Here is a 72,089-nt window from a genome sequence, read left to right on the forward strand (position 1 = left end):
AAACTCTCTATTAATTATCAACTTATATGCTTGGAGATGCTGACTCATTAAAAATTTTGCTAGGAAAACCCAGTGGAACAAAAGTCAGAATACCATAGTGTTTTGGTCAAAAATCGGTTTAAGGATAATGTAACCAAATTTGTTTAGTGATGTACAGTGCTTGTATAACAATGATGAATATGCAGCATATATGGACAATAACACAGAGATTCGTTACGAGGAAAAGTCATTGATCGTAATAGGATCGCCGGCACAAAAACCCCGGGTGATGACAATTGTCGATCACCACTATATTAATAAAAAAAAGTGTTACAATGATGGAGCTAATTATCGGTGATTACAAAAAAATAGCTAAGTGTAAGCAAGAGTAGCTGAAGTAATCTTTGCGAATTGTTGTGTGTAAAGTGTGTGTTCCTATGCCGATCATAAACTCAATAAATACAAATATAAGCTAACTATAATTCCTATAAACTCACCACTTTCTCTATGATCCGTTGTCATATTTTGACCACGTGCTAAACATCATAGACCAGCGAATAAATAGGTGGACTTAGTCTCTTTAGCCGTTATACCTGTTAATCACAACATCATTCAAGTAATACAATTGTTAGTAAACAATTAGTAATGAGGATCCTTGATCCTGCGTAACCTGGAATACATCTTAAGGATAACTGATCCAAGATTCGCATAAGGATAATATATCCTCAGCACAAAAATCTATGCCCTAACAATTGCCCCCAAAATGACGGTTGTTTGTGTATAACAACTGCCATTTTGAAATTCAAATCTCCTACAAAATAATAAGATTAGACGTGATGAGTTAGAAATAATTATCACCCATCCTGATTAATGCCTCCCGCCTATATATTTGATCACTATTATTCATTTATAACCACACTTTCGGCGACCAAACAGGTATCCTTCTTTCTTCTCTTTTCATCATGTCTACAGTTTCCGTTTCATCTTCCTCCGAACAATCGGACTCCAACGACCTCCGACCACAAGGTCTTCTTTCTAATCCTTTATCAGAGATCTGTAAGTTCACCGACCCGGAAATTGATGATCTCCGATCATTATTTCCGGCTGGTACCGTTTTTCGACCCTTCGACTCCAGTGTCCGAAGCGACTGTGTTTCCAAAACTTGGGTTTGTTTTCCAGCACAACCTTCATGGAAATCTTGAAGTACCTCTTGTATTTCAGGATCCTCGATGCATCTCAAGTAGGGACCTACAAGAGATTTTCTATATACAATATATTGTAAAATAATGAACTGTGATACATTTATTCTGAAAGCTTTAGGATTTTCCCTTGTATGGATTTCTCCATATTGGAGGAATTTCTTGATTGGAAGGATCCAATATCCTATTTTTGGAGATGATGAAGGATCCTTAAGTTCTTTTGCATTATCCATCGTCACCTCCATAGCTTCCTGTTCTCTGATTGCCGGAGACAATATGTGAATGATGGGTATTTTACATCATCCGGAATCTTCAAGGATGATGCTAAGTTTGCTAAGACATCTGCCCCATCATTTTCTTCTCTTGGCACCTGCATGATACTAAACAACTCGAAGGATTTTGCTAGTTCCTTCACAATTTCTAAATACTTGATCATGTTCTCACCTTTCACGGCATAAGATCCATTAAAGTGGTTAGTTATAAGTAAAAAATCTATATAAATTTGAAGATACCTGATCCTCATTTGTTTGGCTAAAAGTAAACCTGCAATAAGTGCTTCGTATTCTGCCTCATTGTTGGTGGCTTGAAATTCACATGCAATGGGCTGGGGTATTATGCCCCCTGTGGCGATTTCAGTAGAATACTCAATCTTGTTCCTCTTACATTGGATGTTCCATCTGTGAAGAGGATCCAAGGATCCTTGGTTTCTTCTAGTAGTTAAAATTCCAAATCAACTTCTTTTTGCATGTCACTACTGAAATCAGCCACAAAGTCTGCAAGCGCTTGTGACTTAATGGATGTTCAATGCTCATATTAAATATCATATGCGCTCAGCTTTACAGCCCACTTGGTCATCCTTCCTGACAATTCTGGCTTTTTAAGCACATTCTTAACAGGTTGGAAAATGCTAAGTTATGGAACCAGGATCTTAAACTATTCACTTAATGGGAAACCGAACAGGACCCTTGACCCTTCTCAAGAAGACACCTATGGAATCCTAATAAACTATTAAAATTACCAGTTTTAATTAGACTCACTTACGATCGCTAATTTATTTTATGACAAGTACCTCTATAAGAAATCCTACCTTACAGCGCGGAAATCAAAGGTAATTTAAAGAACTCACTTGACTCGCTAGACAACGCTAATTAATCAAACTTAGACGGACTCCTTACGAAGAACTAAATCTAGCAATCTTAATCAACAAAGATTTAACAATAACCTATTACATTACAACTTTTTAGGTTAGCGGCACACTTTTATTAGATTGACTAATAATATTATTCCTATGATCTTATTGCAAACCAATCATAAACTAGTCAAGAACATACAGTAAATGACCTAACAAAATTCTATTATATGACATATAATCACCAAAGATAATGTGGAATAATAAAATTCATCAAACAAAAATTAAGCACACATATGTATCAATTAAGTAACTATAAACCTCTTACTTAATCATAAACCATAGACGAAAAGAAAATCCAAACCAAAATCCAACGTCAACAAAAGTTCATCATAACCTAGGCAGTCTAAGGGTTTAACCGACAACCATACTCAAGAACAAAAGAAAATAACTTGGTGCAAATAATGAATTCATAAACATAATAATAAATTCAAACCAATAATAATGATATTGGGTTGAGTAGGTGTCGAACCCAAACGTTCTCTGCTCGAACCCAGATGTTCTTCTCTCCTTGCGACTGACGAAACCCTCTGTTTCCTATTCTTCTTCGTGCGTAGGGTATTTGTGTTTCAAAATCAGCTGACAATTCTAGAATAATAATAATTGAGGCCCATCTAATGTATCCTTTGTTGTTTACGTGAGCATCCTTAACTTAAACAAAAGGCCCATGTTCAAATATGTTAACCGAGCCCATCTTCTATTGGTTGATTTCTTTATTCTAGTGCAAAATTTACTTAAATGATATCTGGTGCAAATTGAGCTCAATGTCACATGCATTTATTTGTATTGTGGAATTTTGCATTATTAAGTCACCTGCATCACAAATTCAAAACATGAAATCAACATTTATATTAAAGCATTATATTTAGTGATGCTTTTATTTTATATATTACGAAGCATATATTTAAAATTCTAATTCATTAAACTGTATTAACTCAAAATAAAACCGATAGATATATAAAATGTTTAAAGTTTTACACGTTGGTCACAAGTTTAGTATAAGTACTTTATTTCAGCTCATTATCTCTTATAGAACCTTAAAACCCCACATATGAACCAATTAAAATAATATTTAATAAAACCTGGCTCAAAAGTACTTAAAAGCGTAAAAAGTATTTCTATAATAATATGTATTATTTAGCTCATATCAGTTACCAATATGGTGTGGTAATTTTGTTTATTGAAATAGTGTGTTCGAAAAATTTTGTTTTTTTTCTTACTCTTAAACTCATAGGATAAAACCATACTGACTAAATAAACGAGGGTAAAAATATGCATATTTTAATATTAGTTTAGAAAGTCCTATATTACACATATTATTATACGAGGGAGGGTAAAAAAATATGCTTACTATAAATACCAACGTTCCATATTCTGATAAGTCAACTTCGAGTATTGATGTCTCGTTATCTTAGCTCAGTTTTAAATGTGATTTGGTTCATTGTGATACTTTCATCAAGTAAAACACAAAGTCAAAAATAATTATTATATAATTTATATATAAATATAATTATTAATGTCCAAAAATAATGAAAACTCATTTCCACTATAATATAAATGATGTCAACGCTAGTGTTATATAATGCTTAAGTTGGAGCTGTTTGCTTCTAAAAAAAAGATACATAGTTGTGGAAAAGGGTTGAACTTGCCCACTTGGGGAGTTTTTGGTAAAGGATTTGCGAAAAGTATTTGACTATGGACTCTCGGTGGTATATATGCCTCATACTTTGTTGACTTGGGTTCCAATAAAACTAAATTTTGTTGTGATGGGCTACGCTGAACCACATTTTCCAACAGATTGGCTCTTAGAGTAAGACAATAATATCGTGAAAATGACCTATGCGTTGTTTACAAGAAATATCTAGAGTCGGTGGAATCATGGAAGTCATGGCTCTTAGAGTAAGACAATATATTGTTTGCCTACCCACTAAACAATATTGTATATTGTTTTCCTATACCCATGGGCTTGGTGATTCAAGGCTGGGATCATGGAAGTCATGGGAGAAACGTTGGTTTATTCTCACACCTACTTGTCTCGTTTTCTTCAAAAATGACCCCGTTACTCATCTCTCACAATCACTTTCAATTTTTTAATTTTTTTAGCAAATGTTGAGATTTATTACTCCAAACAAATATCACTTTCATTTTGAAAAGCTCCAATTTGAAGCTTTTACCAAACAACTTTTGCTTTTCAAATATCAAATAAGCCATTTTTAAAAGCTCACCCAGACGCCACCTAAATAATTTATAACTACTAGACGGCTGTTTGAACATGGACCTTGTTAATCACGTAACAATTATGAGTGTTCATGATTCGGTTTAAACCAGTCATTGGTTTCGTTTCACGATTGGGTTTTCTACTTTCGGTTGGTTGGTCGGTTTTTTCAAACCGTAGCTAACGGTTTGATTCACATTTTATACTGAAAACCGACCATATGAAACCAAAGCAGACCGTAAATGTTGAATGCATTTTATTTTATATTAATTATATAGTATTAGATATGTTTTATTTATATATATTAGATATAGTAAAAATATAATCGAACAAACTCTTTTTAAATACAAATAAACCTGGCTATTACAACATTAAATTAACAAAATTTCAATATGTAATCTTTTTTCTTGTTATTATTTCGCCTCCTAGGTCTTCAATCAATGGTGACCATTTATGTTGCTAAAATTATCATTTTTTTATGTTTTGATCCTCTCAAGTATCATATTTTGTTGATACTTAGTTAGTATTGATGATACAACTAAATTAATCATTTTAAACAAAATTTATTATCAAAGCTTATACTATGAAACCAAAACGGAACCAGACTGTTAATAATAGTTCGGTTTCAATTTTTCAATGGTTTAGTTTTTCGTTTTGAACAACAAAAAATCGGCATTAACGATTGGCCTCACAAGTTTAACTTAAAAACCATCAAAACCGCGTTGAACACCTCTACTTAACATATTAATTGTTTTAAATTGAAAATTTTTTGACAATATCATACTCAAATTAAAGAGAATAAATTGTTCGTTTTAAGGCGCGATATTTTTACAAAAATATTAACGTATGAAAAAGTTATTGCCGTTTAAAAATCATGGGTGGAAGTTGGTTTAAAATTGAAACTAAAAACTTAATATGATTAAAACTGAGGGGACAAACTTGTAAGTTGGGTAAACTGGGTTTAAAAGACAAGTTTACCCCTTTTTACGCATTTACTTTATGCATTAGCATTTGTAAACTCTTAAAATCAAGTGTCTTAATTTACCATTGTCTTATATATTATATATATAGTATCAATATAGATATTTTGTATATGTTTTAACTATAATTTTTTTATATATAATAATTTATACTATTTAGTTATTCTTATCATAATTATGTAATATACTTATATACATTTAACTAGTTTGATCCTCCCGTGTTACGGGAGTTTATTTAAAGTTTTGTTTTTAATCGTTTTGCTATTTTATGATTATTATTTTATTTTTTAACGTAGTTTTTTTTAATTTAATACATATGTATTAGTTTTGTCTAATGAAAAAAGAGGCGTTGATGTAGTTGACGATGGTGGGTAGTATTAGAAGTTAACCGACGATGGAGATGATAGACCAACAACTAATAACATGTAAAATAGATAAATTAAATTAGGGTTTGATAATAAAAGTGTTTCAATAAATGAGATCTTATAACCCATTTGAGAGCTATTAAAGTTTGGTAATACACATAACCCGTAAAAATTATTCTTTGATATTAAGTGGTTATTTCACAAATAAATGAGTTGTTATAACCCGTTTAAGGGTTATCCGGGTTTGGTGAGGCCCATGACCCGTGAAAATTATTGTTTGCTTATGAAATGGTTTTACAAATAAATGAGATGTTATAACCCATTTAAAGACTATCCGGGTTTGGTAAGACCCATACCCGCGAATTCGGGTCAAATACATGAGAAGTCTCCATTTATAAATCAAGCAATCTGGTGGCTCTAGAGAATGGGGGGAACAACCTGAGAATGACACCTAGGATTTTATGGTAGGCAATTATATAGATAGTTAGATATATAAGATTACTTCATGTCGAAGCACAACAAAACACTATTTCAACTGTTCAAGAATAAAAAAAAATATATGTTGAATTGTCAAACATCTTTAGTTAACCTATTATAGAGGTAGGGTACCAAAAAGACCCAAATACCCTTAAGTAATACCCGCGGGTCAATCAGAAGTCCCCCATAAGGCACCCGCGGGACATATAAATCATCCGCATGATCATTTGAGAAAGAAACACCCTCATATCACATGCGGAAGCATCACAACACCCTCAAAGGTCATCCGCAAGAAGGAATACCCTTCCGCGTAAATAACCACGAGGTAATGCTCCGGGACAGCTGTCAATAACTGATTACTTTCTAGAAGATTTCAAGATGCTTTCTTGGGCAATACGTGATCCTTCGGCCAATCAGCTAGTGACACGTAGCAAGGTCGTTATAACCGTGCACATGGCCAATATTACCCCGTTAACCAATAATAGAGAGACACGTGTCCAGGTTGTTATACATACACATGCAACGTATAAGTTAAACCTATCATATAAGGACACGCGTCCAGACGATTATGAGGCATCTTCTAAAAGGACAGCTGGCCCAATCACTTCCCCACACCCTTCGGCTATAAATACCCTCTCAATCATCATGAGGTATTCATTTCACTCTCACTGTACTCTCTCAATTTACTTAAGTACTTTCACTCTCATCAGAACAGTACTAATTCTCACGCCGGAGGGTGGTTACGGGAAGACCCCCCCTCTTGTCCTTCTCGTAACGAGCTCACGGTGTCTGTTTTGCAGGTTCATGTCACTGGACTTTGGGCAATTGGGTTCATATCATATTAGCAGTTAACCGTATCCTACCCTGTTGACTCATCGGATCTAGGACTCATTAGGGGGAGCAGATCCGTGTTTCTTCATTGGCGCCATCCGTGTCTTTGTTAGAACAGAAAAAAAGTTTTTTCCATCCTCTTTACGATATGAATCAATTACCTAAAGGGCCGACGGAGAACCAATCGCAACTTCCACGAGATCCCAACATTGAATCACGTGAAGGAGCAACATCCATTTTTGCTAAAATCACAAACTCTGCTCCACGAACTGATGCCGTGAACCCTGGAGGTTTTACCTTAGGTGGTTCAGCGGCTCGGGGAGACTTCACTCCATTAGCAGATACTACTCCGGTGATGTGGGGAATGTTGTTACACCAACTACTGACCTAGGGCATGTCCAGGAGGTTCTAACTTGAGAAATCTAGAATGAGTTACAAGAGAAATCCACCAAACTCAGTCGGAGTTAGGTTTGGAAGAAGATTCTGGTGATTCTAACCAAAGAAGAGCTCATCGTCATAGCTTCAGAACCGAAGGACTTTGGTCTCCGGACGAATGGTTTCGTGTTCAACAAGACAGTTTAAAAGCAGAATATGAGCGTCGGGTCCGGAATGAGCGTTTCCATGGCCGTACCCTGACGTACGATGAGCCTCCCAGGAGATCTATCTCTCATCCCATAAGGGGAAGCCACATTCAGTACAGTCAGCCACCAGAATAGCATGTAGGTGAGATCCGGAGGTTACGTCCTCGCCCTCGCATAGATATGTGGGTACCATCTTACGAGGACGAAATGGTTGGATATGACTCAACATATCATCCGGAAGGTAGTTACTACAGTGGGGATAGTCGCCTCCCTTCGTACGGAGGGACTAGGTATCCGCGGCCAGTTGTCCGCCATGCAGAGTATCACAGTTATGCTGAGTATGATTTTTCCAAACCATATCGCCCGGAATTTTTCGCAAAAAAATCAAAATTTATTTCAAGCATCGCGACAGCTCCATTCCCGATTAATGCAAAGATTCCAACATCCGTTGGAACATATAATGGAATGACTGATCCTAGCGATCATCTGTTAAGGTTTGAAGCAGTTGGAGGAGTCAGTGGTTGGACTCTTCCATATTGGTGTCACATGTTCGCACTAACATTCACCGGGGCGGCGCGAGAGTGGTTTGAGAAATTGCAATGTGGAAAGATTACAAGTTGGAAAGACTTTGTAGCAAAATTCTCTCAGCATTTTAGTCAACAAAAGAAACATACTCGTGATCCTTCAGAAATACTAGATGTTACAAGGCGAAATAATGAGTCTATTGAAGACTTCATTACTCGTTTTACTAACGAGAGCCTTAACATTGGAGGGGTAAGCAAAGATATGCTGCGAGGAGCATTTTGTAAGAACGTCCATAGTGATGCCTTGATCCGCACTCTTACAGGGAGAGACGGAATGCCCCAGTCATGGGACGAAATCATGAAGGCATCAAAGTTGTTTGCGTGAACTGAGAAAACTCTAAGTTCTAGTAGTCAAAAGCAATCACCAAGGGTCGATTTCCAAACTCCAAGACCGAATAGACAAGCTAAAGGACCAATATGGTCAAGACTTCAGCCAAGTGCAGAAACGTCCAAACCATTCGACGCAAGATCCTTGATTGGCAACAAAAACAAACGCAACCTTCCAACTCGATCTTCTAACAACAGCTGGACTCAGTTATCAAAATCCCCTTCAGAAATCCTCACAACGGAGAATCTGACTTTATTGAAGCCTCAACCAATACCACGGAAGTCGTTCCTTGATAACAAGAAACACTGCTCATATCATAATGATATTGGGCACAACACGAATGAGTGTGTGGCCCTAAGAAATGAATTTGAAGCAGCTGTTAAAAATGGTAAACTCGAACATTTAGTTAAGGGCGTACGAGCAGGGACTGGTAAACCTCCCGCAAAGGATAACCAGGGCCCGGAAAAAAGGCAAATAAAGGATCTCAACGTCCACATGATTCAGGGTGGCCAGCAGATCAAGGGTAAGAGGAAAGAATTTGCGGACGAAGAATGGAAAAACGAGCCCGTCATTTTTCTACGTATCAAAGGAGGACCGTGCAACAAGAACCCTCTAATAATTACGGCCCTGTTCGGACACTATAGGTCGCAGTATGTGTTCTTCGATACTGGCAGTACGTCCGATATTATGTACGAACAGTGTTTTGAACAGCTTGAGGAAGATGATAAAGAACGATTACGACCTATCCATGCACCCGTTTCTGGGTTTGGTGGGGGAAATAATGCACCCGCGTGGTGTCATTACATTCCCGGTCACACTTAGTGACGGGGTTCACTCAAGAACTGAGGAGGTCGAATTTTTGGTTTTACCGGCAACTTCTAAACATGATATTATTCTCGGACGAGAGGCAATTGGTGACTTCAATGCCCATCCATCCACAGCTCACGGAGCAGTAGGGGTCCTGACCCGCACTGGAGTAGCAATAATTCATGTTAACCGACACTGCTTCACAACTGAAAGCTCAAGGCCAAGCAAAGTTTCAAAGCAGAATCAACGGACTGAACCAGAGAAATGGGTTCTTAACAAGAATTTTCCTGATCAAACTGTAGTAATTGATCCAGCTATCTCTGAAATTATCCGAACCTTTTTGAAGCAATTATTGACCAAGAATATTGACATTTTCACATGGCAGCCCGCGGACATGGCTGGTGTCCCGCGGAGCATTTCGGAACACAAGTTAAAGGTGAATCCGTTGATCACCCCAATTGTGCAAAACAAACGAAAGATGGGCCCGGAACAAACGAAGGCCATGAATGAGCAAGTGCAAGATCTACTTCACGCTGGGATTATACGAGAAATTAAGTACCAAACATGGGTGGCAAACCCAGTGATTGTCCCGAAAAGCAATGGAACGTGGAGAATGTGCATAGATTATAAAGATCTAAACAAAGCATGTCCGAAAGATTGTTACCCACTTCCGGAGATCGACTTAAAGGTAGATGCTGTGGCCCCCTTCAAATTCAGGTGCTTCCTCGACGCCTACAAAGGGTATCACCAGATTCATATGGCAGCTGGTGATGAGGACAAGACAGCGTTCCGCACTGACCAAGGAACATTCTGTTATAGAATGATGCCTTTCGGGTTAAAGAATGCGGGTGCCACATGTCAACGACTGATGGATCAGGCCTTCAAAGGTCAAATAAGTCGGAATCTTGAAATTTATATGGATGATTTGGTAATCAAGAGCACTGAAGAGGATCAAATGTTGAGGGATATAGAGGAAACTTATGAAACGTTGAGAAGCATCAACATGAAACTCAACCCAGCAAAGTGTTCCTTCGGAATGGAGGAAGGAAAGTTCCTCGGGGTAATTGTTACAGGCACAGGTTTTAAGGCAAATCCGGACAAGATACAAGCAGTAGCCCGCATGCCATCTCCCGCATCCCTAAAAGAGGTTCAAACACTTAATGGGAGATTGGTAGCGTTAAACAGGTTTCTAGCAAACCACGCTGCTAAATCTTACCCATTTATTTCAACATTGAGGAACTGCCTCAAAAAGGCACAATTCAGATGGACCCCGGAAGCCGAACAAGCATTCCAAGAAGTCAAAAAGTGTTTAATGGAACTACCCACGTTAACTGACCTTCACGCGGGTGAACCATTAACACTGTATTTGTCGGCGTCCGACATTGTCGTGGGAGTTGTCCTACTAACAGATAGGAAAAATTTTCAAACTCCAATCTATTACGTCAGTAGAACACTATCGGACCTGGAAACAAGATATTCGATGTTGGAAAAGTTGGTTTTGGCATTGGTTTATGCCGCCAGACGGCTTCGTAGATATTTTCAGGGTCATCCCATCAATATGCTAACCGGATACAAGCTCAAGAACGTGTTGAGTAAACCCGAATTATCCGGACAACTAGAAAAATGTGCTATCGAATTGGGTGAACACTCGATAGAATATAAACCAAGACCGGCAATCAAAGGGCAAGTACTGGCGGACTTCGTTACAGAAGTCCCGCAGAGCAAAGAACAAGAATGTTTAATTGAACAACAACCCCAAGCACCTCCGGAACAAGGGCAGGTTTGGTCATTGTTTACGGATGGAGCTTCGAGCATCGAAGGGTCAGGTGCAGGTTTAAGGCTAGTCAACCCTGAGGGGCATGAATTTACATACGCCATCAAATTGGACTTCAAAAGTACCAACAATGAGGCAGAATATGAAGCCTTCCTGGCAGGTCTGCGGATAGCGAAAAAGCTTGGGGTAAAACATTTGGAAGCACGGGTGGATTCTATGCTAATCGCGGGACAAATAAACGGAACGTATGAAGCCAAAAATGATGTCATGGCTTCTTATTTGTCACAAGCAAGGGTCTTGATTCGCCAATTTTCCTCTTTCAATATTGTTCACAATAAGAGAAGTGAGAACAAATCGGCCGACGCTCTTAGCAAGCTAGCTTCAATGAACTTTGAACATTTTGCAAAAGATATTCGTGTGGAAATTCAAGACCATCCATCCGTCACACCAAATCAAGTCCTGGTAATTCAAACCGGCGTTGAATCATGGATGACACCCATCAAAGCGTACTTATCTTCCGGAGCACTTCCAGCAGGAAAGGCTGAGGCTCGGAAGATTAAGCACAAAGGTCTGAATTACCAGTTGACTGACAGTATCTTATACCGGAGATCATTTCTTGGTCCGTTATTACGTTGTGTAGACACAGAAGATGCAAATTACTTAATTCGGGAAATTCACGAAGGCATTTGCAGGTTACACGCGGGACCAAGAATGACAGTTGCAAAGATCATGAACGCAGGGTATTATTGGCTCGGTATGCACTTAGACGCTGTACAAGAAATCAGAAAGTGTGATTCGTGCCAGCGTCATGCCCCCAACACCCTGCGCCCAAAGAACGAACTGATTCCAGTAACATCTGCCTGGCCGTTCCAAAAATGGGCTATCGATATTATGGGACCTTTCCCAGAAGCCCCAGGACGAGTCAAGTTCCTGATAGTGGCCATTGATTACTTCACCAAGTGGGTGGAAGCCAAACCGGTTGCATCAATCACGGCTTCAAGCGTGAAAAAATTCCATTGGGAATTCATCATTTGCCGGTTTGGCCTTCCGCTGGAATTAGTGAGTTACAATGGGACCCAATTTGCTGATAGCGGATTGCAAGGATGGTTGAAAGAACTTCAAGTCATTCAAACCTTTACATCCGTAGCTCATCCGCAAGCAAGTGGTTAGGTCGAAAGGACCAACCGAACTATCAAGGAAGGGATCAAGGCAAGGCTAGGAACGAAACGAAGGGGTTGGGTGGACGAACTGCCTCATGTACTCTAGGCCTTCCGCACCCAGAAGAACTCCAGTAATTTGGAGACACCCTATAGCCTAACCTATGGCACTGAAACCATGATCCCTGCAGAGATCGGGATTCCATCCGCGAGGGTTCTGTTGATTGATGACAACGATCACGAACTCAGGATGAATCTGGATCTGTTGGAAGAAAGAAGAGAACTAGCACTGATTCGCGAGCACAATTATAAGCGACAGCTTGAGAAATATTACAACTCGCGGGTCCAAAAACGCGAGTTCGATGCGGAAGACTTTGTCTTCTGCAACAATGAGGCTTCCGGCCAGGAGCCTCCGGGCAAGTTAGCCTCAACTTGGGAGGGACCTTATAAAATCAAACAAGTACTATCCAAAGGTGCCTACAAGTTAGAGAAGTTGGACGAGACTGAAATCCCTCGAACTTGGAGCGCAGCACAGTTAAAGAAATGCTATATGTAGTAGTTTTGGTTACTCTTTTATTTCGGCCTGCGTGCCCAAATAGACTAGCAATATATGCAATTTTCTTTATTGTAAGAAGGCTTATGCCAAAAGTATTAAGAATGATGAGTTAGTTCCATGTTATCTGGATAAGTTGTAATCTTTTATTGACAAAAATGAAGTTCCGGACAGACACTTATATTATAACACATAAGACAAAGTGCACCGGAAGGAAACCGGACTTCTTATTAAACACTCAAAAGAGATTACAAGCAAAAGAAATATTTGCAACAAAGACATATATACTTATGGAGTGACGTCCTCATCCTCCGCGGTATTATTGGCCTCTTTTCCTTTTTCCTCATCAAGATCCAATAGCTCTTTTAATTGATCTATGGCATCCTCCTTGTCCGCAAGTTCCGATATATGATCGGAAAGGGAGAACTTCAGAGTGTCAAAATCTTTGGTTTTCTCGATAAGGATAGAAGCAGTGTCTTTTCCAGCCAAGACGTATTCCTCCGGAACCCGGCCTTCGGAACAAAACTTATATCCCTCTTCAAAGCCTATTTGTCGGCCTGCCTGCTCGGAGGCACGGAGAAGCACCGCAATGCAATTCCCAAGATCATCAATGTTCCGAACGTCAGTAATAACCTATTAAGTCGTGCAAACATAGGTAATCATATATAAGCCTGAATCACTTGTATTAATCAAAAGACTCGATACCTTGGGGATCGTTGTTGATAGAAGCCATTTCTTATCTGCTTGAGCCCGAATAAGATCCATCTTGTGACCAGCACATTCCAGGGCTTGGTCTCGATTCTTGGCGTTAAGGTCGGACAAGCGCTTGTCCTTTGCCGCTGAGTCAGCTTGAAGGGTCTTTATCAGCTCAGCTTGGTCATCCAGCTGTTTCTGTAGGGTAACCTTAGCTTCCTCAGCAACAAGGTGTTTGGCTTCCGCCGCCTCCATGGCCCGATGACTATCCTGGGAATCTGTTAACGCTTTAAGAGCTTCTTTCTTAGCGTCTAACAAGTTATGCTCAGATTCTTCTAGCTCATCGTTCATGTCCAACCAATCACGACGTATCTCTTGACTGGTGGAAACAGTGTTCGCCATGGAATAAGAGTTAGAATCTAAAAGCTCTCGGCGGATGCGACGACGTTGTCGCTCCCTCTCTGCGGGAGGGAGACTTTCGTGGAGATATTCTTGACAGACGTCCGCATCGTTCAACACTGAGTTCCGACGCAATGACTAGTGAAGGTTATGCGGAGCAGTATCCTCTTCCACTCGGGATGAGGAAGCATGCCCTCCATATTTGAACACACTAACTCCACCCTGATCCCGGGTGATACTCGTGATGGAGTGGAGATGTGGGGATCTTCTCAAAATCACCAACCTCTTTCTCCTTGATGGGAGAGGAATCCGATAAATCGATCGGATCTTGAGTAGTGTTTAACGGTGAGGTCGGGGGAGTCGGAAGACGTGAGTCCTTTAAACCTGAGACATTCCCAAATTAAAAACTCCTTAAGTCACCAAGAAGCGATAAATCCAAACATAAGCATAAGGATTCAAATCTTACCCTTGGAGACGTCTTGGGTGGAAAGGCTCTCGAAGACGAGCCCCTAAGTCCGGATTTCAACCTTCACCTTCTTCTTCTTTTTCTTCTTGGGCACGGCATCGGAAGGCTGCGCTTCCGCTTTCCAGCAGCCTTCGAAGCACCCGCTTCTGCAACTTCAGGTTCGCCCTCTACGGATTGAGGACCACCTTCCTCACCTATAGTTGGGTCGGTGGTGGCCTTCAAATCTAGCTTGCGGGTCAAACCTACAGTCGAAAGCGAAGGATTAGTGGCACCAACTGACAATCATTCTTCACAGAGTGACGACTCTTCGGTAGATGAAAGAAGTACTATCACTTCGCTCGAAGTAACGGCAGTTATAGGGCGGGGTTGGGGAATACCTTCGCATTTTTTGACAAACTCCTCACCTTGTGCATACATAGCCTCAGAGACAACAGGCTCCAGCGTGAGAGACGTGGAAAAACTAAAATTGCTCCGCGTACGTTCCAAAAACGGTACGTCATGCCGAGTAATGGAGCGGCGTACCATCATGCCACCCACCTTGTCCACAAGAGTAGAGAGGATCGTACCTTCACCTGCAAGCAAAAAATGTTAAAGAAAGGAAACTAAGAACCCGGAATGTTACAAGTAAAAACTTACTTCCATCATAATTCTCATAATAGGGTTCCAAGGTGGGGAACGGCCACACACGACTCATCCTGGCGTGCACCATCGCTCCCTCATGAATGGGACGCATGGGCGTCGGAGTCTTGGTTAAAGTAAGAAACCAGGTACGACCTTCGTATTCGGAAGCCGGGACTTCCGGTAGTTTGTCTTTTGGTTTCCGGTAAGCCATTGTAAACGGGATAACGTCTTCCCGGATCCAGAAAAATTTGGTCTTCCACCCATGGATGCTGCGAAGCCATTCAAAACCAATAGGTCCTTTGCCGGTGGTAGCAAAACCATACCAGCCTTCACGATAGGTCATCTTGTAAAGAACGGCGAACATCCCAACAGAGGGATCATAGTTGTGTGCTTGGCAGCAGAACTCGTAGTGTCGAACTCTGAGCATCCCAAAAGGGTGAATCTGGGATAGGTGAATCCCATACGCCGTCAGGATCGATTGCACGAACTTGGTCATCATCAGACTCGTCATCATCAGACTCATCATCAATAAAGACTCGCAATTACGTCACGCCATCTTCGGACAAGGCAAACACCGGAAGCATATTCTGCAGCGGAAAGACAAGGTCATCATACTCTTGGACCCGCATGTCTAACTCCTGCTTCGCGTCTAGGACATGAAGCGGGTGGCTTTCAATAGGTTGTCCGGACTGGGCAAACGCCAATCCTTCATTAAAGCCCTTCACCCGGCCGACGCCTTCTGAAGCAGTGGTCAAGTTCACGAAGCAATCGGTAAGCTCCGTGCTCCTCTTGATATGATGGATGACCTGTGAACGATATTCGTCAAACATCATGAGATTAAAAACACAACAAATAAAGAGTATACGAGAAAAACTTACAAAGTCAAGGCCACGGTTGAGGAAGTATTGCCTTTCCTGCTCAGCACGCACCGCCCTACCACGAAGTTCTTGCAACTCGGCGGAGGCGCGGTTGCCTGCTTCAGTCTGATATTGCAAAAGGGAGTCATATGCAGACTGCTTTTCAACAATAGTCTTATCTTTCATTTCAGATTGCTCCCCTTGCAACCTTAAAGCCTCCTCAAGCTCTTTGATCCGGGCGTTCTGACTGGACACCTCGTCATGTGCCTTCGCCCACTCGTCCTTTTTTCTTTGAGTCACAGCTCGGGAAGCTTCAAGGGTGGCATTAGACCTTTCACAGGCCTCTTTCCACCGTTTAGCAGCATCAGCGTTTCGCTCATTTTCTTTTTGGAGTGCAGCTTCAGCGTCAGTTTGTTTCCACCTAGCTGCACTCGCTGCTTTACAGTGCTCCTCAGCTTCTTTCTCCGCAACCTTCACGGCCTCGAAAGCCGCACCAAGCTTTCCGCCCATCGTTCGCCACTCCCGTAGGATTTCTTGACTACATGCTATGCTGTTAGTCAAAGAAATAGACAAGTCAGTATGAAGATCCTGACGGGAGCGAGTTCGTTGATATGCCACTTCGGCAGGTGGCATGCAATGCTCAACGAAGTTCATGCAGGTCTTGGGATCCGAAACCCGAGACCCATTGACAATGTCCCAAGATGGGACAAATAAGTCATAGTCTCCTCCCAACTGTACATTCCCAAAGTATTGAGAACTTGAAGTTCCGAGACGAACAGGAGTGGAGGAAGACTGTTGCGAGCCACCTTGTGAGGAACCCCCTCCAGCCTCATGGATAGACGGTCCAAAAAAGAAATCATCTTCTCCGCCCGATGCAAAGGGCGAGGAAGTAGGGAAGAATTGAGGACCGGAATGCGGAGGAGGTTCATCAATCCCGAAGCCTTCAGCAGTAACATTAGGGTTCTCATGTTGAGGATCAGTGGCATCTCCACCCTGGAAAAGATAATCCAGAGACCCGATAGTAACTGGCTGAACTTTAGACCCCTCCACAGTCGTTTCAGTAGGAGAGGTAACAAGTCTATCCGCTTCCTTCTCCGGAGGAGGCGACGAAGATTTCTCAACAGTTGGTGTCGGCGTTGACAGCTTTCCGACAGAAGGACGCTCAACAATGGACAGATCTGCATAAGAAAATTATAGTCAGAGTAAATTTTCAAAGAATAGTAAAAATTAACAAATAAGAACTCACCAGATACTGTCCCTAGACGCTCCGCAAGGTTGGGCGGTAGTGGTTTCCTCGGACGATGTGTCCGGCGTTTCTTCGTGTTTGGCTCCTTCCCGGCATCCGCAGCACTGGTACCTGCGTCACTTGCCTGGGATACACGGAGGGATCTCTTCCGGTAAAGTTCTACCAGCAAATGAGAGACAGATGAAATCTCAGGAACATCATCAGAGCTTTCCTCCTCAAGGAGGACGGAATCGTCACTTAGAATGACGATTGTCCCGTCGGAGGTCAGCGCGTTAAGAGGCAAAGGGTTCAGGATATACGCACCTGACTCGAAGATAGCCTCCGAGACAACTGGTTCGGCACGCACTTTGATAGGAAAAAGGAAGTATTGAGCAGTCTTCTCAAGGATAGGCGTATCCTTTACGTCACGAACAACCTTACCCACACAGCCCTTACCATCATCTAGGGCATTCAACATTGATTCAAAACCTGGAAAATAAGTGCAAACATTGACAATAAAAACCCAAACATGGAAGGGTAGAGGAACAAGGTATTAAAACTTACGACCATCTAGCCCAATAAAAACGGGCTCCATGAAAGGAGAAGGCCACAAGCGGCTCATGCCCGCCCACACGAGGGCTTCCTCGGGAAGTGCCCGCATAGAGGTTGGCGGAGTAGTAAGCTTGCGAAACCAGTCACGCTTCTCATGAGAAGCCGGAGTAATATCAATAAGAGCGCCGTTAGGAGAACGACGAGTCATGGCTTTGGGCACCACATCCTCAGAGATCCAGAAGAATTTTCTCTTCCAATCCTTGGAAGTGTCCTCGGTCACGTTGCCGATAACTCTATCCGGCAAGCTGTGGCAAGTATACCATCCATTCCGATTCGCCATATTTTAAAATACAACGAATCGATCCAACCGAGGTACTAAGTCATGTGCCATACACACAAACTCGAAATGTCGAATTCGCATGACGGCATGGGGATGGAGTTGAGATAAGTGAATACCAAATGCCTTGACCACTCGTTGGAAGAACTTTGTGACGGGAAGGCGGAAATTCCCATGGTCAAAGTAATCGGCGTGTAAAGCCATCTTTCCTGGAGGAGGAAAGCTGGCTATGGAACCAGCAGAAGGGAACTCCGGTCCCCATTCCGGTGGAATACCATAAGTCGTAATAAGTTTTTGGTATTCCTCTGGGTCCCAGCAGACTTCTATCTCATCAACCTCAGATTGAGCAGGCGCCATTACAAAACACTTGGTAGAATATAAGGTTATCTCAAGAAAGATTAAATGGTAGATTGAAGAAAGAAAGCAAGTTCGTATTGGGAATTCAAAGGCGATAAAACTTCAAAAAAGAAGATAACTCCCTCTATTTATACCCACCACAATTAATGCGATGCGATGCGAACAGTAGAAAGAGAAAAAACCGTTCAGTAACAGATCGCCATGTCACGCGGGAAATTCGAAAAAGGGGGAAAAGTTGTACAGTCGGGTACAGTAACAACTGTCAAAAACGTCCTGTCACCTTCACAAACGCCTGCGAGTGGTCAACTTGTCCTTTTTCATAATTATCCACAACAACAAAAGATATTTCTCACCAACTCGCAAAGTCAAAAATCCCCAAATCTACATTAAGTCCAGAATTTCACCCGCATAAAATACTTCACACGGAAGAAACACTGGACTGGGGGGACTTATAGAGGTAGGGTACCAAAAAGACCCAAATACCCTTAAGTAATACCCGCGGGTCAATCAGAAGTCCCCCATAAGGCACCCACGGGACATATAAATCATCCGCATAATCATTTGAGGAAGAAACACCCTCATAGCAATGCAGAAGCATCACAACACCCTCAAAGGTCATCCGCAAGAAGGAATACCCTTCCGCGTAAATAACCACGAGGTAATGCTCCGGGACAGCTGTCAATAACCGATTACCTTCTAGAAGATTTGCCAAGATGCTTTCTTGGGCAATACGTGATCCTTCGGCCAATCAGCTAGTAACACGTAGCAAGGTCGTTATAACCGTGCACATGGCCAATATTATCCCGTTAACCAATAATAGAGAGACACGTGTCCAGGTTGTTATACATACACATGCAACGTATAAGTTAAACCTATCATATAAGGACACGCGTCCAGACGGTTATGAGGCATCTTCTAAAAGGACAGCTGGCCCAATCACTTCCCCACACCCTTCGGCTATAAATACCCTCTCAATCATCATGAGGTATTCATTTCACTCTCACTGTACTCTCTCAATTTACTTAAGTACTTTTACTCTCATCAGAACAGTACTTATTCTCACGCCGGAGGGTGGTTACGGGAAGACCCCCCCTCTTGTCCTTTCCGTAACGAGCTCACGATGTCTGTTTTGCAGGTTCACGTCACTGGACTTTGGGCAATTGGGTTCATATCGTATTAGCAGTTAACCGTATCCTACCCTGTTGACTCATCGGATCTAGGACTCATTAGTGGGGAGCAGATCCGTGTTTCTTCACCTATCCATAATTGCTATTATCGAAACAACACCACTATTCGTCCATAGAAGGACCACTTTCAACTTGTAAGGGTTCGCCCATTGTAGAGCCACTATCAATCCCACAAGTGGGATGACTGACTGACTGACTAATCTCATTAAACATAAACATTCGTTAACTTACCTTTACGTATGCACACCAGCCCCAAAGTGTACTTAATATATAAAGAGGGGTATTAGAAACTCACCTGGATCTTGTTACGTTCATAGTTAATAGTGATCCCCTTATTGAGCTGAGCGCAGCTAACTGTTTATCATACACGTATTAATTAGCCGAGCCAACGAATCTGACTTCGATCAGTTGAATGGAACTAAATTATTCTAACTATTTGTGGTTTGGTTGGATTAGTTTGAATACTTAACCAATTATTAAGTCCACTTAATAACTATAGAGTCTAACGGGTTGACCAAGTTTGGCCCAAACCACATCCTCATACGGCTTGGGCTGAAGCCCATTAGTAATTGATCATACGCATTAGACACTATACGTATATGCATACAAGGAGTCCACACTCACACTTGCATAGTTGCATGTGCATCCGCATTTGCAATTCGCAAGCCAGTCTTGCATTTGCACAGTTTACTCACATGGGCCTGAAGCCCACTGAGTTTTCCAATAAGCAAAGTCCATTTTAAAACTACAAGCTCTTGCATTAAGATGTGCATAAAAAACCTGAACCCGAAACTTTTATATCCGGGTTTTTACTATCCGAACCCGTATCCGACCCAATCCATAGGGTAAAAATAGGGTATGCATTTTAGTAGCGAAACCCGTACCCGGAACTAGACCCGATTTATACCCGGTAATACCCGAAAACCGGATCCAGTTCATACCCGTAACCAGGTTTTTCCAAAACTGGATGTTGTTTGCGTTTTTATATTAATTTGTTTGCTACTTGGTTTGAATTATGTCTTTATACTCATCGTTGTACATTATGTTCAAGTCATTATGTATTATGTATTTACCATTGTGTTTTACCTTTTAAATTATTGTGTAATATGCATTCACAATTGTGTTTTATGTTTTATATTATTGTGTAATCTGCATTCATCATTGTGTTTCATGTAATATATATAGTTGTTATTTTATCATTATATTTACATAATAGAATGACACATTAATGTTATTTCACTATTACAATTTTCAGATTTCATCACTTTCGAAAAAAAAAACAATGATGAACATAAAGACATAATGATAAATAGAGAGACACAATGATGAACATAAGATACAATGATAAATAGAAAGACAAATTTTTTTAATAAGACAAAGTCATCCTCATATTAAAGATAAAAAAAACTCTTGTTACTATGATGAACTTTTAAAAGAAAATGTCGTACGAAAAAGTTATAGACGTTTTAAAGTGATGTGGATTGACAAGGGTCTTGCATGTGACTAGAGAAAATATGTGTTTTCCTCTTTATGCCCTTCACTCTTTAGTCCTCATTTAACACATTACTAGGGAGAGATCGGACCGTACCCTAGTTTTATTAAGTTTGTTTTGTGTCCACGTGGCATCAATAAACATGCCGTGTTAGCACAGTCTATGTACAATCATTGAACTCATGTCACATGTAATGTACCTTTGACCATGCTCATTTTCTTAATTATAGCATATCTTATTAATAGTGTAACTCATATTCATATATGATGCACCACTGATGCGTAGTGTAACTTATACATACATCTCCTCAATAACCAACATACATATACTTACATTTAACAAGCAATATAATATACGTACTATTTCATCTCTCTCTTAACTTAATTATCTTTAACAAACGCCTAGTAACTTCTATAGATTTTAAATATTTACCAACTTTACAAAACACATTAAAGAAATTTTTAATGCGAGTAAGGCTCAATATATGAGTGTACTTGGCAACTATCTATCTTCTATCTATTCTAATAAAAGAATACCATGTTGTGTCACTTGTCACTCTTACAACCATTCTCACCTTTTAAAACTCATTTTCAATATATGGTCTCCTTTTTGGATCTCTCATGGGTCACAACTTGACCCCAGACGTTGTATTTCGGATCTACATATAACTAAATTTTAATTCAACACAATTGTAATTCCCCTCCAATTATAAACCCTAGCTTCCGCCCCTATAGTCGAAACCTGTGTAAATTTCAAAGGTAAAACTCTTCAATAACACACTTTCTATTGTTTTTGTTTGGCGATTCAGTTGATTTACATACATTTTTGTACGGACATACCCTAACTTCGCAATATTAAGGGCTTTGAAGGGTTCATTTTGATTAAATAATCATTGATTTTAGCACCTTAAGTTTTTACTTCAATCGCAGGTACTAAATCGATTTTATTTCGACTTTCATTTAAACAACGTAAACCTTAAATATCCCTGTTATGGTTGCATTGGATCCTTGTGATGTTTTTTTTTAATATTTTATTTAAAAAAGTTCTTAATCATCCCTGTTATGTGAACCGTAATCCTGAATTGTAGTAGATTTTGTCAATTAAAAATACAATTTTGAGTGTACCGTAAACTATTAGCCACAATTTTGATTCCATGTTTAGTGATCACATCAAAAGATATATAATTGTTGGGTTTATTCTCATTTCTTAATTTTTAGAAGTTTGGTCAACTTACAGATTAAATAGATTAAAAAATGGACTCAAGGTCAAAAACTCAAAAGCATAAATAGGCATACAGTTTCTTGGTTTTAAGAGGTTATATAATCTTTTTCTATGTTTTTCAATTTGTGTTGTAAGGTATATGTGTTGTCATACTTTTTTCAAAATTTGTTTAGCATATCTTAATTTAGTTTCAAACTTAGATTGTATAAAAAATGATTATATAAAAACTTTGATGATGAAACTTTATTTGCATTATACTGACACAAAGGAGTAATATTGATCACTTTTAAACAATCAATGAAACTTGTACCTAGAGGTTTTAGTATCAATTTATTATATTTGTTAATTTCTTGCTTTTCATCTGAAGCTAATTTACCTTTTTCTACTGTACAACTTAAGTATTAGTTTAAACTAGAAGACTCTCAATACAAGGATTATGATTCTATAATCATGTACTTTAAAATCAAAGTTGTTGAAGTTATATTTTTCTTTTTTATTTTCATACTCATTATTTTATTGCTTTTGTTATGTGTGTAGCTAGCCCAATGACAGGGATCAATGCAAACATTGTCAATAGTTATAATAAAAAGCACTGACATATAATTTTGTTGGTTCAACGATGCTTAATCTTTTTTAGTATGGTGTAATTTTAAACTTTTAACTTCTTTTTAAATTTCAGCCATGTAATATATTTCTTTATTTTAAATCTATAAACATTGATCAAAATTTAGTTACAAGCAGACATAGACATTGACTAAAGATGTTGATTGTTGATAAACATATGTGTACAAGAAAATTTTTACTTAGGAGGTGTTTGGATGAGCTTTTAAATGTTGATTATTTGCGTATTTGATTTTTGAGAAGTAAAAGATATTTGACAAAGCTCATCCAAAAGGCTTCAAAATGGGGATTTTTCAAAACTCTGTTTTTTTTTCAAAAATCAAATAAGCAAGTTTAATCGCTCACACAATTGTAAAATATGTAATGTTTGTTTTGTAATCCCTACAATTTTATTGTAAATTTTATTTTTATATTAACAATACATGATAATTGGGTTGTTGACTACATGCTGCTTAATGTTTAAAGTTTAAAATTTCATCAATTCTCCGTTTAATATACGGGTCTCAAATTTATTATATTCCGCCCGTGTATTACACGGGTCATTATCCTAGTAGTAAATATGTTACTAGCTAGAGAGACGTAATATAGATTTCATTCTAATGAAAGAAAACACAATAAAGTTTTAAAGAAGAGTTCGAGTTTTGTCCTCAGCTGGATTTTACTAGTTTAGTAAGGTTTTCATCATTTGAACCATCTAGTCTACATTGAATGAATGAAATGACTGGTTCGATCGCGTTTTCAAATCATGTTCATAAGGTTTCACCTCACCTGCAATGTGGTCTGCTACCAATAAGTTTAAAGGTGACCACTTATCTTATATATAGTTAGCTAAGTTTATTTTAATCCTTTTTCATAAATCCTTGTAGAAAAATCATAAAAATGTTTTTTTTTCTTTTTGTTCGGATCAGACTATTGTTGACAAAATTGAGTACCGGTCGAAACATGTTGTTTAAAATAAGTTTGTGTTGACAAAATTGAGTACCGGTCGAAACATGTTGTTTAAAATAAGTTTGTTTGGCTGTGCAAACCAGAAATGAACGAGTATAAATATTTTTATTTTTATTTGGGCAAAATCGTGTGTAAATTGTTAGGAAAAGTGTTTTGAGTAAGAACATAATATAATTATCTTTAATATGTCAACTTGAGCTATCATTTATATTTGGTGAAACCTTAGTGTTTTTTAACATTTGATCAAACAATCACCAAAGCTAAGGTAAGATTCTGACTATATTTCGATACAATTACCATCATATTTAGCTGATTCATCAACTTTTTTTTAATTAAGCTATGAGACAAATGTAAACCAAAGTAACTCATAAAATTAAATTAAGTTTTGTGTCATTATTGTTGGGGTATTTTTACCCATGAGAAAGCCCAACAAATATTTATCCTACATAATGTTGCAAAAGTCGCTAGGCGATCCCTAGGCGACCGACCCCCTTGGAGGGAGTATTCGGAGTACTCGGACATGGTAAATATAAAGAAAATTAATATTTGGTTATTATATATGTGTCAAATATAATAAGTTTACTGATATTTATAACAAAATAGGTGAATGTTAATATAAATAAAAAAATACATTTTTAAATATAAAATATTCTAAAAATTACTAATCATTAATTAAAAAATGATATTTGTTCTTTAATATTATTGAAATAACAATTATGTTTTATTTTTTTGAGTCAAAATCGGCCCAATTTCACCGATAAGATGTGATTCTGGCTGAGGTTGACCACATTTGACCGATTCTTAGTAACTAGGCGGATTTACAAAAACTCGCCTCGGTGACATACCTTGTAGCAAGTACACGAAGAGTACTCGGCCTTATAATCCTACTTTTACAACATTGATCCTACATGAGTTATTACTATTATTAATAATTATTATCTAATAATAAAAAGAAAATAAAAAAAATATGTTCGATTACTTTCATCCATATTACACACCAAACACAATTTGGTGTTTTTGTTCTTTGGGGCCACGTCCACGTATATGGTAATTAGTTTTTATCCCTAGTATTACGGGGTTGTTTTATATTATTTGTTTTTAATATTGATTTATTTTTCTATTTTTTTATTGTATGAAAGTAAATAATATACTTATGGTTTATTGATAAATTGTTTCACAAAAAAATGAGATTTAATAACTCGGTTTAAAAGCTATATGAGTTTGAGAGTCTCAAGACCCGTTTTTACTATAAATTGGTTTTTAATTATAAATAATATATATCTTTTAAATAAATCATATATTAATTTTTAGTATATCCCTACTTTATAGGATTTTTATATCAAATATTTGGTGAGATTGGTTTTTAATTTAATGAGATGTTATAACTCGTTTAGGAAATATATGAGTTTGATGCGACCCATACCCCAGGTCAAATGTATGAGAAGTCTCCGTTTAATAATCAAGTAAATCTGACGACTCCAAAAACGTGACACGTTAGATTTTTATGTTTTCGTTTATATATATTATAGAATTATATAAATAATAGGCTTGAGCTCGTTTAGTTTATAAAAGAAGCTTATTTTTAGGCTTTGAGCTTCTTTTATTCGAGCTAGCTCATGATGGGTTTACATCCACCCCTAAAACAAACAACGCAGAAAAACTTGGCAACGTAAAGTAGAGAAGATTAATCTGTGATTCTTTTGTGTAACTACTTGAAGATAAGATTCTCATATATAATTGATATTTGATTCTTGAGAAGACAATCCGGAAACAATTCTGGAAGGTAATGCTGGTTATTGGGTGTGTGAATATTCATTCATTAATGAAGTTTTTTCACCTAACATATAATTTATTGAGAGTTTTGCATTTTCAGTGTTGTTGTTAGAGAGGACAAAAAGTTGTTAACCATTCTGTTTCCATTTACTCTCAAGGTTATAAGTTATACATAAATTAGCTTATGATTGAAGTAATAATTTTAAACTCACATATTGCTTATTTTCAGACAGAAACATGTGAAGATTTCTATGAGTGGAAGACTGCACTTGAACAAGCTCTTGCACAAGCCCCAAATGCAGCTCTCGTTTCCGGAATGCTACCGTTAACGGGTCGTTTCTTCAATGTTTGTGAGCTTCATTCTTAACTTTTATTTTATTTTTTCTGTGTCGCCCATCTTAGGACTAGGCTTGTAAATGTACCGAACGAACTCAAATGGAGCATGTTCGTGTTCGCTCATTTTACCTTAACCAGACAAATGATTGGACACGAACTATTAAACGAATGGGGTTTTCTTGTCCGTGCTCGTTCAATAACAAAATGCACATGCTCGTGTTTGTTTATGTTCGTTCTTTAACAATGTTTAGAAACACGAGCACGGATTTTCTTATTGAACGAGCACGGACAAGAGCATAAACAAACGAAAATAACTGAACATAAATGAAAGAACATAACTGAACGCTAAAATGAACAAAACTGAGCTAAAACCAATGGGAAAAACATTGTGTTGGGCCTACAAAAGCAAAAAGTTATTAAGATTAAACACATTTGCAGTGGACCAATAAAATTAAAATGAATATATTTCAAAAAAACTTCCCTTCAAATGGTTCACGAACTGTTCACTAAACGTTGAGTTCGCTTACATGATGCCTACTTAGGACCCCGTTTCAAGATAATCAAAAAATCTAGTGTCTTTAATTTTTGGCGGTAACTTATATAATATTATATTTTTCAGGGAGAGATAAACTGCAGCCTGTTAAGTCTTTAGTTGTTGTTAGCAATGGAGGACATAGATGGAGCCCCATCATTTCTTGAGAAAGCCCGCCCTTAGATTTCGTGAGACGCATGGTTAGTTTCTTTCTGAAAATGTAAAAATGAAAAAGAATTATTGGTTCTTTTATGAGGTAAACCTTAATTATATTCTTAAAGGAAGCAAAGTTGAAGGAATCTTGAGACAATCTGCAGATGTAGAGGAGGTGGACCGTAGAGTTCAAGAATATGAAAAAAGTTTCAATTTTATTAATCATATTATTTTTAATTATTGCTGAATTTAGAGTTTGTTCAAATGCGTAAGTTTAATATACATTATTGTAGGAAAGGTAGAATATGCTAGCTGTTTTCTGTAGGGCCTGTAAGCGAACCGGATGGTAACTTAAACAAGCGTAAATGAACGAAAGTTTTTGTTCATGTTTGTTTGCTTATAAAGTCAACAAACTTCCCGCAAAACGGCAATTCATTTACAGGCCTAGTCTTTTGTAATAACACATTAAGGGAAATCATGTTTTTTGAATTCACCCTTCTTATTGTTAATAAAGATTGTATTTTTATATATTGCAATGATCCAGAAATTGGTCAGAAGGAAGCTCGAGTAAACTGCAATCTTTGAAACATTTCCTGAACCAAATAGGCGTTTATTACAAAGGTTTTTTCTGGCTTATTATAATTATACAGTTTGTACTTTGTCGGATTTTTAAAAAATCCAATAATATTTTACTTGCAGAATCTTGAAGATGATGCACACTGTTTCTTTAAACACTTCTGAAAACCGAATGACAGCATCAGCAGTTTCTGCTTGCATGGCACCGTTGCTTTTATGCCCACTGTTGGCTGGCGAGTGTGAGTTGGATGATGATATTGATGATAATTCTGCACAGCTGCTGCAAGTAATGCTCGAACTATTATTGCAACTCTTCTAGAGGAGTTTGAGAATGTATTTGATGTAAGATTTTTTTGTTTGTACCAAGGTAGCAATTTTGACCTGTTTAGTGTTTACTTTTGAGTCGGTTATGGCGATTTGGGTCGGTTTTTTTATTGGCACTCGTATCCTTAGGTCTTTGTAGTTTAGTAAAATGGTAGCTTTTGGAAAGGGTTAAATCTTTTTTCATTTTGAGTATTAAAGGATTTACAAAAAGAAAGAAAAAAACAAAAAAAAATAGTGAGAAACAGAATTAATTGCATGAAATCGGTTAAATTAATAATATATGCGTATTACAATTATGCGATTCTTATACGTGCAAAAGTATTATCTTTCTATAAAATGAGATAGATTAAAAAAAGTATTTCCTGTAAAATATTTTAGCTCGTTTGGTTTTGGTTCCAAACCGTTAACTGTAAATCAAACTGTGAAACCACGTTTTCCAACCGTAAACCGAACCGCTTCACTCTTAACCTGGCCGGTTTAGCTCAGTTAATGGTTTTTGAACACCCCTAAAAAAGTTTAGCTAAAATGACAAGTCAAATGTTTCTAACAGGTTGAATATTGAAAGTCACCACTCACCAGGATTCATTTATACAAAGATTTATTTATTTTTTCTGGGAACAAACACCCTAAGTATTTAGAAGTAGCAGATAAGTGTTTAGTGCTCAACTCAACTAGTAAACCCGACCCGGCCCATTCCTAACTACTGAAAATGTATCTTTCTTTCAGGATAATGCTATGGTAACTAAGATGTTCTATATCATCAGAATCTCGGGATATTAGTACAAGTGAAGATACAAGTGATGATGAAAATTTGGAAATAGAAAACAATGTTTACCATGATGCAGAAAACGAAACTGGTCAAGAATCTGATGATGATGATGATCCCGAACGTATATTTAGTGGAAAGTTGAGTGCCAGTGAAAGCAGTGGTTATGCTGGCAGTGATCTTTATGACTTTAAGGTACTTACTTTCTCGCTATTGGTTGAGGTGGCAAAATTGACGGGTTGGGTAACGAGTCAAAATGAGTAATTTTTTTGTATGGTGCGGGCCGGGTTGGGTTAAGCTTAAAACTCTTTTTTGACCAAATTTATATATAATTTATATTACAAAGTCTACGTTAATTTAACATTTTGATCGAAATGATTTACGAGGTTTGATGCATTAAAATTACATTTTGGCTGAATTCGATTCGTTTGACTGCATTCAAGGATGATTTCAACCTCTTTGACACCATTCTAGGGTGATTTCAACACATTCACCCATATATTATCAACCGGCTATGTAAAAGTTTTTTTTAATTATTTTAATGTCTTTTTTATTTTAAATTTTTTTCTTTTAATATGTATTTTTTTATTTTTATTTTTTTTATAGTTTTGGTACCGTAAGGAACATAACTGAAACTGACTAATTCACGTCAACTTGTTAGAGTTAAAAAGTAACCTGAATCGTAACCTTTACTCTAGGATGATCTTAACCATATCTTCATGTTTTCTATTTTTTTTTTTTTTTGAATGTTGATTTCTTGAGTCAAGTTGTAATCTGCTTGAAATATTTTCTTGTCCCCAAATTAGTGATTTTTAATGTTTGCCTGTTTGGCACTTATTTAGGCATGTGGAGCTGATGAAACCGATGTGGTATCTCCTAGAGACAACGTATATGCAGCAACTGTATCAGATTCATTGGAAGATTCTCAACCTCTTAAAGAAGATTCTAATATTGTAATTAATGAGCAACAAATACAGCAAAATAGGCCTAGTGATAATCAGATGGATGTACCTCAATCTTTATCTGGACCCGAATCAAGTACCGGGACTCCTAACAGGATCCATTATTAGTTCTAGGCGCTCAATGATTTGGAAACATAATAATGTAAGTTTCATTTACATTTATAGGTTTTTTTTTCTTTTTATTTTTATTTTTAAATTTGATATATAATATCTATACTACTGTATCAAAACTGAAAATCTAAAGATATTAGTTTTTGTTGTGATTTATGTTATAACTAGTGGCATGAACTTCTAACACACACAAACGTAACATGAGCTTCATGGTTTAGGTTTAGTTCAAATGGTTTTAGGTCAGACCCCGAACCCATTTAGCTAAAACTCGGCGGGTTCAGGGGCTGACCTGATTATACATTTATTTAATTTACATTTTTTGAAATAACTTAATCTATTCGAGTATATTTTTTACCAAAATTCAAAACTTTTATAAATAAATTGGCATATGTTGGTACATGATGTCAGTAGTTCAGTGTCTAGTGTCTGTAATCGAGTTAGTTGGATTTGTATTTTGTATTAAGCGAAGTTAGCTCACAAGTTCGCTTATATAGGCGAACTTGTGGAACAAGCGAAGTTAGTGACAACTTCGCCTAAACATGTTAGGCGAAGTTGTCGACTGTTAAATAGCCTAGGTTACGGCAGAGTTTTTAGGTTTTAGTTTATGAGTTGTTCAGAGTTTTTGTAATCGGTGATCAGTGAATCACGTGTTTCCAGTTGCAATACAACGTGTCTTTGTTTATTGTAACGTGTGTTTGATTGTGTTAACGTGTATCGTCTTCTACGCTCGTATCGTCTTACATAGGGATTCCGCACCTACGTAGAACGAGATATTCCGTGTAGATCCGGCTGGGAACCTTCAGCATACTTTATCCTTAAATGCTTAAAAGAAGTAATATGCAATTTGTAGAATTTTAGAGAATTAATTTTTTAAATTTAATAAATTTTTTCCATCTTAATCGATTTGTGTTCGGAATTCGGATTCATGTGTGACATGATTTTCGGGTCCGACCCATTTAGCAACACTAAATACAACATGGTCTCTTTTTGCTGATCGTTGTTCTTTCTTTTCCACAGGGAAGAAAGACCCCCTCAGTGGAATCATTTGATTCTTCTGACGAAAGAGGAGTAAGATTATGGCACCTGTCACACTTCAGTTAATTTTATTTTTTCCGCATATAATATCATGAACTGAATTCTATGTGTTTGTAGACTTGCAAATGAGATCATACTTTTATTTTTTTTGCTTATTCTGCAGTGATCACATACTTAATAATATATTAATATTAATACTTGTTTAGGCGAGAGGAAACACGATACTTGAAGCTAGCTTGGAAAGAAGGAAGCACACATTACATGAACGTAGGGTGGCACTTGAACAAGATGTAAGCCTGGCTTGACATGCTTTTGACCAATGCTGACCGGACTTCATTTAATATGCTGGAGTTTGAGTTTGTTATCATTTCATGCTTCTGATTTTACTCACCTGTCATGACAGGTTTCAAGATTTCCAGAACAGTTGCAGGCCGAGAGAAAATTAAGATCCGTATTAGAACTTGGGTTAAACATGTCTTCCGGACTGGTTTCTGGATCCCATAATATGGATCCAAAGGTTTCTTTCCTTCACGTATATGTTTTGTCTTTTTGTATGTTATTTCTTTAGTGGAAACACTCTTTGCCCAAAACTTTTAAATTGTAATTAAACGAGCCGAGCCCGAGCTCGACTAGGATCGATCTTGGCTCGTTTAACTTGTGAGGGCTCGAGCACAAGCTTGGCTCATTAGTTGTTTTTCAAGCTCGAGCTCAGCTAGGGCTCTGCTCTTTTCTTATTTTTTTCTTAATCTATATACATTCTAAATTATAATTTTTATATATGATAGTCCATATTATTTAATTAAATTTATCATAATTTTACATATAGTAATAATTGTAATATATTAAATAAAAGGCTTGCATAGGTTCGCGAGCCAGCTCTAGCTAAATAAGTGAAGCTTGGGCTTGGGCTCGGGCTCGTTTAAGCTTGGTTCAATTCAAGATTTTAGCGAGCCGATTTCAAGTAGCACACGAGCGTCTTGGCTTGTATGATTCGTCTAGTACAGATATAATATTATTCCAGTAATAATAATACTAATTTTTTTTAACAAAATTATTCGAAGGTTATATATGCTTTAGAAATACAATCTGGGCCACTTTCAACCCTTTTAACCGTTTTTAGCTAATATTTTGTTAAAATTATTTGATTGATCATATACTTTTAAATGAAGATGAGAGCTGAGCTGGAAGAGATTGTTATTGCTGAGGCAGACGTTGCTCGCTTAAAGCAAAAGGTTGCAGAATTGCATCAACAACGCCATTGTCACTATGATTATCAACATGACTATAATTATCAGCGGTGAGTTATTTTATTAATAAAACTTTTGGTTTTATGATGGAACATATTAATCTTTTTGTACTTGTTTGGATATGTAATAAGTGATTGTGTCATTTAATTAATCATAACCGGATTTATAATATTTAGCAGGAGAGTTTTACAGCAAGATTTTGATTCTACAATTCCTTATATCAACCATGAACGAAAACAAAGATCCGAGGTAAATATACTCTTAATATGATGATTATTCATATTTTTTGGCAATTTCAGTTTCCAATTTGGCCAAAAATGGGTTGATAGATGTGTTTGATCCTTAACGGGCCAAGCGGATTTGGGTCAAAAGTCATTCAAAGTGTACTCAAATGCATAACCCCCCCCCCCCCCCCCCAAAAAAAAAAAAACTGCTTTATCAAAGAAAGCCATACTTATTGTAATGCTATAGTTTTTGTGTAATCGTGCTTAATCATTAGGTACCATAAATTTAAAAAAAAAAGAAAGCATAAAAAAGTGCATTGTGCAGGACCGGGCCGACTACAGTTGCTAAACATGTCGTGTTCATGGGTTAGCATGTTGAACCCAAAATGAAGTCTGAAATTTTACATGAATGCCTTGTGTGGGACCGACCTGACTAGGGCTGCTAAACAGGTCGTGTTCGTGGGTTGGTATGTCGAATCCGATACGAACTTGAGAATTTTACATGAAACCGAAAATCGTCTTGCACACATGAACCCAACATGACATGATTTGCGGGCTGACATGAATACGACCTGTTTAACCCTTAAAAACTAAATGTAGTGTTTTTTACATATTAATACTTTAAAATTCTGAATTCACATATTATTTGTTATTATTATTATTGTTGTTGAGTTTTGAAGCAATTATGTTAAACCATGCCAATTCATTTTAAGAAAATTATGAAATGTGGCATAAATTTACCCAAATAGTTTACGTTTGTTAAATAAATTAAATTTCAAAAAACTAAAAAAATTAAATAAACACGTTAAATTTCAAAAACTTGATCACAACCAGTTTAAATAAACGTATCCAGAGGTTGACCCAAACCCTTTAGACTAAACCCAAACCCACAAATTTCGTGTTAGGTTTGTTTCATTTCAGAAATTCACACCCCTCGACCCGACCCGTTTTGCCACCTCTTGAGATTTGTTTCGCTCGTTTGAATAAGTCATGTATCTGTTTTTTACATAATTAGCAGGAACTGAGAAACATTAAATAACCTTATTGAATGGAAACAAGAGTAGACAGCCTACTCGCATTCAGTTTCTAGACCCGACAAGAATAAGTGATTCTAAAACTACCAACACATCTACAAGTTTTTCCGTGGATGAATTCGGGGCCGTTGATTATGCAAATTTAGCATCTACATCCGGACCAACCAAGGTTAGACTTGATGCAAATGACTTATTTAAATTTTACTTTGTTTAATACGGATAAAATCATGAAACTGTAACAGGTTTTGAATTGTTTTAATTAAGTCACTCATACTTTTTTCTAACCATAAAAACCACTCGATTTTAATATTTAATAATTTAAAATTGTTAAAACTAAATGCCCTTGATGGAACAATTATAAAGTGAGGTTATTTTTTGGTGACTTTTCTTCTTTACAGTTACCTCCTATTTCAAGTTAAACATGAAATGAATAATCATTAAATATTAACTTGTTTCGTATTTATTCCATTTAACATTTATAAAAAATTTCACAACAGTGAAGCAATATTCAAACTTGAGTGTTTTTAGGTTAGAAACAAGTTTGGGTGGCTTTAATGGAACAGTGAGGAAACTTGGTTACTATTAGGTGAAATATGCATCGTTAAATTAGCGTGTGATTACTAAAGTAAAGGTGTTAAATGTGTAGGTGATTGATCATCCAAGAAACCCGTTGGCAGCATCGACATTAGTAGAATTAACAACCCGTCTTGATTTCTTCAAGGAAAGGCGTTCTCAGCTCATGGAAGACTTAAGCTACGCAACCTCGTCACAAGAGTTTGCATATAAAGTTATAAACAACAACCCGACCGGAAGATCCCCAAAAGAAGTTAACCCCTTTTGTATATACTACGTTTCTTATCTTTTCATGATTCCTTTGTCATTTGGTGTCAAAAACAAAAACACCAATCTGTTATTTTGTGTACTCCCTAAGAATCCTTGATTAATTGTATCGTGTGTATGTTTTGATATGTGTTAAAGCAAATCCTAGCCGGATCAATTATCGGGCTGAGATCGACTCTAATGGGTAGGTGGTTTATGGGTGATATTAGAGAGAGAGAGAGAGATTAAAACACACAGTTAAGAGTGTTTGTTTATTGATATGAATAATGATCTTGGCATTGTTACAAGCATACATGCTATTTATAAGCATGATATAACATCTACAAATTCCTAATGTCCGACCACGTCCAAGGAGTCGTAATCCTTATCTTCTTTCTTGTCTTTATCAAGTAGATGCTTCTAAGTTTTGTGTTGTATAGCTTACATCATAAAAAGGTTTATATATAATATAAATTTGTAATAAAGTAAAATATAGTAGCTTTAAACATGGGAATTTTTGCATAAAATTAAACTTACTAGCTAGTATAAGAAAAGGATGATGATTTGAGCTTGAATCCTTCAAGAACTTGCGAGAGCTCCTTAAAATGGTGTTTTGATTTTTAAAATCAATTGTTAAAATGGCTGGAGGGTTTTTGATATAAAAGAGTTGAGAGGAGAAAAATTGCATGTGTAATGCTCTAAAATTGTATATGAGAATCTTAAAGGTGAAGGAAATGTGATGGGGGGCGGGGTAACATTATGAAAAGAAAAAAATAGTTACGAGCATTTAAAAACAATAAATGAGAATTAGTGATACGTCTTAATCTCAACGCTTTGTAAAATACAAAGTTTAAAAAATTATATTTTGAGTGTTTTTATATAAATAAATGCTAATATAAGGGTGTGGTTTGGTTACTCTTATAGAGTTTTTTTTTTAATAAAATGATCGATGCATATAGACAAAATATTTTGGGTAGGTCATAATTTATATTTTTTTTTATAAAAACAAAAACCTGCATGTATGGTATCTTTAAATAAACACCCAAGTGTTACCGGGTTTGTGTTATAGCTTTATAAATATACAATGAGTAGGTAAAGATTTTATAAACTGAACTTATTTAGAAATTTAATCATACTTACTTATTTAAAAATTTATATATAATAGTAATATTATAACTTCTTTAGATGGACGGGTCTGGTCTTTGACCAAAATATTAACAGGAGAAGCCGGGAATTATCGGATAACCGAACTTATTGTTTATTTTGAATAAGGCTAATAATCGAACCATCGCAGTCAAATATGAAATACACCCATAAAATCGTTTTAATTTAGAAAAGGTGAAAGAGAAATAATATAAGTGAATAATAATAATAATAATAATCATCGAAATGTATAAAAAGGGGTTGAGGCCTTGAGGGTTATCAATTTTTTTTAACAATTCACAAATCTCTCGTTCGCTCTCGCAATTTTCTTTCGTTTCATTCTTTCTGCAATCGTAATAATAATAATAATAATAGTTCGTTTCTTCAATCAATCAATTTAATGGCTTCTTCTTCGTCGACGATGATGAAGATGATGATGATGATGATGCACATGACGGCTACTGCTGTGATTTTCTTTTTTAAGTGTTTTTGTTGTTGTTTTTTGTTGTTTTTGCAGTAGGGTTTCGTCAACATTTACCTTCACTTTCTTCTTCTTCTTCTCTTCTTCTGCCGCCACTGTGGTAAGATTATTGTTATTATTTTATGATGATTCATTGATTCTTGTTCTGTTTTAATTTCTTTCTTTCTTTCTTTTTTAGAAACCACTTCTTCAAACTGGTGATGATGAATTAATGCTGCTTCCTGCTCCAAAGGTATCACTTTATTCATCATCTTTATTATTATTATTATTATTATTTAAAACAACAACTGTCAAGATTATTAATGTTTAAAGCAACAACTATCAAGATTAATGTTCATACCCTGGCCTGCTTTCTGTTTTTGAATTTAGATCATCTTTTAGATATATATAATACTACTGTAATAATAAGAATAACAACAACAACATATGCTCTGTATAAAAAGATTATCTTTTATAAATAAAAGTTGTTTAAATCAACAACTGTCAAGATTAATTAATGTTTCTTGACATGTTTCATTATGCCATGCAGCCTTTCACTCCGGAAGACGACGACGACGACGACTACGACTACGACGACGACGACGATTCTGGAATGGCCTATGATGATTTAAAATCATCTGCTGCTGCTGTTGATGCTGCTTATGTTAGCATTCCTTCACTCCAACATTCTAGCTCACCCACAACTAAAAATGCTTCCTTGTTATCATCCCAAACTCCTCAAAAGGTAAATCACCGACTAACTTTATTATAAATCTTGATTAATTATCATCATATACTGAAATAATAATAATAATAATATTGCAGAGTCTTTATTTCATTTCCTGTTTCTTATCTTCTTTTAGGTTGCTCGTAATGAAGAACTTCAAAACTTTTGCGAGGACGCAATGCGCCGCCTAGACGCGCTAAAAAAGGAGCTTGATGCGATGACATTTACCACATTAAGATCGTATGTCACAGATGTAAGAATTATCATTAATGTTCTATCTTTGTGCTTTTCAATTTTGAGAGGTAGGTAGGTTAGTTAGTTATTATCATCATATGCTGACATGTTTCATTATGCCATACAGGTGGTCACCGAAGAAAAATCAGAATCTGGAATGAGCTATGTTGATTTGAACCCCGCACCATCATCATTTACTGCTTATATTGATAAACTTAAAAGTGATCAAAGACACGATTTAAAGCTGTTGGATGCTGCTCGAAAGGTGATGACTTTAAACATATTTTTCATAAATGTTTTTTTTCTCAAGTTATATATCTGCATGATATTTGTTTACATATTGATACGGTTTCGTTATGCCATACAGCCTTCATCGGTGGTCACTGTATCATCCCAAACTCAAAAGCAAATCAATGAAACCAAGAATCCCACAGAAGGTGTGAAAAGATCTGGTCTTGCTGCATTTGTGACAAAGCAACCAAAACAAAGACTTGCGAAAACCGATACTAAACAGAAAAATGATTTTGTAAGAATTCTCATTAATTTTATTAATAATGCTCTGTTCCGTGGTATAACAAGTAGCATCATCCTCTTGTTGTTTATTTAATATTTTGTTTGTTATATTCTCTTTTAGGATGCTAAATTTAAATGTGATAAAAGAGAAGATGTAAAGTTGCTGCATGCTGCTCGAAAGGTGGTGACTTAATTCATATTTTTCATAATTTTTTTATTCTCAAATTATATATCTGCATGATATTTGTTTATATACTGATGCGGTTTTGTTATGCCATACAGCCTTCATCGGTGGTCACTGGATCATCCCAAACTCAAAAGATCAATGATACTAAGAATCCCACAAAATGTGTGAAAAGATCTGATCCTACTGCATCTATGACAAAGCAACCGAAAAAAAGCCTTGTGAAAAATGAAACTAAACCAAAAAATGATTTTGTAAGAATTCTTATTAATATTATTAATAACGTTATGTTTTGTGGTATAATAATTAGCATCATCATGTTCTTTGTTTAATATTTTGTTATATTCTCTTTTAGGTTACTAAACATAAATGCGATAAAAGAGAAGATGTAAAGCTGCTGCCTACTGCTCGAAAGGTGGTGACTTTGTTCACATTTTTCATAAATGTTATTTTTTCTCAAATTATATATCTGCATGATATTTGTCAATGTCCTGATGAAGTTTTGTTATGCCATACAGCCTTCATCGGTGGTCACTGGATCATCCCAAACGCAAAAGAAGATCAATGATACTAAGAATCCCACAAAAGGTGTGAAAAGATCTGGTCCTGCTGCATCTGTGACAAAGCAACCGAAACAAAGCCTTGTGAAAACCGAAACTAAACCAAAAAATGATTTTGTAAGAATTCTTATTAATATTATTAATAATGTTATGTTCTGTGGTATAATAATTAGCATCTTCATGTTGTTGTTTGTTTAATCTTTTGTTTGTTATATTCTCTTTTAGGTTGCTAAACTTAAATGTGATAAAAGAGAAGATGTAAAGTTGCTGCCTACTGCTCGAAAGGTGGTGACTTTATTCATATTTTTCATAATTTTTTTTATTCTCAAATTATATATCTGCAGGATATTTGTTTATGTACTGATTCGGTTTTGTTATGCCATACAGCCTTCATCGGTGGTCACTGGATCATCCCAAACGCAAAAGAAGATCAATGATAATAAGAATCCCACAAAAGGTGTGAAAAGATATGGGCCTGGTGTATCTGTGACAAAGCAACCGAAACAAAGCCTTGTGAAAACCGAAACTAAACAAAAAGATGATTTTGTAAGAATTCTCGTTAATAGTTAGCTTCTTCCTGTTGTTGTTTGTATAATCTCTTGTTTGATAATTTCTATTCTCTTTTAGATTGCTAAACTTAAAGCGCCTGCGTCTCGGTGGAAGTTTTGATGTTTCATATTTTCTGTCACACTACCTGCTTATGTGTGTCAGGAGGATTATGCTCAGGTAATCTTACACTTTCAACATTTGTATTGAATCATTGTGTTTCTTGTTTTTGTGTTACGTACAAAATGTTGGTTCTTGTGATTATTGGAGAAAATGCTGAAGCTCGCTGACATCAAGTGTTATGCTAGAGACTCCTAAAAAGTTAAGTAATGAGGCATGTTTTGTATGTTAATTGTTGTAATATCTTACTGCATAAAAAAGTTCATTTATGTATTTTGTTTTGGATTTGTAGATGGGAAAAGTAAGAGGGTGAGGAAGAAGTGTTGCAGAGACAAAGGTATGCTTCAAATCCTATAGAAACACTAAAAATTTATACATGTTCTTAGGGTTAGGTTTTTCCTCACATCTGTGTGGGCATCTCAATACATGATATTTACATATTTAATTGTGGCCCCGACTGACTTGTGCGTCGGGGTGTCTATGGGTTTCAAGCTCGTGGACCTTCTTAACTGGTTTTCTCTGATTGTAGTTCTGACTTTGAATGAAGTGTTTTTAATTGATGAACCTAATATCAATGTGGCTACTACACAACTGATCAAGTTCCATGGAAGTTACCAGCAGTATAACAGATATGAAAGAGGTTCTAAATCATACTCGTTTATGCTTCGTAGAAAGAACCCGTGTGGAAAAGTTTCCAACCAATTGTACCTTGCAATGGATGATCTTGCTGATCAGTTTAGAATTGAAACCCCACGATTGACCACCCGAAAAACATATAGCTTAATGGAGTTCTCAAAAAGGACCTTAAAACAGTTATGAGCACCATCATCAAAAAACATGGGATCAACACTTAGTGCATGTGACGATCTTAACTGAAACTTTTTTGCTCCTGCTGCCCCGTTTGTGAGATTACCTGTGTGCACAAGAAACAACAAACAACATTGAAGCACTTTTAACTCCACAATCCGGATTTTATTGTGACATGTGGGTTGATGGGGAGCAATTTATGACTTCAGAACCGCCTAAAGTTGTGAAAGCCCGCAATGATAATTCACATGGGACGAATTTTCCCGACTCCGCTTAACCAATTTATGGAGCTGAGTTCTTGCCAAGAAAGTTCAAGATAGCAGTTACTGTGCCTACTAATAACTCGGTTGATCTTTTCACAAATGACATTGGTGTGGTGGTTGTTTTTGATGAAAATGTAGAACCACATGGTTTCAATATATACGCATGTCACTTCTATTAAGCATTATACTCGTTTAATATTGTCGGTTTGTTGTATATTTGAATATTATATGTTTTTCAGGTTGGTGGTGGGATGGGAATGGCACATAGGATGGAAACCACTTTTCCTTGTTTGGCGGAGTTGATAGGTTATGTTCCTAAAGAATATATTTTGTATGCAGTGAAGGCTATTGTTGTCACACAACGAGAAAATGGAAGACGAGATGATCGCATGTACATCATAATGAAGTATTCGATAGATTCTTGGGGGATTGAAAAGTTTAGGTCGGTTGTAGAGCAGTATTATGGAAAAACGTTTGAACCTGCCCGGGAGCTGCCCTAGTGGGAGTTTTAAAAGCCATCTTGGTTGGCATGAACAAGTAAGTTTCATTACATCATTTTCACATAAGTTGGTTCATTCTTTTAAGTTATGAGTTGATTGCTTAAACAAAGCATATTTGTATTAGGGTGATGGTCGTTTGTTATGTGGGCCTCATGTTGACAGTGGCCGGGTTAAGGGAATAACAAAGAAGACGCTACGAGAAATAATCGAGAAGTATAACTTGAATGTACTCATCACCGCAAACCAAAACATTGTTAATTGTGATATCCGCTCTTCGAGGAAACACCCTATCACTGTGCTCTAGCACAAGGTGGTCTCTTGGTAATCACATATCTTATTTTGTTTTGTTTTGTTTTGAGTAGTACCTATTTATGTATGTATTTATATATATTGTTTATTTTTGTAGCGTCCTACTTATGTGGACTCCCTTAACATAACTGCAATGGCATGCCCTGCTCTGCCCCTCTGTCCTCTCGTCGTAACCGAAGCCGAGCAAGGAATTCCTGACCTTTTTAAGCGTGTTCGAGCTAGGTATGTTCTTGGAAATAAAATTCTAACATATTAGTGATCTATATATGTGTGTGTGTATATATATACACACATTTATATACTTGTGTAATTTTTTTCACACGTAAGCTTTTGATTTCATATATGTAATCACAAATTTACAAATAGTAAGTTACAAGATTACCCTTAAATAATATTATATAATAAATGTATAAAATAAATAGATAGTTTGATTGGTTGTTACTTAGCGGTTCTAAAAGTTTTTAAATTGTTTTGAGTTCTCCGAAGAGATCCAAACCTTATATATATGCTCTCTGTGTGTGTGTATTTTAACAGTCATTAATATATATGACATTAATTGTGGCTCCGACTGACTTGTGTGTTGGAGTGTCTACGGGTTTCAAGCCCGTGGACCCTCTTAACGGGTTTTCTGTGATTGTAGTTCTAACTTTGGCGTGGTAGAGATGAAACCAGGGTACACCACCACCAAGACACACCTGGACCAGAGGAGTCTCTTACATTGTAAGTCAGTGGCTATAACCGCTCTAAAATTTGTCTCAACAAATACAAATGTGTTGATTTTGTATTGTGAGCACACTTACATAAGTACAAATAAAACTGATATTATAATATGATTTTTTATACCTTTTTTTTAATATAAATTAGATGTAAAATCACTTTCCTTTATTTGATTATAACTTTATTTCCCATTAAAATGAGTTATATTTCCACTATATGTGTAAAACCAATAGCATAAGTTTAATATGATATTGCAGTAATATACTTAAAGATGTTTTATTAATGTATTTTATAGTTCCAATATGCGTGAGGAAGATTGAAGAAGCAACTCTCGATCGTGGGAAAACTTATTTCAAACAAGAAAGCATATTGTCACCGTGTTATATTCTGAACTCTCGTGCGGCGAATCCACAACCTGCTGGAACATTAAATCAGGCAAATTTAGGTTAAAGATTATTTATTTATATATTTTTTTGGCATGTGGATCTTGTTTTTGCTCATAAAAACATTATTGTATTGTGCATTAGAATGGTGTATCAGAGCTGGAGCCAGTGCGTGAGTTTAAAGCTGCAGCAAAAACTATGAAAATTTGGCTGTGAGTTTTTCATTTACTTAAAATTATCCAACTTTTAAAAGTTTAGAAATGCCTTTTTTTTCTTTGTGATTATAATGTTTAGGCATAAACTTCAGAACAAGGTAATAAAGATGCAATATGTCATGATAAGGTGGTACCAAATAAATAAATTGAACAAAAAAAATACGTTTTATACTTTTGTTCTTGTAAATAGTAGCAATAATGAACTAAGGATAGCACATATGAGTGCACTGTTGCATTGGTAAATTTGAGCAGTAAACACTTTTAAAGATTTATATACTCATGTTAATTGGATGTTCTTCTTGCAGTTGGACACAACTTAAAGCAGCTTGGAATGATGGTTGCAAAGTTATCTCCCATGATTGTGCTTCGAACCACGTGTGGATTTCGAACAAAGTAAGTTTTTATGATATGACAACAGTGAGCATGCGCTGAGATTTTAGATTTTTTTTGGTATTACTTTACTCTAATTGATATTATTTAACCAAATGAATAACAAACTACAAGATGCTTATTTGCAGGTGTAACAAGTACCCATTAATGGCTATTCAAACATCTAGTAGATCAGCTAAAAAAAGGGAGTAGGATTTCTGATACCCGTTTTCTAAGTCTTTTCTATTTTCGTATCTTGGTCAAATTATAATTTGACTTTTTTTTCCTTTTTTTCCGCAGGTGGGCCAGATCTCTACATGTTCCTTTTCTGGGGGCTAACACCGTATGATCTATACCTACCTAGAAACCGTTACGAGTCTGTCTGATAGCCAAACAGCATAGTATACCGGTGTTTTATTGGTTTTATTTTAAATAAATAATACACTTAAGTATTAGGGGAAGCATCATGAGAGAATTCCTCCTTCGTGAGAGAGCTCTATCTAACCATTGGTTTATGTGTAGATCTTTTTCTAGGGTTTAGGGTTTAATTAATAGCGTTTAGAGTCTAGTTTAGTTTTTAAGGTTTAGGGTTTAGTTTTAAGGTTTAGGGTTTGAGGTTTAGCTTTTAGGGTTTAGTAATGGTTAGATAGAGTTCTCGCGAGTTCTCTCACGAAGGGGGGCTCTCTTATGATCCTTCCCCGTAATAATAATAATAATAATAATAACCTATGGTGGGTTTCCCCCTGAGGGTGGAATGGAGATGATCGGGTGGGCCAATAGCCCGTCAGTGATCCAAATGGCCATTCAATAATAAATGTAAATAAATAAACAATGATTTGATGCTTGTTTGTGCTTGAAAGCTTGGCTAGTACGGACTTCATCGGGGTTGGTCGGTCGCAGTGATTTGTAGAGTGTAGGTGCCTAGACGTGTTTACACGTCGAACGCACCACTGGTCGAGAGCTGTTGCCGCTCTCCTGATGAGTCCATGGCTGGACGAAACCAGCCACATTTATCTTAAGTGAGACAGAATGTGGAAGGAAACATGCCTGGATTTGCTGTCAGTTACAAATACCCTAATAGTCAGCGCGTAAACTATAGTCATTTGCTGTCTACTGGTAATTCTAAACACTCTTGTTTTGCTTACAAATGTTTTTTCCTGTTATTAGAAATGGCCTTGGGAAAAGGGTAAACTTTTCTTGTTGCATCTCAGCTTCATCTGCTCAAGTTGGCTGAAAGACATGATGTTGGCTACTGGTGTTGATGCAGCTTCAAATGTGATGACTGTCTTAAATGAGTTTATTTATCTTTCTATAAACGGGTCGATTCAGTTTGTTTTCTTTTCTTTTTTATTTTCTCTCTTAAATTGGTCAAATAAAAGAATATAGAAAGGGAAAATATGTCAAAACAGGTTGAAAGTCACCTGAGATATTATTAGTCTATTAAACTATTAGACAGAATATGTGTAGTCATAAGGAAAATGAATATGTAGAGTCAAGGGATATGGATAGTCTGTAGGTTTCAGTTGTAATCCCTTTATATATCCCTATATTCATCTTGTACTCTTATTCAGAAAAATACAATATACAATTATCAAGTTTAACTTGTTTAACTTGGTATCAAAGCTTCATCTCTGCTGACACAAACCCTAGCAGGCTACAGCCTTGTTCCGATCCTTCTTCTTTCCATTGAAACACAAATCTGATGTATATGAAGTTTTCAAACAGTTTGTTCGTGTAGCTGAGAGACAATTTAACACCAAACTTAAATCTGTTCAAACTGATTGGGGGGGTGAATTTCGGAATCTATCTGGTTTTTTTTCCTCCATTGGCATCTTACACCGCCTCTCGTGTCCACACACGAGTGAACAGAACGGCCTTGTCGAACGACGACATCGACATGTAGTTGAAACTGGCCTCACTCTTCTTGCTCAATCCTGTGTCCCCTCACGTTTTTGGCACTTTGCATTTGACACTGCTGTTTATCTTATTAACCGCATGCCCTCTCGAAACAATGATCGCCTCTCACCTTTTGAACACCTCTTTAAACGCAAACCTGACTTCTCTTTTTTGCGTGTGTTCGGGTGTCAATGTTATCCCCACCTCCGACCATACAACAAGCACAAAATGGACTTTCGGTCCTCACCTTGTATTTTTCTTGGCTATAGCCCATCACATTATGGCTATAGGTGCCTTGATCCCTCATCTGATCGTATCTACATTGCCCGCCATGTGCGCTTCAATGAGCGCTACTTTCCGTGTCAAACCTCACCATCCACTCCCGATTCTCCTACCACTTCTCAACCCGATCCTTATATATCCACCTACCCCACCCCGCCTTCACCTTCTACTAATCCGGTCACAGAACCGCCGGCTAATGATCTGCCATCATCTTCCCCTACACCTGATCTTCCAACACCTCCACCTTCACCAACACCTCCTCCTACTTCACCTACACCTACGGTGCCACCCACCTCACCGGACCATAACATACCCGCCTCGTCTCCTGTTCCCAGCCCACTCCAACAATCGGCCCAAGCATCTCCCTCTTCATCTACACAACCAGCTCAACCAGACCCTACTCCACAACCCCGCCCTCGACCTTCTAACCTTCGCCCTAATCCTAAACAGCGGGTGCCATACAATCCATCTGCTTTTCATGCCTCTACTTCACCTGAAACCGAGCCCACTTCCTTTGCCATTGCCAACAAAGATTCTCGTTGGCGGAATGCCATGACTGAGGAGTATGTTGCTTTGCTTCGAACCGGAACTTGGTCTCTTGTACCACCTGTCCCGGATGCCAACGTGGTTGATTGTAAGTGGGTTTACAGGCTCAAACGAGACAAAACAGGTTCTATCACACGATACAAGGCTCGGTTAGTTGCCAAAGGGTTCAATCAACAACCCGGTATTGACTATCATGAAACTTTCAGTCCTGTTGTGAAATTCACAATGGTTAGGGTTGTGCTTTCTCTTGCCGTCTCTCAAAGATGGCCTCTACGACAGTTGGATATCCAAAATGCTTTTTTACATGGGGATTTGAATGAAACCGTTTATTTGAGGCAACCTCCTGGCTTCTCTAATCCACAGAAGCCCGATCATGTCTACCTCCTTCATAAGTCCCTCTATGGGCTCAAGCAGGCACCGCTAGCTTGGTTTCACAGGCTTTCTACAGCCCTACATTCCTTGGGTTTTCAGGGGTCCAAAACTGACCCTTCTTTGTTCATCTATGCCTCTGGTGGTACTCTTCTCTACATGTTGGTTTATGTAGATGACATCATTCTCACAGGTAATAATCCTCATGCCATTGATAGTATTATTCACAGCTTGAGCAAAACATTTGCTCTCCAAGACATGGGTACTCTGTCCTATTTTCTTGGGATCGAGGTGGCTCCTTGCGGTTCTGATCTTCTCCTTTCTCAAAAGAAATACATTTTTGAGACCATCCACAGAGCGGGTCTCTCACAGGCTCGCTCGGTGCCTACACCAATGGCTACGAGTGCCACTTTGGCTCTTGGTGACAGTCCTCCGTTTGAGAATCCGGTCAAATATCGTCAGATTGTTGGTGCACTTCAATATGCCACACTCTCACGTCTGGACATCGCTTTGCGGTTAACAAAGTGTGCCAGTTCATGCATTCTCCGACCGAAGATCACTGGTCGGCCGTCAAACGAATTCTCCGATACTTACAAGGTACTGTTGACTATGGTCTTCTACTTACACAGAATTCCAGCTCGACTCTACACGCCTATACTGATGCGCATTCTCCTGTTCTTAATGCCTATTCTGATGCGGATTGGGCTGGATGTCCTGATGATCGTCGATCCACGGGGGGCTATGCAATCTACCTTGGTTCAAACCTTGTTTCGTGGTCAGCAAAGAAACAAAAGACTGTATCTCGGTCCTCAACAGAATCTGAATATAAAGCCCTTGCTGACACTGTTGTTGAACTCACATGGCTTGAAGCTCTCTTACGAGAATTGCGTGTTCGTATGGCCACAACACCTGTTCTATGGTGTGATAATCTTGGAGCAACATACTTATCAGCGAATCCTGTGTTTCATGCCCGCACAAAGCATGTGGAAGTTGATTTTCATGTTGTCAGAGAGAAGGTCGCTGCAAAGAGGCTATCGGTTCAATTCATATCTACCACCGATCAGATTGCTGATGTGTTTACAAAGCCACTACCAGTACATCGTTTTGATATCTTAAGATCCAAGCTACAGGTCGCTTCCTGGCCTTAGCTTGTGGGGGAATATTAGACAGAATATGTGTAGTCATAAGGAAAATGAATATGTAGAGTCAAGGGATATGGATAGTCTGTAGGTTTCAGTTGTAATCCCTTTATATATCCCTATATTCATCTTGTACTCTTATTCAGAAAAATACAATATACAATTATCAAGTTTAACTTGTTTAACTTAAACCTTTCTATTATTTAGATTCATACCGTAATAGTCAAATCATAATTAACGCAGCATTTATTGTATAAACATTCAAAAACTGTACAAAAACGTGTTTTCTGGTAGACCCAATCTGCACTAAATTTAACCCTTTACTGATCCTACGCATTTGCCATCTTTTACTAAATTCCTTACTCCTTATTGTCTGCAATGGAGAGATACAACAGAGAGAGGTCGGCTGATTGGGATTCTGATAAAGACGACAAAAACAAAGGGTGGTACAATGAGAAGACCGGTTTTGTGGACAAAGTTTATCATTGTCACAGCCTCTGCTGCCAGTCGTTAAATGCAAACAGAAGAGATGAAGATACGTTACTTTCTCAAGAAGATGCAAAGAGAAGGCGCGAAGAAGAAATCCGAGACAGGAAATGAGAAGACTGAGAAGCATTTTCAAACAAGGTATATTTATTTTCCCACTTCTTATTATTAAGGGGTGTAAACGAGCCAAGCCATAGATCGACTATAGGCTCAAACCCGGCGTGTTTAACTTACAACAAGCTGGGCTCGTTTCAAGCTCTGTTTCTGGAGCTTAATCTCAACTCGTTTACTATTTATTTATTAATTTATCTAAATTTGTAATTATTTTCATATATTTATTAACTACAATTTTTATATATAACAAAATATATATTATTTAGTATTCCTATTATTATCCTGTTAATATATATTGAATATATTAAAGGAATTTTTACATATATCCCCTTTAACTACATATTTCCCCAATTGTTAAATTGTAATTACATATTTCCCCTTTTAGTATCAAATTACCCTTCACAGTTTACAATGCCCAGTTGAAAAAACCAAGAACGAAGAGATTCTTCTTCCATTCGATTCTCGCAACAATGTCCAATCCGTTCGATTCCGGCTTTTAATTTTGCATACGAACGACGTTTCCCGTTTGTTCTTCCCTTTTTTAATTGGTATGTTCCGATTTCTAATGGTTGTTGCAAACCCTAATACGTTTTAAACTTAAATAATGTTTTATTTATGTGCTAGATAACGTTTGTTATATATTGTTGGATCCTTGTTTAGTTTAACTAATGCTTACGATTATAAATGCAAGAGCCCTTGCATCAGCTGTTGTTTAAGAACTTTGGGTAAACATACAAGAGCCCTTGATAGATTATAATTTTCCAACTTTCGGCTATGATGATGTAGAAGGCGTTGAAGCACTTCCTTAAGAAGATGATTAACCGAATAATAGTTTTTTGCTTTTCGTCACAAAATTTTGGAATTAATAATTGTGTGTCTGAACCCGAAGGAGCTACTAATAAGATCCATAAAAATACTACAAGGAAGTATTTATGTAAGCATACTAGGATATCGAACCAGAGTCAAAGATCTTAAACCTTTTTGTTCTGGGCTTGGCCTGTTTTGTTTAAAAAAAAGGGTTGTACAAGCAACTCAAACTGAATGAACCATTCAGTTGTTTATGACAGGTTTATGGCATTTTGATTATTAGTAAGTTATTTTTCGGGCTTGATTATCTTGAAGAAACAATTCTATAGAATCAAAATAAGTTGATCCTTATAAGGTTAGAATACCTCTCATTTTCTCTCAGTTACAGAATACTTCGTACCATATATTTGTTTTTAAAATAAAGTTCACACTTCACATGTAGTTATTATGTCTTGTCTTCTTCATGTGGTTTCACTTATGGCAGTTAAGCTATTGTGTGATGCCCCTTTTGGCCTGCTGATGATAGCATGTGCAGACTGCGTGTTTGCAGCGTATGTGAATGTCCAACTACTGAATTCCCAGATCCGTTGAAGAAACAGCTTGCTCTACCAAAAGATCATACATGTTAAGTGGGAAAACCCGAGGCTGTTGTTGACCGTACTCTAAAATCAAAGGCGTTTAGAGGTTTGGTTGTGGTAGATAACCCATGTTCAAATGATGATGAAACTGATAATGGTCATTCCCTATATTGTGTTCATATTTTTGTAGTTATAGTTATGTCTTTAGTTTGTAACTTCAACAATAATTAATAGTTATAGACTTTATTTCTTTTGTCATTTTTCTTTCGTATATCAACGCACTATAAACACACAAACATGCCCGTGCGTCTCAACACGTGGGTAAAAAATCTTGTTTTGAGTGAATTTTGGATGCTACTGTGTTTCATATGTGTAATTCGAAAACCACTGTGGTTCATATATGTAATTTGGAAACTAATGTGGTTCATTATATATTTTTAAAATGTATGTACAAGTTGTTATAATCAAAGAATGATCAAAAGACATGTTAATAGTAGAGTGGTAAAAATTGTCAACTTGATCCCACATGTTCAATCTTTTTGCAGAATGCTACGTTGGAATATTATACTAGTTACAAGGCAACAGAGGTAAAAGTTGTAGTTCTGGCTCTCCAAGATCTGCAACTTAGCAACGTGATTTGGATTTATTAGCATTCGATATGTTTCGTTTTAACACCGATTCAGTTTAGGTTTACATTGGGGAGATATGTAATTGATGGTTTTAAGAAGTGGATATATGTAAATATTAATTTAATAGTTCATTACGGGTAAAATAGTCATTTAAGGAGTAAATTTTAATGAAATGGGGAGATATGTAATATATGTGGTTTAGGGTGGGGAAATATGTAATAACTTTGTAAAGGTTGGGTAAATATGTAATAAGATAACTTAGGGAGGGGATATATGTAAATGCCCCTATATTAAATAACTAGTAGAAACCCGCACGATGCGGCCGAGACAGTTTACCATTCGATACTGGTTTTCTGTCAGTTTAGCAATTCTCTCATTGATATAGTAGTACTTTTAGTTTTTTATTAGTAGCATTTTTGTGATCTATCTATGCTTACATATCTCAATTAAATAAATAATATAATAATTTAAAAATAAAAAATTCCGAAAAATATCAACTAACGTTTACAAAAAATAGCCACAAGTCTAGTCAAATATTTTTAGCGAGTTTCATTTGGCTTGTCAAACTAAAAATTGTGCATTCACGAGTAGCATGTAACAAAAGTGTTTTTGTCCAGCACTAGACACAATCAAGAATTTAGACAAACACCTATAACGTAGTTCCCCTTCATTTTAGAGAAACACCTAGATATTTGATATCCTCGCTTTTGCTAATTCGTCTCTACATTGAACCTGATATCTCTGAAATGTAACTAATGAAAAACTAAGTTGATGGATCTTAAAGCACATCCTGAAGCAGATTGTGAGTCTTCTTAGGCAAGAAGTCAAAAAGGCTAATTTTGGTATAAGTTAGATTGATTTGCACTCTTCCCATTGAAACCGTCCCTTGCAGAATCCCATTGTTGCCACCAAGAACTGACAACAAATCAAAAACTAAACCAACACAGTCCTGAAAAAATATATAGAAATTATTCTTCGTTTGTAGCAATTAGAAAATACTGATGTTGATGGCATGGACAATAAAAAAACCAGCAAAAACACCCACCCTCTGATAGCTTTGCTCCGCATAACTGTTACCATCAATTAATTATAACAAGACGTTTGCCAATGTTCATTCATTTTATACTCGAACGGACATGAAGAAGAAATTTCGTTGGATTATATAAAACGAACCAACATTTACATGAGTTGCGATCATTCATCTATGTTCATGAACGTTCGGCAACGTTTATGTTTGTTCATTTATGTTCATTTTCATTTTTCATTTTTATTTTAAGTAATATATAAAAACTGAATCGAAATAATCGAATCCCATTTTATTTCATTATAATTGTTTGACTTTTAAAACCCAATACTGGATTGCATTAGGACTGCTTGACTTTTAAAATTAAAAAATGATCAAATTTAAATGCATATTGACAATTTGACTTAAAAAATTCAAAGATGATCATATTAATACGCATATTGACAGTTTGACTTATAAAAGTCAAAGATGATCATGTATATCACAGAAGTGCAGGGGCAATTAAAGTCATACTATTTTTTGCAAATGCATTTAATATTCCCCTTCTTTTTCCGGTTTGACTTTTGCTGACTCAATGTTTCCGTAGAACTTTGAAGATTACAACATTTGGCTTGCTGCCGAACATGGTGTGTTTTTAAGACAAGAAATGGTCTCCAAAATTGACTGTTAATATACATATGGATTGGATCGAGGGCGTTAAGGGTACGTGCATGCTTGTGTTTGTTTATGGTCAAATGCGTAACTGGTCAATTGGGCCAGTTTTACCTGCTAAAGTTTCTTGAAACCTGTCAACTTGTTCTTAAAATTTGATGCTGGTTGCAGCATGTTTTTTAGTACTTCCACTGAACGAACTCCACGATCTTACTATGAGCTTTACGAGACATCAATCATTTAGAATTACAAGTATTTTGGTTTGTACCCAACTGGACATTTCATATTTTTAATGTTTTTGTAACCACAATTAATTATTTTTTCGTTCTTTTGTTTGTTTTTTAGTAAAGGATTTCAGTTTGGGAGACTTTAAACAAAGGACATGTTGCAGCATTTGTTTACCGGGCCCATATCAAACACTTCAATAGAAGTGGTCCAAGGTGGGCGGTTTGACCACTTCCTTCCAAAGGTAATATCAGTTGACTTTTTACAAAGATTAAAAATGCTGACGTTTAGTAATTTAGGAGTCTAATGCTGAATCATGGGCACTTTGGTCTTTTTGATTTAAACAAAAGTAAAACACCATCATCTCAAAATGTAAATTTGTTGATTTTTTACGAGACAAAATGGTTTCCTTTGTCTTGCAATTTTGATGATCGAGGGTGGATTCAGTATATGTTTTTATATATAAGGGGTCAAAGGAATAAACTCTAAAGGGAAACGGGTCAAAATAACTAAAGATAACTTTGGGGAAAAAACCTTTTTAACGAAAGTATAACCTATTTAACTGAAAGAAACCTTTTGATGATCTGGTGGATTCGGTTAGGTTTATGTTTGATATTAACCACGAGATAACATTGTTGACCCATACTTGACCTGCTTGCATGTTTTAACTGTGTGCATATTATTATTTCAGGATGCAGGCATGTGCTTTGAGCCGGAGCTTCCTTCTAATAGCAACCCGACCCATATAAGCAAAATTTCTAAAGAAATTTTGTTTTTCAAGATTCGCATGTTATTATTGGCCATTAGGTACTTTTACAATTTTTCAATAACTTCTCTTTTGTGATTTACTTTTGAAGTGTTTTTTTAAAATATTATTGGCCATCAAGTAATTATATATTTTTAGGATAAAGGTTTGCGGTAATACTTCGTTTTTAATCATTGATAGTATGATGCATGTTGTACAAGTCTCTTCATTTGATTCAAAACAATTGATAAGCTAACGGAAGACGAGCATGATTTTGATAGTTAATTTATAGTTAACTTACTAAATTGTGTGTTTAACTCAAATAAAAATGCCAACATTACCATTAAATATTTCATTTTAGTGTAAAGAAAAAACAATCAAAGAGACCAAGAAGATAACATTACTTGCCATTGACTGTGCATGAGGGGTTCTTGCACGGCCTATTTGCCTACATCTCAATATCATTAAAAGGTCTTTTTGTGTTCTATTTCGTTAAAAACATTTTTGAAAAGGCTATAGCGCCTTTAGGGTAGGATCTTACCATGGAGTCTTATTTATTTAATTAGGGGTGTACAAGAAACCGACAAAAACCAATCCGGAACCGAAAAACCGAACCAAAACAAAAACCAACGGTTCGGTTTTGGTTTTGCATATAATAAAAACCGAACCGAATTCCTAAATACTTGTTATTTTATATTTTATATTAAGTAATTTATAAGAATTTAATAAATATGTAACTCAAATATTTTTGCTAAAATGTTTAATTATATATATAATTTTACGATTAACAAAATTATTTATACCCAAATTAATTATTTTTTGAAAACTTTTTTTGACCTAAAAATTTCAAGATCAAATGGCAAAACCCAAATCGAACCGAAACCAAAATGGGGATTGAAACCGAACGGTTTCAAATACTCCAAACACCAAAGTTTTGGTTTTCGGTTCGGTTTTAACAAAAAAAACGCACCGAACCGCATCACACACACCCCTATATTTAATAATATTTTCATTTAAACATGTCCAACTCAAATGATTGATCTCACCTGTCTAACTATTCTTTAGCGATGAACTATGTTATAGCCCGTGTAATACACAGGTGGTTAAAAATATATACAACATAAAAGTTGAATTTAATAATAAACATAATAACATACCTTATGAATTATATAAAATGAACAAACATGTACATGAATTGCGTTCGTTCATTATGTTCATGAACGCTCGGTAATGTTTATGCTTGTTCGTTCGTGTTCATGTTCATTTTTTATTCCAAGTAATATATGCAAACGGATCGAAATAACCGAATCTCAATTATTTTATTATAATTGTTTTGACTTTTAAAACCCTGAATTGCATTATGACTGCATGACTTTTAATATATTATTAAAGAGTTTTAAACTAGTGTTGGTGGAAACACTATTTACCACTTTAGTGTTCCCTATAAACTATTTATCAAACTAGTGTTTTCTAATTATTTTCTTTTGTCCTCTTACTTTTACATTAACAAGCATGCAAATTTTTTTTTATTAAGTTAATCAATTATCTATTTTTTTTTATTTCCAGTATTGTCTTTTTATATTTTGTCACTCATCTCCTTTTTTTAAACTAATTTAGTTATGAATCTAATCCATTTATTTTTTCTTTTTGTTAGTTTCTCTTTTATTCATTCTTTTCAAATCGTCATATTTGGTTTATTTTATTTTATTTTTCATGTATTTTTTTTATCATTAAACTCTTTTTTTACTTGGTTATAACTTTTTATCTGATCAAACAATATTATTTGCTTTTTTGAATTTAGTTCTGGTATCTTAACGCACCTAACAAATTCTACTTAATTTGCGTCACATATAGTCGCCATAGTGTTTGGGTTATACCAACGCCCGGGTTTTACAGATTTTTCATTACATATTTAAAACGAAAATAATCAGTATACCTCACTATTGGTAAAATACAAGAGTTGACATTAATTTGGTTGGTATATGTTAGCTTCATTACGGTATCAGAACTAAACCCAAAAATTAAATTCTCAAATTGAACATATTTAAAAAAAATCAACAAAAATTGGTAAAACCCGAGCGTTGGTAAAACCCAAGTGTTGTGGTGACTAATCGACGCAATTATGGTTGTTATATGTTAGGATCGTTACGGTACCATAACAAAACCCAAAAAATATGTTCGTAAAATGAACATGTTTAAAAAAATAACAAAAATCGATAAAACTCATACGTTGGTAAACCCAAACGTTGCAGCGATGTTCGCCATGAACTTAGTCGGTTACAGTTATACTCGTTACGATACTAGAACTGTACTAAAACACACATTCGTAAAATAAATCAATTAAAAAAACTAAAGATTGATTAAAAAACTAAAGATTGATTGAGAAAAAATAAATATGAAAACAAATTAATAATAAAAGAATTGAAAACAAAATATCTGAGTTGGTAAAAAAGATTGATCGAGAAAAAAATAATAATAAAGAAGATATTAGATTAATCAAAATATATATAGGTGTGAGATCTAGAGAGAACTAGTAAATAATTATTTTTAACTATTTTTTAAAATATATTTTATGATTTTTTTTCCTCCTTCTAATAAGATGATATTGATACTAAAAAAAATACTTGTCGGTGTAATGTTGTCACACCCCGACCAAAAGCGACGGAAACGTCGGGGCACAACCGATTGCCCATTGCACAACGACACCATTAACTGACAATATTTGAACAACTCATTTAAATTAATAATATCATAAATAACACAACATTTTTCATACAAATAACCGAATAAATATTCAAACAAATAAATTGTTCATTTATGTCTAATAACCTAAGCAGTCACAAGATAATAATTCTTCAAGTCTTCAAATCAACCAAGTAATAAACCTGTAACATTACATAACATAAACTTTGTCAACACGAATGTTGGTGAGCAATTTTCATGGTTTTGAACAATAAGTATATAATAGATGAAATCCACAACTCGTATATGAAATAATAAATAATAGCAACAATTTAGATATGTAAATAGTAAATAGTTTGAGATACCTTTATCTATGGTAACAACCAAATATGCTCAGATAATAGTTGCCCTATGCTACTAGCAATTAAGCTAAAGTAGTTAGGGGAGCGTATGATCATACTTAATAGTTCCATAGAGGCCAACACACCTAAAGCAATAAACATATAGCATGTAATCATGTAAAGCATATAACACCAAATCAAGCATTTATTTAAGTAACATATACTAAAGAGTTTGTGGTTTGAAACACAAGTACAAATCATTTGAATTTGAATAAGTATGCAATGCCACTTCCAAAACGTAAGATGGAAAACGGGTGATGAAAAAGTACTCACGTTAACTAAGTAACTTGAAAGATTGGTTCGTGAATAATCGGAGATCGGTTTAATGAGCAAGACCTAGATTAAACGGGTCTTGAGTTAGTAGGTAGTCTTGAAAGGGTTTAAAGTAAAATATATGACAAGTAAAGTAAATAAATAAACTTTAGGGGTTTAAAATGTAATATTTGAGACATTAAAAAAATGTTTCTTGAAAAATAAGTTTACATGAAACCGGGTCTTGGTATTCTATTCATTAATATTACTCAACCTATGTTAAGAAATTATGTGGGTTATAATGCACTATTGCAAGACCCTTTGTTATATAAATACCAAAACGAGGTTTTAAACGAGTGTTCGGATTTGTCGATTCGAGTCGTGATGGTCAACCAAACTCAAAGTCAACTTTCTAAAGTGATAAATGTTATGAGATAACTCGATAAAAATCAAAAAGACTTAACCAAGTATATAATTATATTGTGAAGAACCTTAACGTCCGTTAAGCGAGTATTTGGTTTACCCGATCCAAACTTGTTATAAGATCAAGTTGGATTCCGACATGCAAGTATGTTGAGAAAATAATTTAAAATTAGTTTAAAATATATTCCTGAAGAAAAATATGAGTTTCGGTGGCCCAAAACACACTTGTGTGTCTTAAGCGAGTGAACTCGGTTTAGTTCGGTTTTGGTTCGGTCCTTGACTCGGATTAAGACCGAGGATGGTTACCACATACCCAAATACCATAGAACTATAAAAATGATTTTTGAAGTTATAATATTCAAATCTTACATATAACATGTTTATTTAACTATTTAAACAAAACTTGTAAACAAGAGTTCGGTGTTGGTTCGGTTCTCAACTCGGGATAAGACTGAGGCTAGTGACCACATACCCAATATCATGGAACTCATTTAACATGAATTAGAAACTAAGCTACTTATAATTTAAACAATACTGGTAAGCATGAAGGAAATATAGTATAATTAAGGACTATAATGAGTCCTCCATGTAGCCTTGCCTTGTAGCGTATCACCTCAACCGACCGTGACCGGAGAAGTGTGTAGGTTCCCAGCCGGATCTACACGAGATATCTCGTTCTACGTAGGTGCAGAATCCCTACGTAAGACGTTACGAGCGTAGAAGACGATACGATTGAACACACGTTACAATAAACACAAACACGTTGTATTGCAACCGGAAACACGTGATACAATGATCACTGAATACACAAACTCTCTGACTCGTAAACTCGACTAACTGATTCACTCGTTACCAATACAGCCGTAACCTAGCTGATTATAAAGGCGACAACTTCGCCTGGCATGTTCAGGCGAAGTTGTCCCTAACTTCACTTAGTTCACAAGTTCGCCTGTATCAGCGAACTTGTGAGCTAACTTCGCTTACATACAAAAACACAAATCTAACAAACTCGATTACAGACACTTGACACTGAACTACTGACATCATGTACCAACAGACTCCCCCTTGGCAGTAGCTTCATATCTTTATCTTCAAGCACGTGTCTTTTAATCTTCAAAAATCTTGAATCTTCATCTTTAAGCATGAACTCCTTCACGTACACAAACTGATACAATTCTTTGATATTTCTTCGCTTCGTCTTTTCAAGCAGGAATATAAAATATCTTCTTCTCATTCAGCACATGCAGATCAGCTTGCGACAAGTTCACTAGATGCATCGGATCATATACTCTCAGCAGCTCTTGTTCATCTTCGTCTTCCATTACTGCTTCAGCTGTCTCACAATCTACATACCACCACTTCAGATTCTTCAGCACATCCTTGGGCATCTGTTTCATCGGCACTTCTTTCAAACACCGGATCGGCTTATACTTCATAATCATCCAAGGCTTGCCATCTGCTCTCATCCCTCTATCTTTGTCTTCGATGAGTTTTCCCTTTTGTGGTTTCAACAGCTCGAACTTCTTTTCCTTTATACTCTCCTTCCATACTATCTTCCCGATGACTCTAGCCATATTATCATCACTTCGATTTATCAATCCCAATCTGGCTAAGTCTTTCACTTCACACTCAGGCAATGTATTCAACGATCTCAACAGCCTTTTGAAGTACTGAACACCATCATATCTTTTAATAACAAAGAGCCTCAACTGCTCATCATATATCCAGCAAATAATCCCCTTTCTCGCTTCAGCATAGCCTCTAATGTTGTAACTCTTCTTGAACATTGTAGGGACCGCTGGTTTCTTCGTTTTTACAAACCATTGAGCATAGCCTTCTTTCCATCTTGGCTGCTCTTCCCATTACGTCTCATCATTTCCAATCTCTTTACCCATATCTGGCTTATCAACTCTGGTATCTCATGCTCCACATTCTCTTCTACAATCTCTCCCTCTTCAATATCATTATCAATCACTATCTCTGCACCAATCTTCTCTATCTCATCCACTGGTAATACATCATCATCACCTATGAATTCATCATCCATCTCCTCAACGTCCAGTACCACCACATCATCACCACCAGCTGCACTTGTCGACTCCCCCTGAGTTGTGGAAGTCCCAAGAGCTTGTTCAGTTCTTGGAAACTCTCCACCTGCACCTTTCGATGCATTGGGATCATCGTCTCTATCATTGCGCTTCTTCGTCCTCAACTCATCGCCTTTACAGCTCGTCTCCCCCTGAGATGTCAAGAACTCCTTCAAAGCATCTATGATTTTACCATGTTCTACCAGCAGGGACGACTGCATCTGATTCTCAGCAACTAGGCGTTGAATAGCCTGGGTCTGGATAAGATTAATCCTTGACTGTTTTGCCACGACCTGTTCAAGTGCTGCTATTCGTTCAGAGTCTGATAAGGTTGCATCGAAATCAAACCTCAAATGTGATATATCTTGAGTGTACTGAGGAGGGATTTCCGATGTAACCGGGACCTCAGAAGTAGGCATAGACGTAACCGCAGGTGGTATCGTCACCGATAACCCTGCAGTGGCCACAACCGTCGACTCAATAAATCGTGCCACGACCTCCGTTGCAGTAAGAGTTGGAGGTGGCAACGATACAATCTCCGGAGCCGATAGTTGGAATGTAGTTGGTGGGAGGCCAAAGGCAGATGAGGTAGCCACCACGGGAACATCCGTGGCGCTTGGCCTTGTGACCTGTAATGATGAAGGGACCATTGTCATACCGGACAGTGCGGGTGGGGTGAAACGTACCACCCTCGAGCTCTCACCAGCTCCCGATCCTGCACCTGCCCGTTCCCTTCTTGATCTCCGAATCAACTGATGTACCTCTTCTTCATAGTCTGACTCGCTGTCATCATCAGTTCTCTTTCTTTTCCCTTGAACCCGTTCTTGGTTAACTATAATTCGTCTCGCTACAGCCACATCATCTTCTGAATCAGAGTCAGCCACCGTTGTAGCTGCCCTAGTGACATTCACACTCGACACCCTCTCAACCGAGACTTGCACATTCTCTTCAGGGTCCACCCTCTCCATGTCAAAGAATCCTTGACCGCCAAACTCTGCGTCAAGATCTACGTTCTCCTCTGGTGACACAACAGGAGCAGCAGGTATAGCTTGAGGTGCTCCTGCCTGTTGTGGTGCCGGGTCCCGAAACTCGTCCCCACGAGCAGGCACATACTCCGGGTTGATCAAGTACCCAAATAGTGGAGTATGCCGAGGACGGAGCTCAGGTTTGCTCCTCGCACTGAAGGATCTGCATTGGGCGAAGATCCTTTTACTGACACTTTCTACATATCTGATTGGGCGGCGCTGAGGTAGCGTTGGAGCAACATGATTCAAGATCATCTGGATGAATCTTGGATACATGATAAATCTCTCACGCGCCACCGCTCTTCTTTGTCGATCAATCTCGTAGAAGACCATCTGACTAAAGCTGTAACGCTTATTATAAGTCAGAGCAGTCATCGCCGACTGCATGGTCGCGCCCATGCCATCAGTGCCCGCCTTTCTCCCTGACATGCAAACTATCATGACATGCATGAGAAAGCGCCACTGGTCAAGCAAAAACCCCTTCCTTCTCTGAGTATCTCCCAAGGGACCAGAGTATCCCATCCTCAGAAACGCTCCATCACGGAAAGGAGCCACAAAATCTGTCGGGTCATCCCTCGTCTCATCTCCAAATCGTAAAGCCACCCGGATCTGTTCAGATGAGAACTGAACAATGTGATTGTTGACTGTTGCTCGCATCACCGGGGGCTCGACCCTACAGTCATATTCCACAGTCTGCCAAAAATCCTCAATGTTTGGCAAGGATATTGGCAGTGTTGTCGTAATCGCGTGGAATATACGCGAGCGTAGTAAGAATGTGATGATTTCGCGGAAATCATCAACTCCGCTCGCCTCCGGGTCTAATGTTATGTACATGTTATGACCCGGGAAGAACTGTCTTTGGTTATCACCACCGTCATCACCGCCTGTACCACCTACAGCAGCCATATCTGCATCAAACAGACTAAGTTAGATAAACGTCAAAGCAAATCACAAGTTCGCCTGTTACCATGAGCGAAGTTGTGATTTATTCTGTATAGGCGAAGTTAGAGGTGGGGCGAAGTTGATAACAACTTCGCCTCAACTTGAACTTCGCGTAATAAATGTTAAATAAAAAGGCCCAGGCGAAGTTAATCGTAACTTCGCCTAATCACAACATCGCCTCATATACTGTTACATAATGAATTATCAGGCGAAGTTAAACCTCAGGCGAAGTTACGGATAACTTCGCCTAAACTTTAACTTCGCCGAATATGAAACGGCATCAGTTAAGGTTTTCAATCGACGTGAATCGGGTGAATTTGAAGATTGAAGACTCCGTTACACATGATTTTATGAAGTTTTAGATGTTCAAGTAGATTACGACCACGTAATAACAAGTTTGAAATCGGGTGTTTAAGGTTTCGAAACACGAGGTCGAGAATCAAGTCGAAACGACCGATGATTAACCTCAATAACATTGAATATACGACACTATAAACCTACACACCTTTAATCGAATTAGAACAGAGAAAGATTAACACAGTGAATCGATCGATAAGTTCGCTTAGGGTTGATAGTGAGTAAGTTCGCTGAGTTTGAGAAATTGAAAAAGTTTGACCATTGATTTCCTTTATATAGGGTCAGAGTTATACCGGCGAAGTTATGGGTAACTTCGCCTAGCAGGCGAAGTTATGTACAACTTCGCTGATATTAAAATTTTTCAAAACAAACCCCATAATTTGAACAATTTGCAATTAAGTTAGAAAACATCCTTTAAAGCGTTAAATGATACGATCAAGACCAAGTAACCAAATATAAAATCATACAACTACATAAGTAGGAAAATTTTAAAAATAAAGTACACGGGATCAAATTTCAGTCTCGATAGGGACTACCATGTTTTAGAAAAGATCCGAACAGGAATCATACTAATTACGTGACTGTCACACAGATCCGTGTTCAGCCGTATTATGACATAAAGAAACAGGTTGTAAGCAGGTAAATAACTTAGAATGGTTTTCATCGTTTCTGTGATACGGGTTAGGTTCAATTAAGCTCAAAATTTAAATGGGCAATAACTCAGAGATTATGATGCCTCCTATCTATTCTCAAAGCGTATTTGGCTTTCCCCAAGTCACCCCGAATTGACCTCGACCCGTAGTGTCTGATTAAATAGTAATTCCTCTTCGATCTTCAGACTCTTCTTCCCGTTTTCTTTCTTACATCATGATTGAGAAGTATTAATTTATGAACTCTAGAATATCTCAATAACTCACAAATTTATTTATTTATTTATTTTTTTTTTATTTTTTTTTAATAAGCATTTACACAAACTTCAGAGTGGTAAACAACTGCAAGTCCCGAATCTGGATCACTGCAGTTTCTTGACACACTATCTTCACGGGAATCAGAACACTCACGGGCTCATGTATGACTGGGTAATCGCTTTTCTGCCTATCATACGGAAAGGTATATATGGAGACACACACAACTCTTAAGAAGTTTCCACGTAAAATCGAGTAGATTTAGTTAGTATCACTTATACTTTTACGCACCATAAAAAGCTACCATTACATACAATGACTGTTCTAAAGTCTTTTAGGCCTAATAACTTCACTAGTTAAGCACACAGAATCAGTATATGTATCACTTTCCAAGGTTGGATCAATTTTCTGTTAAACATAGTAAAGGAACTTCTTACGAAGTAGTAGACTTGAAAAATAATTTCATTTCTCGAAAGAAAAAAGATTTTAACTTCTATCGCCCCGATCAAGTCAAAGTCTTCAGGTAAACGGCTATCCTGAAGATCCAATGGATCAGCTGGACCGACCACATTCGAGTATGTGTCCTTCTAACTAAGTTTGAACGACTAATTTTCAGCGAAAGAATAAAAGCACATCATACACCGCCCCGGTCACTTTCAGTCATCTGGTTAATGGCTATCATCATATTCTACAAGTAGAAATGAGGACCAAATATATCCGAAGATATGTCCTTCAAACTGAGGCAACCGACATAATTCTAAGCGATAGTGACGTTTTTTTTTTTTTTTTAACAAGTCACAAAACACGGTTACTCGGGATTGATCATCCCATTTAGCTCAACAAGGTTTTGAAAACGATTTTTGTCAAACGCTTTAGTGAACAAATCAGCGAAATTATCTAACGTATCAACCTTTTTGAGCACAATCAGTTTCTTCTCAGCACAATCCCGTATAAAATGATGACGGATGTCAATATGTTTAGTTTTGCTATGCTTAACGGTATTGTTAGTTACTGAGATAGCAGCAGTATTATCAATGCAAATAGGAGTATGAGTGAAATTCAGACCATAATCGTGCAACTGTTGTTGAATCCAAAGAACCTGGGAGCAGCAGTTGGATGCTGCCATGTATTCTGCTTCACAGGTTGAAATGGCGACTGAGGTCTGCTTCTTGCATTGCCATGACACTAATCTGCCTCCAAGAAACTGACATCCACCTGTAGTTGACTTCCGACTCTGGTTGCACCCTCCATAATCAGAATCTGCGTAGGCGACCAACTCCAAGTCTCCTCCTCTCGTGTACCACAACCCCAGCTTAGGTTTGCCTTTGAGATAGCGCAGTATTCTCTTCGCACCCTTCAAGTGAGATTCCTTTGGGTTTGCCTGAAAGCGTGCACAAAGACAAACTGCAAACATAATATCAGGTCTAGAAGCAGTTAAGTACATTAAAGAACCTATTATTACCCGATATTGGGTTGGGTCCACGTCTGCATCGTTGTCTGAATCAGCACCCAATTTATGGTTGACGCAGACTGGAGTATCAAATGGAGTGCTGTCCTCCATCTTGAAGCGTTTGAGAACATCATGGATATACTTAGTCTGATGAATGAACATCCCATCTTTCTTCTGATCAACCTGCAATTCTAAAAAGAAAGTTAGTTCACCCATAGCACTCATTTCGAATCTCTTTTTCATGACGGTTTCAAACTCCTGACACATGGCGACTTTTGATGCAGCAAAGATGATGTCGTCCACGTAGACTTGCACCAGTAGAAAGTCGCTCCCTTTTCTCTTGAAGAACAAAGTGCTATCAATCTTTCCTTTTTCAAACTCATTCTCAAGCAAGTAGTCGGATGGTGTTGAGTACCAGGCACGAGGGGCCTGATGTAGTCCATACAGTGCTTTACTTAGCTTGTATACGTGATCAGGAAAGTCTAGGTCAGGAAAACCCGGAGGTTGCTCAACGTACACAACCTCATCGACTTTGCCGTTAAGGAACGCACTCTTCACGTCTAACTGAAATACCTTCATCTCCTTATGTGCAGCAAATGCAAAAAACAATCGGATGGCTTCCAATCTCGCCACAGGAGCAAACACCTCATTGTAATCAATCCCCTCTTGCTGATTAAAACCTTTTACAACCAGCCTCGCCTTGTTCCTGATAATAATCCCTTTCTCATCTCTCTTGCATTTGAAGATCCATTTTGTGCCAATCGCATGCACATTCTTTGGTTTTGCAACCAAGTTCCATACCTCCATCTTCTTAAACTGGGCTAATTCTTCTTACATGGCTACGACCCACGAGCTGTCCTTGAGAGCCATTTGATAGTTCTTTGGTTCAATCTGGCTGATGAAGCAGGTGTATAAGCATTCGTTGATTATGCCTGAATCTTTAATGCTTGTATAAACACAGGTGTGCTCATTCAAGCTTTGTCTTGTTTGTACACCGTCGGACAGATCACCTATCACATTCTCCAATGGGTGATTTTTGTGAACTCTCGTAGTCGGAACCGCACTGACTTGCAGATTGTCTTCCAGATTTGAAGATAGCTCATCAGTGGGTGATTGTTGTTGAGAGTGAAACGGATTGAAGAATTCCTCTTCTGTAGAGGCAGCAGGGGTGTTGACAGCATTTGACGAGGAAGGCTGACATTCATCATACTTCGGTCGTTGCACATAATTGTCTTCCTCATCATAAATCATCTTCGAAGCAATTCTTTCATCTACTTCTGCACAATCCAAGTAAGGTATGTTAAAAGATTTGAAAAGTCTATCATAGTCGAAAACCCCAGCGGGTCCCGTGCTTGGTTTTGGTGATTTGTAACTTGTGATATCAGTGTTACAGACCACCTCAACCTTGCTGGTCGATGTATTAAAGACTCGTCTGTTGGGAGTCCCAACAACGTATCCGACCAAAATTCCTTCGTCGGCTACTTCACCAAATTTAGAATTTGTCTTTAATATCGAACACGGGGACCCGAATGGTTCAAGACCACTCAAGTTGGGCTTTCTCCCATGCATAAGTTCATAACATGTTTTATTTAATCTTTTAACGGTTAACACTCGATTAAGGATATAACAGGCTGTTGCAACAGCTTCAGCCCAGAACACCACAGAAAGTTTCGAATCAGCCAGCATGGTTCTGGCTCCTTTAATTAACGTTCTGTTCTTCCTCTCAGCCACTCCATTTTGTTGCGGAGTATACGGAGCGCTGTACTGGTGTTCTATTCCTTTCTGTAAGCAGAAGAGCTCCATTTGATAGTTCTTGAACTCAGTCCCATTGTCACTCCTGATATATTTAACTCTTTTTCCCATAATATTCTCAACCTTGGTAATCAAATTTATTACCATCTGAACAGTTTCATCCTTTGACTTCAGGAAATATACCCAAGAGTATCGAGAGAAATCATCAGTGATCACCAAGCAGTAAGATGTTCCACCTAGGCTTTTTGCATTTACGGGACCAAAGAGATCCATGTGAAGTAAGTCTAGGGTACTGACTATTGAATTAACCTTCTTGGTGTGATGGGATTTCTTGTGTTGCTTTCCCTTTTTGCACGATAAGCATTGGTCTTCAAAGTTGAAATTCTTCAAGGGAACACCCAGCACAAGCCCATTCTTGACAATGTAGTTCATTTTCCGAAGATGAATATGCCCCATTCTCCTATGCCATAATTCGGACTCCGACTCAGTTGCTTTCGATAGAAGGCACGATTCTTCTGTTGCCATTTCAGTCGACCTCATGTCCATAATATACGTATTCTTTTCTCTTGGAGCCTTCATAACAATCCAATCCTCTGGTATCTTGAAACCAGGATATAGCACGATCGCTTCATTTTTGGTAAAGTGCACGGTGTAGTCTTTGTCACAAATCTGCGAAACACTCAGCAGATTGTGCTTCAGTTCTTCGACAAAATTTACTTTCTCTAACGTCATCTTTCCGTTAGTCACTGTGCCAATTCCTGTGATCCTTCCACCACTCTCTCCAGCGAAACTCACTCTTCCTCCCTGAACAGGTTTCCATTCGTGTAACAAACTCTTGTTACCCGTCATGTGCCGGGAACAGCCGCTATCCACAACCCATAGATTGTTTGCAGCCCTGTTCAACTGTTTCTACACGATTAAAGCAGATGATTAAAATCTGGGGACCCAAGACCTATTGGTCTTGGGTCGATACATCCCGTACCTTGGCTGTCCAAAGTTAGTATCAGAATAATTTCTGTAAGTCCTAAAAGGATACCTTCTTGGAGATTGACTATGAGGCCATCCAAACCTTATAGAATTAAATGAATTATTTCTCATGATTTGGTTGTTAACGGGGAAAAACTGAGGTTGATTTCTTTGAAAACCTGGATTAGTCCAATTTCTGAACTTTGAAGAGTTTTCATTTTTACCATTATAGTGATTAGTTCTATTCTCAGTTTTTGAAGGTCTCATACCTCTGAATCTCTGCTTCAGAGGGCAAACAACAATTAGGTGTCCTAATTGATTACATCTGAAACAACTCCTGTGTTCAACTTTCTTTTCAATAGTTGTTTTAGATGATGAGGCTGCATTACTGCCCGTTTGTCTCACATATGGTGGGACATACGGGTTTAGTGGAGATTTCTTTTCAGTTGTTTTATGTTTCTCTCCACTTTTTGGTAACACTGCCTTTTCTTTTGTCTCACTCGACTCGGACGACTAGTCCGAGTTTGATGAGACAGGACTAGGAGCAGAAATCTTAACACTCGAAACAGGCTTACTTGTTTCGCCTTTACTAACTTCTGGATCTTTAATAGTTGCCTTAACTGGAACTGTCTGACTATAATCAACATCAACAGATTTCTGATTACTAGGATCATAAGTGTAATTATGATTGTAAGGTGGTGGAACTTCATGATAACCAATTCCTCCCCTTTTAACTGGGGAACTTTGATCACTAACGAGGTGATCAAGTATAGCCGAGGAATTTCTAAATTTCTCAAGTTTCCTGTTAAGTTCCACCACTTTCACCTGGTGATCAGCTATCTGTTTATCCCTTTCAGCTATTAGTTTGGTTTTTTCTTCTAACACTTCATAGCTCAGATTAATTACTTGAATTTTTTCAGCTAGATTTGCTTTAAGACTTCTAATATCTTTCTCACTAGCTTTTATTTTTACCTTGTAACTATTTTCTCTAGCTTTAGTGAAATGATGATCTTCTTTTAAGGTTTTAAATTGAGCATCCAAACTAACATACTGGATCAGTTATAGTTGTCAATTGTTCAGACAGATTTTCACACTTAGTACAAGGGAGTTTGGTACTTACCTCAGAGAGCTGGTCTTTCACATCTGCCATGTAAGCTTCATTTTGAGCTTCTGCCATGTAAGCTTCACTTTCGCCAGTCACTTTCTCAGTATCTGCAGTTTCAATGTTAGCCAAATTGGCCTGTTCGAACATTTCTTCAACATGCAGATTCCAGTTATACTCCCCGTCTTGTCTGGAAATCATGGCTCTATTCTCATTACCACCCCCACTCTGTTGTGTAGACCTGTTTTGACTACGTTCTACACGTTCATTTGTGCACTCCTTCGCAAAATGGCCATTCTGTTGACAGTTGTAACACCTGACCTTCGACTTATCGAACCCTGGTCTTTCACCAACAAACTTCCTACCTGTCTTCTTCATAAACCTCTTAACCCTTCTCACAATCATCGCCATCTGCCACTGCAGATCCATCTCTTCCAGGTCATCAGTATCGATCTGATCATAGTCTTCATCCAATGTTGCAGGATCAACAATCTTACCCTGAATGTAATTTTCATACGAAGCAATGAAAGATGCATAGAGAGCAAACTGCTGTTCAGCAGATTTAACACTCATGGGCATCTTTGAGTAGTTGTTGTTAAAACACTTGGGGATAAACTACTCTTGGTTGCTTGAGGTTTAGAAGCATTTGATCCACCAGCTACAAAACACACATCACCATTCATGTTGAGAGAAACATGACCTTCATGTGTTGAGTTAGCGCCTGAGTCTCCCTTAGAGTAGTAAGCAGACGATTCAGACTTCGAACTTGAACTTGAGTTTACTTTTGCACCATACATTTCTGGATCCTGAATCTGATCAGTTGGTGTCTCTTTTCGAACCATGTTAAGTTCAAAAGTTCTTAGTTTGTTGACTGCTGTTTCCAAGTCATAGTCGGCAAACTCTTTGTCTTCTCTCATCAACACAGTGTACATCTCCCATTTCGGTGGGAGAGCATCAAGAAGCTTTTCAACAATCTCATCTTTTTTGTAAGTAATTGAATAGTTGCTGAGTTCGGTCATCAGATGATAATATCTCGTGATGATATCATCAAGTGATTCATTCTTCAGATACTTGAACACCGAGAATTGGGTTTTAAGTAGTTTAATCTTTGATGCGCGAATTCCCACATTACCCTCAGAACGGTTTTCAAGTGCTTCCCAAAGCTCTCTAGCAGTTTTATACTTTATGAAGGTGTGTAGAATCTCTTGTGGAAGAGCCATTGTTATCGCTGCATGAGCTTTGCTTTCAGCCTCATACATTTTCTTTTCTTCTTCTTCCATCTCTTTGTATTTCTTTATCTGATCACGACCCTCATACTCAGTATTTGGTGGAATGTAACCATCTTGTATGCACACCCACATTTTAGCATCTTGGTACTTGACGTATTGTTCAAACCGATCTTTCCACACTACAAAATCAGTTCCCTTAAGCATCTTTGGTGCCTTTGTAGCTGAACCCGCTTCCACTTCCATCTTCACCAGTTCCGTAATGTTTATTGAAGACATCTTTCACAAAACACAAAGAAACCCGAAAAAATAAAATTTTTATCTTTAACAGTACTGTAGGCGAAGTTGTGGATAACTTCGCTTAAGTCTGAACTTCGCTGATTCTGAACTTCGCTCCCTTTGTTAAATTCGCCTGATTCGGCGAAGTTGTGTATAACTTCGCTTAAGGTAAGCGAACTTGTGAGGTAGGCGAAGTTGTGGGTAACTTCGCTTGAGATAAGCGAACTTGAGAAGGTAGGCGAAGTTGTGGATAACTTCGCTTAACCTTATATCTTCGCCGAAACCCTACGAACAGTGACGGCAACTTCGCCTGATGAACACGATGGTTTTGCAGGTTTGATTTCTGGATTTTACGAGGTTTGTGAAGGTGTAATGGGTTGTTTATGATGGTAGGAGGTGAGTATAACACAAAAACTCGATAAACACGTCCCGCGAATAGTCGAACGGAACTATTTCTACACCCGCGTGATAATCCCGAACCACAATCACGAGCAAAAGCTCTGATACTATTTGTAGGTTCCCAGCCGGATCTACCCGAGATATCTCGTTCTACGTAGGTGCGGAATCCCTACGTAAGACGTTACGAGCGTAGAAGACGATACGATTGAACACACGTTACAATAAACACAAACACGTTGTATTGCAACCGGAAACACGTGATACAATGATCACTGAATACACAAACTCTCTGACTCGTAAACTCGACTAACTGATTCACTCGTTACCAATACAGCCGTAACCTAGCTGATTATAAAGGCGACAACTTCGCCTGGCATGTTCAGGCGAAGTTGTCCCTAACTTCGCTTAGTTCACAAGTTCGCCTGTATCAACGAACTTGTGAGCTAACTTCGCTTACATACAAAAACACAAATCTAACAAACTCGATTACAGACACTTGACACTGAACTACTGACATCATGTACCAACAAAGTGAAAGCCGAAGGAAACAAGGGGTAATATATATATATATATATATATATATATATATATATATATATATATATATATATATATATATGTTGCAACAACAAGCTTTAATTACTAAGAAGTTAGTTAGAATGTAAGATTAAACTCAATTTGAATTTGGAAAGTCAAAATGCCAAGAACTTGAATAATAACCTTAGAAATCTTAGATTGAGGGAGAGATTTTATGAAATGAGCAAGAAAAAATTGAAGGGAATAGGCTTGTATTTAGAAGGTAAGTTGAATGGGTCATGCATGGGGTTTAATCCAAGTGTTTGCATACAAATGAGTGGAGAAAAATGAGTCAAACAAACACAAAACAACAAAAAAAAGTGTTGTTGTTGCTGCAGAGCCCCTTAGCGCGGCGCTAAGGTCTCTGCCCTTGACCTAAGCGTGGAGTTAAGGTCGCGGAGGGAAAATATGATTTTTCAACTTTGGCAGTTTTAGTCTCTGAAGTTCGTTTTGAGCGTTTAAGGGCATTTTAAGGGTTGTAAAATATATTTTTGAGACCCGACAACCATAAAACAAATATGTAACATAAAGTTTATCATTTTTTATATTATTGAAAGGTTCGGTATACAAAACATGTCGGTTTTTAAAATAAAAACAAATACAAATTGACCCGAAATGGGGAATGTCAGATAAAACATCTAATTAACCACTGAAAAGTCTATTAATTTTGACGTTATTGATCACGTTTTGATCGTGGATACCTTTTGAGTATAGGATGATGTTCAAAACAGAGTTTAATGGAGGTCGAGATTTTTGGAAAATTTTGGCAGAGGTTTGCTTAGAGAAGATGAATTGTTTGTGAACGAATGAGATGATTCGTCCACAAACTGTTCATTATATATGACAAACTAGGTTATTAACCCATGTACGACACGTGTGAAAATATTGAAATTTTCGAACAAACACGTGTCATTTGAAAAGACAACATAAGTTGTTATTTGTTATTCGGGACGACAACATACAAATTACAATACTTGAAAACATCACTCTTTATTTGTAACTTTGTCTTCCTTGTTTAATATAAGAATTTTAGCATCACTCTTCACTCTTGATAAAGCTACATAGAGTTGTCTATGTGTAAACACCGGGTCTCTGAGATATATGTCAACTCTTGCTAGAGATTGACCTTGACTTTTGTTAATGGTCATTGCAAAACAGACTACAACTGGAAAAAAAACTACATTCACTTCAATTTAAACGAAAGTTTCTTATCTGAAGATGTTAGACCACAACAAATTATATAAATGTGATAACCAGTATTAGTACCTGAAATAACTTTTATTACAACAAAACGTCTACCCAAATTAATTACTCGCAAGCTAGTTGTAACATCCTGCTTTTGGTTATAATGATAAAATAAATTTCATTTATTTTATAGTGGATCGTTATCGGTTTAGATAAATAGAATATGAGTTGGGCTAGTGTTGGGTGTATGGATATGGGTTATGGACTTGGGTCATAAGGGAGAGAAGGAAAGACCATGGGCTTAAGCCCATGATCCATAAATATATAAACCCTTAATCTCCATTTAATCCTCATTCACACATATTCCATACACCACTAATACACACACTTAAGATCTCTCTAGTTCTCTCCTTCTTTAGCCGAAACCAAGAAAGAATCCGAGCACCGACCCGAGGTAATGATAGTTTAATATTGTATGAGCTTAACCCGTTAGATATAGTCACGAAACGACGAGCTGACACCGTTAAACCGTTTAAGTCACGAGATCCGAGTGGAATCGGGTATAAACCGAACCTATGATGAGCTTAGGGGTCACCCTAGCACAGATCTGGATCGAACGGGACGAAAAACGGTGAAAAACGAGTTAAAACTCGTTTTTCCGACGTGTTAGCGGTTTTCCGGCGGCGGCGCCGAAAAAGTTAATACGAGGATGTCAGGGAATACTCTGACATTCCCTGACCTAACCCTAGTTCGCTACGGGAATTTAACGAATTAAAGGTGATTCGCTAGCTGGTTCGTCTATGGGAACATAACGAACTAGCTACAGTTCGTGTTCAATTCATTAAGTTGATTCGCTGAGGAAAGAATAACGAACTGGCCTTTGTTCGCATCCAGATTCGTTAAGGAAAAGATAACGAATTCGTTATAGTCATTCGTTTGAAAAGATAACGAATTGGATGGACCAATTCGTTACCAGGACTGGTTCGTTATGGACTGATTCGTTATAAGATCCAGTTCGCTTAATAACCAGTTCGTTAAAGGGTTCAATTCGCTGCATGGATCAGTTCGTTAAGATAACACAATTCGTTAAGAACCAAGTAATGAACCAGAAGTTTGATAGAATGACAGAACAGTCCCTGGACTTGAAAAGAATGATTTAATTACAAAGAAGCCCTTGAACTTTTAAGTAGCTCGACCCCAGCTAGGGGCTCTGCCCCTTAGACCCCGCTAGGGGCTGCTGCCCCTAGAACCCCCGCTTCCAGGGGCGCTGCCCCCGGACCCCTGTTCGTTGAGACTAATAATTAAACTAGAAAGACGATATGTGTAGTGATAGTTTATTGATACGTATGATTATTATACAGTTAGTCGTGCACAACTCAAGAAGGGAATTACCGTAAACGGTGAACGCAACCGCATTGAGGTGAGTTTCTAGCCCCACTTCCATGTTATGTTTTCGGGGCTGTGTGCATACTCGATGTGATAGTCAATACACTTACCTTAGGTGGTAAGTGTATGCCTTGTATGATTTATGTATGACGATTGCTTGACGGTGCGTGAACAATCTTCAGATATTGCATGTGCCGTCAAGTGTTAGTTAAAGGTATGATTGATATGTATGATGTATGAATGACGTATGTATGAATATGTATGATGTATGGACAATATATGTATGAAATGTTGATGGTACGTGAACGCTCTTCGGAGATTTCACATATCGTCAAGGGAAGTATGTAAATGACAGGTATGTTATAGTAGCGCGAATGTAGGGAACCGACCCTAATAATGTCGGCGAATGAAGGGAACCGACCCTAATAGTATCGGCGAATGTAGGGAACCGACCCTAATAATATCGGCGAACATAGGGAACCGACCCTAATAATATCGGCGAAGGTTATAGGGAGGAATGCTCTTTAAAACGTATATGTATGAATGAAAGTATGTAAGTAAGTACAAAAGAAAGAATGAAAGTACGTATGTAAGTAAGTGTATAAGAAGATATGAAGGTATGTACCTCCGGGTACATATGCTAGTATGTGAATGCATTGTATGTTGTATGATTAACTAGAACTCACTCAGCGTAGCTGACTTTTAGTATGCACGCAGGCTAATCGACTGAGGTAGTTGGCTTGAGGAAGACACATGGCAGGATCCGAAGAGGCTGGCATCTGGAGATTGTCGTGATATTTGAAATGCTATGTTTTATGTTATGTTTTGAAAGACACGTTATAGATGTTGTAATGAATGGTTGACTTTTATATTATTCCGCGAAAGTTTTTATTAACTCTGATATTTAGAACCGTGTTTATGAGTAAATCCAACACTAAAGTAGGGCTACCGGTAACGGGGCCTTACACTAGTTCTATCACACAAATCATTCTTCTGATCCGTATTCCTTAGTAACATTATTGGTACACCGACTTTTAGAACCAATTTATGAGTCAAAATAATTTTGGTCTTTTTGATTTTATTTAGCATAATGTGTTTATGAAAATTTTAGTTCAAATTAAAATATAAAAAAATAATTGGTATGACCTTACTTTAAAACAAAAAAACTGATTTTTTGTATGGACCACAACTAAATTTGTGAATTTTGTTGCAAAGTGATATAGGCTAAATTATATATAAATATTACAAATATTTCTTACATTTTAA

The 72,089-nt window shown here is 37.2% G+C and overlaps 1 protein-coding gene and 1 pseudogene across 1 annotated transcript; both read left to right on the forward strand.

The window, feature by feature from the left end:
• The first annotated feature begins 8,023 nt into the window (after positions 1 to 8,023).
• Positions 8,024 to 13,135, forward strand: LOC143586050 (uncharacterized). Its single transcript, XM_077067688.1, has 8 exons — positions 8,024 to 8,310; positions 8,926 to 9,324; positions 9,440 to 10,150; positions 10,253 to 10,463; positions 10,578 to 11,222; positions 11,316 to 12,063; positions 12,658 to 12,886; positions 13,102 to 13,135. Exons 1-8 carry the CDS (start codon positions 8,024 to 8,026, stop codon positions 13,133 to 13,135), a joined length of 3,264 nt encoding a protein of 1,087 aa, XP_076923803.1.
• A 13,646-nt stretch (positions 13,136 to 26,781) lies between these two features.
• LOC143586051 (rho GTPase-activating protein 7-like) lies at positions 26,782 to 37,157 on the forward strand (annotated as a pseudogene).
• Positions 37,158 to 72,089: the final 34,932 nt, after the last annotated feature.

The sequence above is a fragment of the Bidens hawaiensis genome, unplaced genomic scaffold (genome assembly GCF_021521415.1).
Source record: "Bidens hawaiensis isolate Kalapana, Puna unplaced genomic scaffold, B.hawaiensis_p1.1 tig00034283_1, whole genome shotgun sequence".
In the NCBI taxonomy this organism is placed as follows: Eukaryota; Viridiplantae; Streptophyta; class Magnoliopsida; order Asterales; family Asteraceae; genus Bidens; species Bidens hawaiensis.

What these genes read in the sequence shown, in the direction of transcription:
- LOC143586050 (XM_077067688.1), top strand. Translation starts at nt 8,024, where the DNA reads ATGGTTGGATATGACTCAACATATCATCCGGAAGGTAGTTACTACAGT. An exon ending in GACCGGCAATCAAAGGGCAA is followed by an intron (nt 11,223 to 11,315) that starts GTACTGGCGGAC and finishes GAACAAGGGCAG; the next exon opens with GTTTGGTCATTGTTTACGGA. An exon ending in GGCCAGGAGCCTCCGGGCAA is followed by an intron (nt 12,887 to 13,101) that starts GTTAGCCTCAAC and finishes TATTGTAAGAAG; the next exon opens with GCTTATGCCAAAAGTATTAA.